Below are 67,141 nucleotides of genomic sequence, written 5' to 3' on the forward strand. Positions count from 1 at the left end.
AGCTGTCCCAACCCTTGAAAGGAGGAGGCTGGGGTTATCATCAGTGTGGAGAGCCCTGCCCGACAAGATTAACTCCCTCACCTCCCATGTGAGTGGGGCTCAGAGCCAGATTTAATAAGATTTAGAAAAGTGATAGAATGTATTGTGGGGAGCAAATGCCTACCCACTTTTCAGCCACAAAGTACTCATGGGAGTCAGGGATGTGTCTGGGGCTTTGGCTGATGCCGGTGTGAGAGCCGGGTACAGAGTTTGGTCCTGGCCCCTACGTGTCCTGCATGGCCGGGCCCATCTCCTTGAAGACTGGGGAAGTGCCTTCCTGCTATCCCTGGGGCTGTGTTCTTCCACCTGTTTGCACTGTGAAGTTGAGTAACACCTTTTCCTGAAATGCCTCCCCACAGTCTTCCTGCAAGGGCCCTGTGTCACTGAGGGACTCTGGGTTCTGGGGTGGAACTGGGCTGGGGAACATAGCTCTGTTGTCTGTTCAAAACCTCTTGACATCAGGGTAGCCAAGTGGGGAGCCATGGGAGTCATGCACTGTCAGTATAGCAAGGCCCTTTGATGATAAAGGCCTGATACCCCAGAAGCCAGCACAAATGATGATGACATCACCCATAAGTGACATTGTATACTTGCCATGAGAGCACTATGATTATCTCCATTTTACAGAGAAGGACACCGAGGCCCAGAGCAGGGAAGCCATGTCAAGGAAGCACTGAGGGGCCAGACCAGCGCTTGGAGCCTAGTTCATCTGCCCCAGAACCCCATGGGTCAGAAGTGCTTGAACCATCAACATCAACAAAATACATGTCCTTTACCCAAGGGGTAGCTCTGCATAGATGGTGTGGAAGTTGGTCCTGAAATCAGGTGACTGGCTTTCTTTCTCCAGATGCCTGAGGGACGTGGCCAGGACTATAGAGTCATTCTTTTGTGGCCTGATATGGTCCAAATGCAGCTCAGAGAGTGCCCAGTCCTGTGAGATGAGCCTGGAAGTGACTCAGGTATGGTTTAGATGACTGGTCCCTGTCTAGCAGGGGCAAATAACTCCTGTGTGGGACAAAACCACACTCCAGACTGCAGGAGCTGCAGGCAAGTGTTTATTGACTGCAGAGAGGAACAGCACCCAGGGCTTGCTCCCACACTCCCAGCTGTGATCGGGTGGGTGCTGGGTGACCATCATCCGCGTTGTCCCTGGGGAGCAGAATCTGCATCTAGAAGTCCGAGTCTGGGGTCAGTATGAGAATCTCCTGAGGTTAAAGGAGAAAAGTCATTTAAAAAAACTTCTGCCTTGCTGTTATTTATGCTGGCTTTGTCCTCGGGCACAAGGTGACCACTGGCCTTGGGGAGGTCATAACATTGAACTCATGCAGAATTCTTGGAAAGGGCAGAGGTCTGTGTAAAGCCCTGCAGTGGCCTGGGAACAGGTGACCTATCTGTGTGCAGTGGTGGATTGTGTAGATTTGTTGTCCCCAAGCCCAGCCCACTACCAAAACTCTCCAGGAGGTTTTATAAAATGCAAATTCCTGACTGTATCTGTGGAGACCTAGGGAGCCGAAGTTTTAACAAGCTTTTATTTTTTTCCTTTAAAACCATGTGTAGCATGAGGAACTTGTCCTATTACACCTCTTAGATTTTATGGTGACCATTTTCAAACATCCACAAAGTTGGAGGAATCATGCAACGAACCCCTGACTCTGTTGTCGCTCCCTCTCCCTCACTCTGGCTTCAACTAGTGTCTGTCCTGTTATTCATTCCTCCAGCTGAGTTTTAAAACACGTGGCATTAAAGCCACACAAGGAAACCCCTGTGCTACCAGCCAAAAACAAAGGAACAGAGCAAACAGGACACTTAAAAATAGATGCAATTAGCAAGCTTAAACCTGTGCTCCCCCACCCAGGATTAAACAGCTCAGGAATTCAGTGATTCTAATTGATAGCTTGGGCACGTGAGGGCTTGTAGAGTTCAGGGTTTGGTCTGAAAGTCCTCTGGAACCTCACATTGGACACCAGGTCATAGGAAGGCAATGGGCAAGTCATCTGTGGCTTTTCTTTAGGGTTAATAATTCCGTTTTTAACTCTTCTCAAGTGCTGAGTAGAATTGAACACCAAGGAGACACAGGTTTCTGTTTCTGTTTGCTGTTGTGACTGTGCCTGCACACAGTAGGTGCTTACTAACTGGCTGTGACTTGGCTGAATGCAATAGGCAGGGGATTACCAGGGAAGCTGCCGAGAACAAATCCCACCACTGCGCCTGCTGTGTGTATGACTTTGGAAGGGGATTTGCTGTCACTGGCTCTCGGGTTTCACCGTGTATAAAGTGAAGGTTATGGGCTGGGGGTTTAGCTCAGCAGCACAAGCACCTGGCTAGCAGGTGTGAGGTTATGAGTTCAAGACAAAACAAAACAAAACAAAACAAAACAAAACAACACGAAACGAAAATGGAGGCTACGTCAGGACTCATAGCCTGGGATGCAAGTGAAGGCTGTCATGCTGGTGCACAGTGGCCGTGGGCCATCATTATTGTTGGGGATAAAATCTGCTCCAGCCCTTCTTCCCAGCAGATGCCAAGTGTTCACAGGAGGTCTAGTGTGTGCCAGGCCTTGCTGCCAGCACTGAGATGGAGGCATGAACAAGATGGACACGAGTTCAGTCCTCACGGCACTGAGACTGTTTTGCCATGGAGTTGGGGTGTGTAACCCCTGATCTACATGCCTCATTGCTGCCTCAAATCTCATCTTTCCTGGAATGTTAAACATCCCTGTCCATCCCACCAGGACACTTCTCCCAGCTACCCATAGGCTCAATCTGTCAGCTCTTCAGAGAGACCGCTCTGACCACTCCATCTAACACAGAATCCCCCTCAGCCTTCACGCTGAAAGAGTTTTGGCCCAGACAGGACACTGTAGCCAGTAAAGCCTCAGGCGGAACCAAGGAGCTCCATCTTCTCCACCCCTAGGAATTTACCTCTGGTGCCAAAAGAATATCAATGGGCTACTTGTGCATCCCTAATGCCTCCTCAGGCTCCACCCCAAACCTAAGGTACATATATGTCTCCACTCCACGTGTTCCACGAGATCGCTGACCCTGGGGTGAGATGCCACGCCCCAGGGGATCGGGGGTGTCTTTCCCGGCATTCTCAAAATAAAGGTCATTTATATTTCATACTTCTTATCTTTCCAGCTGCCGCCAGTCCCCCACAGTTCTATCATATGGTTCCCTGACCGGGAACGGCAGACGAGAGACTCCTGGGCCCTCCCAGTTTGAGTCCCCTGCCGTTCAGGACCAGGGCTGGACTGCATCCTGCATTAACTCCTCATTTCTACACTCAGGAGCTGTAAACTTGTCGCTGCTGGTTTGCAAACAACACCAACCCAATTTACCACAGGTGAGCAACCCCGGAGATTGCCGCTGGGCCAGGCCTCAGGTGGGTTTCCTTTCCGTGGGTTTGCATGACACTCTCACGTCCTTAGATAGCCCAAGGCAGAGTTTTCCTGGACCAGCCTGTGTCCACACTGAGAGACTCTCATGTCCTTTAGAGCTTTTTAAGTTCTCACGGGTAGAACTGTTACTAAACCCACATGAAATCCACTCATATATACTGGTGATGGGCAATTATTACGAGCTTTGGAACCATATAATACCAATCGGTCTAGAGTAAAAAGTGACGACTTACACTTAGTAGACCACGGTTCGTTGCCTCATCTGGCTGTCACTCCATGGGTCAGACTCCACACCAGATTTTATCTTGGGGACCACTTCCTGTCCCCCCCCAAAAAAACCCATACCTATTTATGGCTTAGCCTGTTTTGAGAATGTGTGTCTTTTCCTGCCAGCATCCCTTTGTCTCCTCGCCGATTCCCCTCCCTCCGCCATGCGCCGACCCATTTTCCACCAAGATGGGAGAGATGAGCCCAAACAGTGTTGAGAGATACACGCGGGGATGCTTTAAGCTTTAAGCTGTTTTAAGCTTTCACGCTGTGCCCCAACTCTGCGTAGTATCTCGGCTCTCATGCAACTCTCCAGGTCTACATGGGGTCGGCTCTAATGCTGCACCCTAATCCGCGTGCCCCACGAGCAGTTCCAGCTCCACATGGCATACCAACTCCACCTCCCAGCTCTGCCCCCCCCACAGTGTGCTGCTGCTGCCCTGCATGTGTTTCTGAGGGCAGTCCCAGCCCGCCCCATGGGCTGTGTCCCGGTGCTCACTCTGCGTGCCCCGCCCCCACGCTGGGCGTGCTCTGTCGGTGGGCCAGAACACAAACACAGATAAACAGCAGCTCGGTGGCTTGGCTCATAGATGCTATTTTTTACATTCTCAAACCATTTTAATCAAGGTTAAATAAGCCCATAGACAAGATTTTAGCTGATAAATGGGAAAGTGGCTACTTGGTAATTTTACTAGCCTTGTATCAATTAAAGCCTTCAGTAATCTCCTGTTTAACAACTAAAATTAAGAGATATTTATGAATTCCTTTTGCTATAAACCACCAGTGGTGTTCTGTGTTAAGCTTACTGCCTATATTATACTGTATTGTCACTGATCTCCTGGTTAACAACTAAAATAAAAAAAAATTATAAATTCCTTTTGCTGAGAACCACTAGCTCTTTTCCAAGACAAGGGTTATATGATACATGCAAAACAGGAAAACCAACACTGTGGCAGAAATCAAACTTATACCTTTCCCAGCCTTTCTGCCTGCTCTAGCTCAGCCCTCCACTGAGCCATAATTAACTATATTCAACTGATATTAAATAACACCGTAGCTGATTTCTTTCCTAAATAAAAAGATAAAAAATTAATTAAACAGGCCATCCTCCAAAAATCAGATGGCATTAGACATTTTAATAACATAAAGAGATACTCATATATATGACATAAATGTCAGTTCCTAAAGTTCTCTGAACCTGTCCTCCTTATGGGAAGTCACTACTAAAATTATAAATATCCTGTTGATTGTATTTGACTCCTGCATACTTACTTAATTCTACAGATACCTTCTACTATAGACCAGATCCCACAACAAAAAGGCAAAACTTGACCTTCAAACCTCATAAAGATTTTAATATGGCTTTTTGTGTTTTCAACAACAGGAATAACACTTGTGACACTTGGAGTTCTGAGACAGGCAAACGGACATAAGGTGGAACTGCCTGGGCCCCCTCATGGACCATGCCTCAAATGCAGCAGAAGACATTGGGCAAGAGAGTGTCCCATCCTGGCGTTCTTTGAGACCTTACCCCAGGGCTACTGGACTGTCCCAGCCACCAGAGAGTGGGTAAGCCATCCTAACTTCCAGCCCTCACAGGAAATGTCAACACTGCCAGGTTCATTGCTGACAGATCTGCTTAAACTTGCTGCCGAAGACTGATGAGGCTCAGGGCCAACAGCAGCCCCCTTTATGGGTGTCCGTCTCAGAGTGCAAGTCCCACTAAAAATCTCAAATAAGACATTCTCTATATTTGTGGATGTAGAGGCCATATATACAGAGTTCTGCCTGAGTTTTCAGGCCACTATAGTAAGTCCTTAATCTCTATAAGAAGATATTGATGGTCAACCTATGCCATTTACAAATAGGGCCTATTTTGTGCAGGTTCCAGACTGCTTCTTCCCAATCCACCCAGTGGTACCAAATCTTCCCTCCACCACTCATTCTACAGTACTAAATCTTAAAATGCTTTTTATTCCCTTGTGTTTATACAGGCTGACCCAGACACTGAGGTCTCAACAGCTTACACCTGTTATCGCTAGACCACTCCCTTCCTTTCTTATTCACCAATTTTTCAGACAACCCTGGTCAAGACTGGCAGATAAATTTTGTCTTCTCACTTTTTTTATACTTTTTCAGGATACATAAAAGCCTTTCACACAACCAGGGAGACTGCTGATATACTTACTGAAGTCCTGTTATAGCAAATCATTCCAAGGACTACAACCAGGTTACAGTGACCCATACCTGATATTCTTGACAACCTCAACAGTGATCAGAGTTGCTAGACTGCCATCCTGGTTTCACATCACTCAGGCTAAGTGGTGCCCTTCCAGCCCTAGATCTCACCATCCTTTTGCCTATTCATCTCTGCCTTATGAAGGCCTCACAGCCACAACTCTCAGGCTGTCATGTTTTGTTATCCAATTTGGATTCTAATTTATTCTTTTTACAGCAGGACTCTTAATAGTATTTCCTAAAGACTCCCACATCATGCATACCAGAGACAAGCCTTACCCTTTTAACTTTTACCCTTTCAGATGGCGGAGTAATCACCTCTCATAACTTCACTCCTCCTAACCCCACATTTATTTTTCAGAATTCTACCTTACTGTGGCAATAATTCTACCTCAATATGGTCCTGATATAATGACATGTCTAAATCAAAGGCACCTTTCCTTCTACCTCACCTGGGTCCTTAAATATGACAGTGCCATCTCTCCTCATAACATCTTGTCTCTTTGTTTTTCCAGTATAACATATGTGCATTCACCAGTGAAGTTGTCCTGGCTAAAACACCTGGCACCAGCTTCTACCTGGGCATCAACCGTCATCCCATCAACTCCCCTACACCCCAGTACAGTGCCCCTTTATAGTAGGAAGCAGTAAAGAGAGAAATCTTTGTCCCTTTTCATAATAATAATCGTAAGATGGGATATGAAAGAGTTTTGGCCCAGACAGAACACTGTAGCCGGTAAAGCCTCAGGCAGAACCAAGGAGCTCCATCTTCCCCACCCCTAGGAATTTACCTATGGCGTCAAAAGAATACCAATGGACTACCTGTGCATCCTTAATGCCCCCTCAGGCTCCACCCCAAACCTAAGCTACATATATGTCTCCACTCCACGTGTTCCATGAGATCGCCGATGCCGAATAGGGGGAGATGCCGCGCCCCAGGGGATCGGGGGTGTCTCTCCCCACATTCTCAAAATAAAGGTCATTTATATTTCATACTTCTTATCTTTTCAGCTGCCGCAGGTCCCCTACAGTTCTGTCACGTGCTCTCTTCTGAGCATGCTTCATTTTCCTGCTTAGCCCTCACTGAATTGGACTAAAGCTCTGCTTTCATGAATTTACACATCTGCCTCTCCTGCTAGAACGTGGATACCGAAAGTGGCGGGCTCCTTTGTTTCTGTTCACATCTATAGCCTCAAGCACCCAGAGGCAGTCCCCGCCCGAGGTAGGCCTTCAAAAGAGCCTTGGGGGGTGAATGAGTAGTAACAAATGAAGTGGAAACATGTGATGGCCCCAACTGCAGATAAGGAGGTGGGCCTGAGAGGGACAGGACTGCCCACAGCCACACTCCCCGCGTGTCACCAGCAGGGCCCAGGCAGTTTATGCGCAGGCACCACTCACCTGGGCCGAAGACCAGCTAGCTGTTTCGCACCCCAAGGCCTTCACAATTGGCATGCAGATCCCAGCTCTCAATTTGCCTGGAACAACAAATGTGATCACAGGTGGTGGGCTGAGGTTCTGCAGGGAAGCCGGATTTGGACTCTGCGCCTCAGTTCACCTGTTCCCTGTCCCAGCACCTGCCCAGCTGTATCTCTCCACCTTTTGCCTGTGGCACCAGCCTCTGGCTGTCCCAAAGTGTACCCCTTTACAACTTCTCACAGTTCTGCTCAAGAGCAATCACTGGCTCCCACCATCCACAGCAGAGGTTTCTATACTTTGAGATTTCCTGCTCTAATAAAAAGAAATTAAAAGGGTGTTGCTAGCATTGGTTAACAACTCTCCCCACATCCTCAAACCAAGGCTTAGAGTAATGCTACCTATTCCACAACCCTAACAATATGGCCGCATGCTATAGCAATGGCTGGGGAAGGTTGGGTGCAGATTGTGCCCAGCTCCTTGGCCCCTTATGCACCAAGTCTCTTTCTGGTCTTTCGGAAAGGCACTCTGATTTTCCACTTCATAGATGGTAAGCCTAAAGCTCAAAAGGATGAGCAGCTTGTCACAGGCCAGGCAGCCAGCACAAGAGGGCCGGGACGTGGAGCCTGGTCTGCCAGTGGCACCCTGAGTGTGCTGTAGGAGTATCTCCACTGTCTTCTTCCTGTGGGCTCCCCTGTGAGGCTGGACTCTGCCTCGCCCCTCTCTGCAGGGCCTGGCACTAGCTAGTAAAGGAACTGGGCCCGGAGTTTGGAGATGGCACGGTCATCTTCCTGGTCAGGAAGGCTCCCTGGAGATGGCGGAGTTTGAGAGTCTGACTACAAGCAGAAACCAAGTGAAGGGATGCAACGTGGGCAGAAGAGGTAAAGCAAAGCCCCGTGGGGAGAGGGCACTGGGGGCAGAGGGGCTCACTGTTCTGGTTTGGCAGCAGCTCAGCAGTGAGGATCATGGTGATGGCATCTTTCAGAAGATTAGTCTGTGGGAAGAAGGGGAGCTGTCACCCTGGCTGAATCCCAGATCCTCCTGCCCTCATGGGTGGGCAGAGCTCCTCCCTGTGGTGAGAGCAGCAGCTGAAATGATGGAATTCGCCCCTTTGCAGATTAGAGCTATGAGGAATTCCAGGAACTAGACAGATCCAGGTGAGGCACGACCTCAACTGCTTGGGGGACCCTGCAGGTGGGGTATGGGTGCACTAGAGGACACCCCCTCCTCAGAATCCGGCTACTCTTTTGCTGTTGAACTGGGAGTTGCCTGAGCTTCTGACTTCCCATGAGAAGCCAGAGCCCTGAAGTTCACATGGAAACCTCCTTGCTTTAACATATTGGTAAAAAAGAATTAACAAACAAAACACAAAGACCAATGAACGCATGGCTGAAAAGATAGATCAGCCAGTTTGAGATCTCAGGTTTACTCTGACTTAGATGGCTAAACTGAGGACCAGAAGAAAGAGGCTCCCCAGGGTCACTGTGGCGAGCCTCTGTGACCATAATGGGACTGTGAATGGAGCTTTGTTTTCTAACACAGGCCTCAAACTGTGCTAAAAACAGCAAGGGTGGGTATCGTGTGTGTCTCCCTTGTGTCTGGATACGGCAGGGGCCTGGATGTGTAGCCAGGAGGTCTGGCTTCGGTTGGTTGCTGGAGACCCTGTTCTCCCCCAGGGTTCCTGTAGGATTTCCTCCAAAGCAAACCTTGGGCAATATCTCTTTTTAGGATGGACCATTCCAGCCCATCTCTGTGACAAGGGACTGTCTGTTAATACTTACATTGAATACCCCAATATCTGAGTTCATAAGTCGGATCCGGTCAGAACTGCAACAAAAGATGTACATGAGAAGAGCCCTGTGGTGGTCCAGTCATCCCTTCAACAGCTATTTATTAAGCACCTACAGTGTACCAGGTACAGCACAGGCACTTGCGGGACAGTGGTGAACTGAATTAAATCCTTGCCTCATGGAGTTTATATTCTAGCTGGGCAGGGACACAAATAGTGGTCCAAAGAACAGACCTCCCTCAGGAATGTGGACTAGGGTGCCCAGGATCTGGAGGAGGGGCACTTGATTCTATCTCTGCTACCCACTGCCAGGCAGGAGTGCCAGCTCAGGCAGGCCCCATAGACTGAGCTTCATATGCTGGCAACTGATTTATACTAAAAACCCCAACCCTGCTGGGCAAATCCCAACACACCCTGGAGCCTGGTCTACTGTGGAAAGCTCCAGTCTGCATCCCCTGAACTCACTCTGGGGTGGAGGAGGGCGTGGGACAGGAGAATCAGCAGGGCACAGAAGGTACTTCTGTGCTGGCTCCAAGGGGCTCGGTGTCTGAGGCTGAAAGACACTGTCTGTCTTGGAGGTGTTCAGGACAGGCTGCCCAAGGCCGCAGGGCTGCTGCAGTGTGGGCCACTCCTGGGCCAAGGTGAGCCTGCCCAGGGGCTGCATCAGGCCATTATTTCCTTCCTTGTCTCTGGTGTTCAGTCCTCAATGACAGGAAAGCCCAGGCAAGGCCACCTGCCTGCCCACCCTGGAGCAGCCCTCACCTGATGCCCACTCACTGAGCATTTAAAGAAACCCATGCCTACAGCCTAACCTCATTTTCATCAGCAGAATCTTCACAGTGACTCCATGTTTACCTGATGTCTTTAAAGTTGATCATAACACGGTCACCTTCGTTGTAAAACTGCACCTCCGATTTTGTTTCCTGCAAGAAAAGCCTATGTTCCATTGCTTTGAAGTGGAGACATCAGCATGAAGTGAGGACCATATAAGGAGGCTCTGGGGTCCAGCTCTCCTGGTCTGAATCTCAGCTGCTGGCTGTGGCCTTGGGGAAGGGTTTGCCCTCCCTGGGCTTCACTTTTTGCATCTCATAAATGGGATAGTATCTATACTCCACCCCATAAAACACATGTTACATAGGCTTGCACAGAAAGACAAGGACAACAACACAGCCAGTGTATAGAGCCCTGGCTGTGTCAGGTGATGCTCTGAGAACTCTATGTGACAATGCTCAGTGGTCTGACTCCTTTGTTCCAGGCCCTGTCATTACCTGGTCGTGGAGGTGAGAAAGCTGAGGAAGAGGACCACAAGGCCCTGGGAAGTTTGAACCACTGAGAGTGTTACTGGGAAGTATGGAAGCTATACCAGATCCCACAAATGGGCTCCAGACAGGTATCAGTCTGATCCCTGGCTGGAGGTGACCCTGAGGGCAGAGTGCCAGGCTCAGCTCCAGGTCAGCAGCATCCAGAGGATGCCTTCATTCTGCAGGCTTGGACTTGATGGTCAAGGTGTCCCTTGACCACGGAGGGTTCACTAGGGAGTGAGGCTGGCCTGAGGGCTGCGGGTCAGAGGATCCATCAACACAGGGGCACCAAGGCACCAGGGCACCAAGCCAAGCTCCTCCCATTGTGCCACGCCTACTGTGTCTCTGTGAAAGGCCCTCTCAGCTGTGAGCTGCATGGCCCACACCGCTGTGCAAAGCTCTCCCTGTGGTGAGGATGGTCGACTCGAGCCTCCTTGTCACCACAGGTCCTGCCAGACGCCTGGCTAGTCCCATTGCTCCGCATCTGCCTCATTTCACAGTTTCTTTGCCTGCTGCAGTGAATGCAGCTGGTGTCCCACAGATGCCCAGGCAAGGTGGCAGCACCTCTCAGCTGCTGAGTGCCCAGCTGCCCTTTCTCTACAGATTTCCTTGTGTCAGTGAAGCTCTCTCCCTGGGAGATTTTGTTCTCACTTCCCCTGGGGGCTGTTGGTGGCCAGTGACTGGACAGTGAGGGGTACAGAAGGCTGGCCTTCTGGTCTCTACAGGACTTAAACATGGTGCAATCCCCAGCCGGTCCCAAGCTACTTTCTGCTCATCCCTCACTGTTCTGTCCTGAGAGCTGTTCCCCAGTATGTCACCTTTACGAGAACTTTGTCCCAGGCTCTACTCCTGGGGGCCATACTCAAGACCCCTTCTGAGAGGCTTGTTTTATGATGCCCCACTCCATCCCTTTACCTGCAGCTTTTTTCCAGAGGAATCTGTGATCTGAGCTGTCAGAGCTCCTGAGAACACCCAGGGAAAACCTCCTTGAGATCAGTTACTTCTGCTCAGACATTAGAAGAGGCCTCAGCACGCCTGCTGTCTGTCAGTGTGGTTTGCATGGAGCTAATTCCTGGGCCCACTCCTGCATGCATCAGTTTTTCTTTCTTTCTTTTTTTTTTTTTTTTTTTTTTGGTATCAGGACTCTAACTCAGGACCTTGCACTTGCCAGGCAGGTGCTTATGCTGCTGAGCTATATCCCCAGGCCCTAGATTCAGTTTTTTTGACTACACAGATCAATTCAGGGATGGGCATATGACCCAAGCTCATCCAGTGAGAGTCATCCCTGGGACTTTTGCAGAACTTTGAGAAAGAGAGGAACTTCTTGTTGGAACTGTGGAGCTGATAAGATACAAGCTCAAGACATCTTGGGGCACTTCTGTGAGCAGACAGTCTGAGGGTGGGGAGGGCTCAGAGGCAAAAAAGGCAGCCACAAAGGAGCAAGTAGAAAGAAGATGATGTTACTAAAGAACACAAATCTGGTTATTCTTGAAGCTAATGTCATCTAGAGTTTGCAGCAATATAATCTAATCCGTCACCTTTTTGTGCATGTGAGATGAGTTTCTGCCCAATGGTTTGACCCTGACCAATAAAGTCATGGGGTCAAAGTTAGGCCCTCAAAGCTCTCGACTTGATTCACAGATCCTCCCCGCAGCTGGTTAGGTGACAAGAGGGGTGAACAGCAACAGTGAAGGACAGGCATGCTGCTGCAAAGTCACGGATAATTGAACTCACAATGCCCAGGGTGAAGAGAGGGTGGGGTTTTTTATCTGTGGCGAAAATGTCCATGACGATTTGCTGGGCTACCGTGCTGCTGCCTGGGATCAGGTGGAGGTAGGGAACATTCCGAGTCACCATCTTCACTATCTGAGTGTTGTCCAGTCTATCTGCAACCTGCAAGGACATTAGACTGAAGTGTGACCTCCCAAGTGCTTCACTATGCTGCCCCATGGGGCCTTGCCCCTGCCTCTTCTCTGGCTTCTTGACTCCTCTCTGTGTCTCAGACTCACCGTCCTTGGCGCACACCTGGGATCCTGTTGTCCCTGCAGGCAGCTGCGGCCTCCTGCTCTCAGTGTGTAACACCTTCCTCTTTGGGGAAACCAAAGCAGGTGCCCAGTGATGCTCCAGCATCTGTCCTTTGTCACTGTGCTTGCAGTGAAATGTCATCTATGTGACTGTCTGATTCAAATTTCCCTGCTAGACTGAAATCTCCGAGAGGCTGGGCCTGGTCTACCATGGTTCCCAGTGGTGGAAGGGAAGTGGACAGTGCTGTCTGCCCCAGAGACCTCTGTCCAGACTGCACCCATCACCCATCCAGCTGCAGGAGGTGAATGAATCACTCACCTGTTTACTGATTTTCTGAAGGCTCAACTTCAGCTTTCTGGCCACATCTGGATGCTGAGGAGGAAGCCAGAGCTGATCAATCAGATGTGACAGGCAAGGCATGTGTCTGTATCCCACTGCTGAAAAGGATTCCTAGAACCCCAGAAAACCTGGGTGCCCAGGTTGGGCCACATGTTTGTCACTGATGGAACAACAGCCCCTAGGCCAGGCACTGTGAACATCTGCTTTGTATAGGCAGTGGCTGGGGACCTGTACCTGCTCCCTGCTCACTCCCTTTCCTGTTGCAGCCATGAATGGGGTTGATGCCAACCACTCCCCATTTGCTCACCCTCCTAGCACTTGATCCTGAGTTCTAATCCCCAAGAATTGGGATTGGAACCTGTTGTCTGTCTGCTGACCTGAAGCCCTACCACCCTCCTGTAACTGAGCAATGCTTTCTCCCCTGGACCTTGGTTTCCCCATCAGGTGCCCTGGAGAAGATGGCTGCTAGTGGTGGATGTGTGTGCTACAGTCTGCCAAGCAGCATTAGTAATGATTCTGAGTTGCGGTGGTGCCCAGGTTCAGTGAGAGGGAGAGCCCTGATCACTTAGCCTGCCGTGACTTGCACAGTGGCAGGAAGCAAGGTGACTGCCATCCACGGATGGTTCACTGTCTGAGATACCCTTTGGCTCCCTAAGACTATTACATGGTGGAAACAAGTGGGCCAGAGGGCAGGAGCAGGGCCAGAGCTGAATGTGACAGGAAGCTTTCCGGCTTCAGAGGCTACATCACAGCTAGGGTCCATGACGGGAGGAATTTACCCTGAGGCCACACTCCAGGAACCCAGGTAGTCTTTATCCTCTCTGCTTAGCACATGAGACAGCAGAGTCCCCTCCTCTGTCTCAGTGAGACTCACGGCATAATCCAGCAGGATCACAAAATTTTCCGAAGGCAGCAAGGTGGCAATCACAGCATTCACCAGGTCCTGCCGTATGACGAAGCTGGAGCTGGTGTTACCCAGCTTGGGCACTGTCAGGGTCATCTCTGAGCTTTGGAACCATGTCGTCACTTGGCCCTTTGAGTTCAGCACCCTGGCCTGAGGAGATGGGGCAGGGAGGGGGTTCCAGGTGTAAGGCCACAGCTTCCTCAGCCAGAGCCAGTGGGTCAAATGTGTCCCCCATAGCTCATTAGTGGAAATATAAGCCCTGGGAGCTGGACAGAGAGCTAGTTGTGATTTGTGGATTAATGTTGTTATTCTGAGGGTGGGTTTTTTTGTATTCAGTGTCTTACTGTGGCAACGAGTTATGGTAGGTGGCTGGCAATATGTCCTCCACCTGAATCTCAGATAATCTCGATTATAATTGTTTTTCTGCATAGATACGTTTTTTTGTGTGTGTGTGTGTGTTGCCCATGCTGGCTTTAAACTTCTGTTTAAATCCTCTTGCCTCAGCCTCCTTAGTGACTGTGACTACCAGTATGCATCACTGCATCAGAATTTCAACACGTGTCTTATTTTTCATTTATATTTCAGCTTCCCAGATACCTCAAACTCTTTAAATGAAGGAAAAATTCAAAACAGTAACAAGATGAATGTATATGTTTGATGCTGCTATTTCTGAAAGGATTCCTGAGAGCTAGCCTGAGATTCATGCCATCCAGTTCGGCAGGACCCCAGGGAGTCCAGCCCCAGCAAGGCTGTGCAGCCCCACATTTTACAGAGCTGACAGTTACCAGTACTTTCTGTCTTCCAGGTCTGACATGGTTTCATTTTATTCTATCCTAAGTGGCTATTACTCTTTACATTTACAAGCAAGGAAACCGAGGCTCAGCGAGGTGAAGAAACCAGCCCAGTTACATAGCCAGGGAGTCATGTAGCTGGAGAGAAACTCAGGTCTGTGTTACCTTCCCGAGCTCTGTTGCAATGTCTCTAGCCCTAGGGGATCTGCAGGAGCGAGCCTGAGGAGAAAGGCCCAGGGCCCCGGCACAAGCAGGGTTAGAGCTGGAGGACAGGGCCTGGGTACATGCTCTAGGTGACCCTCAGTTCCCATCGGCAGGGTTTCCTCCCTCAGATTGGCCTGCGTGGGAGGTACTCAGCTTGTGATGTCTTCCAAAGCAGTCTGTGCACCCTGACGTGACTAGGTTCTTCCCTTACTGGGTCTGACCCCTGGTGACCAGAGAAGAGCAGGGCAGTCCCTGGGATGACTGCAGTGACACTCACCTCTAGGTAAAACCGGACAGTATCTTCCTCAATGATGAGGAACATGGGGTCAAACACCAGGCCTCCAGGATTGAGGGGAATGGGCACTGCTCAGGCAAGAAGAAAGTTCTGTGAGGCTGAAATGCCGTGTGGACGGGTGGTCTGCAGCTGCTTCCAGCAGCTCAGTATTGCACCAGGGAGGGGAAGAAGGAAGGAGCCAGAGGGAAGATGACCACGCTGGTAATATCAACAAGAAGGTTGGCAGTGAAGACCCATCCCTACAGCCACCTTGCAGGAAGCCTGGGTTCAGAACAATGAAGTGACATGATTTTGGTCAAACTATGACCGGGATTGCTATTTATAATTCTCCATCTCCCTAACATACTGCAACACACACCCAAAAGCTGGCAGGCTCTGGACCCCAGGCGCCAGGCCATTGAGCAGCTGGATCGTCTGCGTTCACCGCAGGATTCCCCATTAGGCCGCCAGGTGGCGGTGGCGTCTCTCCGGCCGTTAGGTGGAGACCCGAGAGGCCCGCAGGATGAGGCCCCTGGGTGCTTTCCTTCCCTGCCAGGAGCCCTGACCCTGATTCTGATCTTGACCTGGAGTCCGCGGAGCAGAGGAACCAGACAGGCTTAGGTTTGAGCCCACTGACTCTGCCTCGTCTCTTTGTGTCTCCGAATCTCTTTCTTTCCTTTTTTTTTTTTTTTTGTCTTTTTGAGAAAGCGTCTCTCTATGCAGTTTAGGTTGGCCTTGAACTCACTTTGTAGGGTAGGCTGGTCTCAAACGCTCAAGGATCCTCCTGCCTCAGCCTCCTGAGTGCCGGGATTACAGGCGTGAGTCACCATGCCCAGCTCTGAATCTCTTTCTTTTCTTTCTATTTTGCCGAGACAGGGTCTCGAGGGTCCTAAGTGAACGCTCTACAACAAGCGACACCCCCAGCCCCAGGTGCCTTTAAAGGAAGTGTCCTAAGTTCCGCTTTGTGGCCAGTTCTGTCAGCCCTGCACAGCGAAGTTTGAATTACACACACTTGGAACTGGGAAAATTGGTTTCTCAGTCCTCGCCGGACTAGTAATTTCCTCAGTGAGCTAAGACACATGACTCAATTCCTCAAGCCTCAGTTTCCCCCATGACTCAGTGCGGGCAATGACTGCTGCTTCATGCACTGTCTGAGGAGTGGGTGAGCCAGGCTGTGTCCTTCTGTCTCTGCTGCTCTGGAGAGGAGAAATGACTTCCTCCTGGGCACACATGTCTCATCTCTTCCCTTGTCCCCTTTTCCCTGTTAGCATACTGTGGCCACTCTACAGTATCATCCCCCCTTCCCATCATCCATCCCTCCACCCACTCAGCAAGTATAAGCACTTCTGTGTCTCGGATTTTCCTATAAACTTAATCCTCACCAACCATGCTGAGGGCAGGATGGATAAGCTGTATTTCCAGGAAAGAAAACAACATGAGGAAGCAGGGTGACTCTCTTAAAGCCGTGAAGCAAGTCAGTGGCAGGGCTGGGACTTGAACTTGGACTTACCTGGGCACCTGCTGGTCTCACATGGAACCTTGAACATACAGGATGCTCAGGAGGTCATACTTGTGGCAGATTTTCATTTGCTTGTCCTGGGCAGGGATCAACCCATGCCAACCTACCTGCCACTGGGGCCAAGCTGCTGCTCAGGCTCCAGGGGAGGCCCAGAGGCTTATTCTGCAGTGAGGAAAAAGTGGAGGAATGGGAATCGCGCACCTACCCGTCATCAGCTGCAGGAGGCTTGTATACATGTCATCAAAGGCAGCCTTGATCACAGGACACAGCTACAACAGTACAGTGAGGAGTCAGCTCTGTCACACCTGTGCCCACCCGCCCAGCTAGTCAGAGACCCACTGCTGTGCCTCAGGCCAGTCAGGTCCATTCCCCAGTCATCTGACCCCAGAGTCCACTGCAACCCCCAGGGTTATCTGAGGGCTTTTGCAATGATTTGTTAGTTGCTTTACTAACCCAGACCCATAGAGGACAGAGGAACTGGCTCAGAGACCCCCAGAATGCACTGTCAAGGGACCTGCTGTCCACAGGAAGGGTTCCCCTGGCGTCCAGTGCGTTCTGTCCCACCATACCCCCAACCTTCACCTATCAGTGTCTCAACCCTGGGTGCATGTTTGATACTCCAAGATACTAGGGTTCCACCAGAGCAGTTACATATTAGCTGCCTCCAAGTCTGGGTTATGATGAGACATTGCAGTTTTTTAAAGCCTTCTGACAGTTCTGAGATTCACCCAGGGAAGGAGACCCACATATTGACATAAGAAAGGGCTTCTTCATTTTCTACCAGGCTCTTGCCAGCTGTTTATCTCCCTGGAGCCAAATAAACTATGCGCATGACCACAGAGACTCACAGTGGGAAACCAGGGTGGTAAATGGAATGCCCCTCTACTTGGCATTTTAACCCTTAGAGAGAGATGTTATGCAAAGAGTGCATTTTGATTCAAGATTCTTGATGTGTTTTCCAGAGAAAATATCTTTTATCTATTAAAATATGACATCAGATAAACTATGATTTTCCTGGAGGTTGGGAAAAAATTTATAGTGAGACCCTGCCTTTATGTGCATGACTGTGTGAGTTGTGTGTGTGTTACTGTGGACTGAGCCTGGGCTCCCAATTGACCTACATCCCCAACTCTTTTAATTTTTTTTTGAGGCAAGATCTTGCCGGGTTTTTACGTTGTAAAGCCTGCATTCATACTTGAGATCCTTATCCTCAGCCTCCCAGAGTGCAGAGATTACAAGTGTGCACCATCACAAGCAGCTAAGAAATTCCTGCCGTTAAATAAAGAATAAGTTCCTTGAAAAAACCCCTTATGTCAGAAAAGCCCAGTGTCACCAAATTATCTCCTTTCAGGTTCCATTAAAAGAAAACCTTTCTGGGCAGGTTCTTTTGCTAACAGTTAAGGATCTCAAAAGTCTCACAATCACAAAGCATTGCCTTGACTCTGATACCATTTATATTATTCTCTCCCCTTGCCTCCTACCTCTTTTGCTTTTTTCTTACCCTCTTCCAAGGTAGAAGAGAAAAGCACCTTACATCAATGGAATTGACCTTAAAAATTAATCTTATAAAATCTCATTTGAGCCAGGTGTGGTGGTGCACCCTTGTAATCCTAGCACTTGGGAGGGTGCGGCAGGAAGTTTGATGTGAGTTTGAAGCCAGCCTGGGATAAAAAGTGTCAGGACAGCCTGAACTGCATAGTGAGACTCTGTCTCAAAAACATAATAAAAAACAAATCTCATCTGCGTGTTCTTTTTCTTGGTAGCATGTGCTCTACCACCGAGCTATACCCCCAGCCTCAATTTTTGATCATTCATTTACTTTTCTTTGATCTCTTTAATTTATGGATATTTAGCTTGTTAAAATAATAGATCTTTGAGCCAGGCGTGAAGTTTGCACACTTGTATTCCCAGCAGTTTGGGAGGCTGAGGTAGGAAGATCCCAAAGTCTTGGGACTTAGTGAGACTCTGTCTCAAAATAAAAAATCAAAAAGGACCTAGGGCATTGCTCAGGGCCAAAACCCGAGGTTCAAGCTCCAGGCCCCCAAATATGTTTTTTGTGACCTAATATGATCCTCTTAAGTATTGCTACTGAAGAAGCAGAAGCTGAAACTCTCAATCCTGACACTATAAAAGCAAACTTCTGCCTTGCATGGCAGTTGTATAATTTCACGAAATGGAGGCAGAATGTTGCACTGTCTTCTTCTAGTCTGTAAGGGATGGAAGGCAGTTGCGAGCAAGACAGAAATCTCTGTTGTTCTAAAAAATACTCTTCATGAAATTCCATTGTGTATATAAAATATTGTCTTAAATATTGCTAGTATTTTAAGGTGTTCTCAATAAATACATCTCATTACTATGAAGCAAGGTTCCTTGGGGTGATTTAGCAAATGATGAAATATGATGTAGCTATTATAAGGACAGTGGCTATTATACAATCATCTAATAACATAGACTCATGTTCGATTTAAAGGCTGTCACTGAGTGTAGCTGTGTAGAAATGTAAGAGCACGAAGATGACAATCAGAAGTTGAAATGCAAAGTAGTTCCTGGGTTACGTAGAAGCATTGTTGATATTCTCCCCCAATTGTTTTAGTTATTATACCAGCTTTTCAATTAAGAAGTGTTAGTATAAAAAGTATCCATTTGGCAGGTACTTTGAGCACAGGAGAGGTGGCCTGCTGTGGGGAATGCATATTGGAGCTGTCAGTGTGGATTCAGTTCAGTTTACAAAATAAGATGAGATTCACCTGTTTTTACTGAGTTGGGACAATAAATCCAACTGGCTCTCGGGTGCGTGTGAGAAAGCTGAATGCTACAACTTGGCCCAGTTTCTAAGGGCCACTCATTAAGTTTTCAGGAGCTTCTGAGTTGGTTGATAAACTCATACATTATTAAAAACTAAACTGTACAAACTTACAATGAACATGCATTTACTAAAAAACAAAAGTTCATTACTTCCTAAATATTCTCTATTCTCCTGCAGTCTATTACTCTTGAGGCTGTATCTGTTGTGTCTGCTTAGCAAAAATACTGTACTATAGCGTGCTCCTGCGTGTCTTTTCCCCACTCTGCCCAGTGACATCACACTGGTAGTCTAAAGTTAGCCCTGGATCGAGGTTTTACACCAGGGAGCTCAGCAAAAATCTATAAATCAGGGCTCCCTCCCCTCAGCCTCTCCAGAGACAATCCTTAAGAATTTATCTGCACGTCAAGCCTCTTGGTGGACCATGACCTTGACTTCAACAGTCAAGCTAATCGGTGGTCCAATCCATTGCTCTTAGCTTTGGTGAATGGATCATTCAGTTCCAGCGGTGTCCCACCCTCAGAGGATCCCCACAGCAGCAGCTTGCAGTTCCACTCTAGATTCACAGGGGACGCAGTCCGCACAGGGCAGAGATGCTCAGTCTGCTTACCTCGGTTTGCACCAGTTCGGGCAGGGCTGGCACCAGGAGGTTCCTGATTTTTTCCGCTAGGGCATTGACCACGAAGGACAGCCTTTGGAGAGGAGTGAAGGAGATTAGGAAGCGTTGGAGAACACATGAAAAGACAGGGAAGGAGGAGCTTGCCCAAGGCCATGCAAGCTGTTTGACAGGGCACGAGAGTAGAGAGGGGACCCAGGCCACCCATTGCCAGTGGGAGCGCTCTCAGGGAGCAGCGCCCCAGGAGCAGCGCTGCCTTTGGAGTCTGTGCTGGAGCTGAGATGAGGGGAGATGGCGATTCTCTCCACCCCCCTGCTAAGGAGGTTTTGAACCCTAGCCATGGGGCCAGAGTTGGGCCCTGCCAGACTGATGCTTGATTCACTGTTCTGCTGCTAGTTGGAAGGTGTTATCACCTGCACTTTTCAGACAAGGAAGGTGAGGCACAGAAGTGATCTGCCCCATACACTGAGAGGAAGCAAAGGAGGTTTTCCATCGCATGCAGCGTATTCACTGTGGTGAAGTGTTTGATTTTACCCCAGCTCCACCTGAGCCTGCCTGGAGTGTTTTGAGGCACCCAAGGAAGAGCCTAGACCAAGAATGAGGTGGGGTAAGCCGCTTCTTCTCTGGCCTCACTGTTGCTATGAAGTGGGCAAGGCCACCGGCCACCCCTCACTCACCTGTGCAGCAGGCGGATGCGCAGGTTACTGCTGCTGCAGAAGCACTCGCTGAGGACGAGGCGCCTGGAGGTGCTGTTGCTCCTCTCCACTCTGACCAAGGCTTGGGCTTCAGACTCCATGTGGAACTCCACGATGGTCCTGACCAGGGGCCTGTGGCGAAGGCACCAGTGGACAGGCTACCATGTGACTGTCTCCATCTCCTCTGCCGGTTACCCCAAGCCCCCTAGTTTCTTTACTCCAGTTTTCCTGATCTTGCTTCCACCCATGTGTTAGAGTCCCAGCTTGTCAATATAGCAGTGCAGCACTGAATTCTGCATGGTGCCCAAACCTGCTCTTTGCACAGCTTTCTGGCCTGGTTGCTGGCCATTTCATGCTGGACTTGTGCAGACACAAATCTTGCAGTCAGCGTTGGTCTCCTTCCCTCTCCCCAGACTCACCAGGAAAACCTGCTTCCAAACCCACCAAGAACCGAGCACTCCTCTCCACCTCCCTGCCTGACACCCCATTCTCAGCCGTCATTGCCCTATCCGTGGGCACTACCTTCTGGACACCTCTCTGCCTCTGCTCTTGCCCCTGTGCTATTTTCTCACAACAGCTGGAAAAAGCCTTACAAATGTTAAGCCTTGTCATGCCTGTACTCTGCCTAGGCGCTCCAGGACTCCCACCTGTGTCACAGTCAAAGCCAAGTTTGTAGCTGGCTCACAAGTCTCAACACAATCTGGCCTCAGCTGACTGCTGACCTCATCTCCCACCGCTTTCCTCCTTCTTTCCCTGTTTGCCATTCTTAGAGCAAGGCAGGTATGCTGCTGCCCCAGAGCCTTTGCACCTGCTCTTCTCTTTGCTTGGGACTTGTTTTTTCTAGAAATCTTTGTGGGATTTGGGAGATGAGTAGATAAACTTATTAGGTCTATTGTGCCTAACTGAGGGGACACTCACGTGTTGAGTCCAGCCACCATGTTCAGGGGAATCTTGACCATCATCTCTTGGTGATAGGGTAAGGATTGGATTTGCATCTGGAGGATGCTAGCAGAGGTGACCTTCAGCCTGGATGGGATTTGTAAGAGATGAGATTCAGGTCTCATGTCCAGCTAAGTGCTGTCTGCAAGCCCACTCCCATTGTGTCTTTCCTTTCTCCAGCAGCTGCACCCAGGACCTGTCCACCGAGTCCTCACTATCATGGTTCCTTGGCTTTAGGAGGTGACTCTCAGGCTGACTCTGCAGGCCCTCTGTGACCTGACCTGCCTACCTCTCCTTGCCGGGGGGTCTGACTTCCAGTCATTCTGACTGACTCTCACCCTTCTGAGCCTTTGCCCCGTTGGTCCCTCTGCCTAGAATGACATTTTCTTTGAATCTCTGCCTCAACTGCCACTTCCATGGAGAAGTAATGCTTTGTTCCTTCACTCATTTATTCCGGGTCACCTTTCTCTGGGGTTATACTCATAGGGTTCCTGTGTCACTGTCTTATGAGCATTGTTAACTTCTCTGGGAGTTTTTACAGGGACAAACTTAGTCTATGGCCATGGCGGTCAGGGCCAGAGGTGGTGTGGACTGATGTTTGTTGACTGACAAGTGAGTATGTGAAGTGTGTTGGGGCCGAGGTGTGGGGTGGGAACTGGTCCTGGTGTTTTCTTGCCCGCTCACCAGATGATGGATTTCATGACGGTGTTCACCAGGTTGCGCAGCAGTGGGATCTTCCTGTTTGACCTGTGCTGCACAGCACTGAGCAGCGGCAGCTGTTGGAGGATGGTGGTGGCATTGTGGTCTTCCAGCTTCTGCGTCAGTTCTGCAAGCAGATCTAGGGATTAGGGGCTTGGGGGGGTCTTCCAAGGTGGAGAGGGCCCCCCCAAACCTGACCCACCCCCCATCTCTGGGGTGTAGATGTGGCCTTGAGTACTGTGACCTCTTTGACTCACTTTTCCACAAAGAGTGAAACTGAGAGTTCCCCCATCAACCAGTGCCAAAGCCGTCCAGAACCAAGAGGCAGGGAGCCCCAAGGCTCTGCTGGGGACACTTTCCCAGCCAAAGCACATTTGCTAACAATTTGCTGCCACCCATATCCTACCGGCCTGCTGTCCCCAGCCTCGGGGGCGAGACTGAGGAAGGAAGAGCCCGGAACAAGGGCCTGTGAGTCAGAAGCCCCGGGCTGGTGGCTGCCGCAGCCAGAGCTCATTTGGTTGGTGTGTAAATGCCTCAGCTCCTCTGCCCTCAGGCAGGGTGGCCCAGCCCACGTTCCCTCTGTGTCTCCAGCTTCTGAGCTGCTGCCTTGAGGTTGTTTGGCTGCTCTGTGATCATGGAGCTGGACCTTTAATATCTCTTTTTTTTGCTAGTAAGCCCTGCCAGTAGAGGCTCTGGAGGGATGTGGAGGAAGTCCCGGAGTGCTCCTTTTGCCAGGCTTCTGTGGTGTCATTGTCTAGTGGCACTGGGCTGTGCATTAGGAGTGCCCCCAAGAGCGCAGGTGAGCTTTGTGGGGCCTGACCAGCTTCCAGCCAGGGTCCTAGCAATGGCTTTCTAGCAAGTCATCAGCCAGCCTCCCTGTGGGCAGCTTCCTGGGGAGAGCCCTGGCTCCTTGGCAGTGGCTGTCTGCCTTTGCTTTGACTTGCCAACTGTGGGCCAGCCGGGCTGGAACAGCCCAGCAAAAGCCCCTTTGTCCTCCTCCCCCCACTCAGTACCCTGTAACCCACCTTTTCCATGTAAGCCTGGGTTCTCTGCCTCTGAGAGGGCTTTGTCTCAGATGCCCCTTTTATCCCGGGTGTCCTGTAGGGTTCTCCTTTGCCCTCTTAGCAAATGTCCCATTTCTCAGATCCCTGGTAATTCTTTATCTTGGACAGAACTGTGTGTGTGTGTGTGGGGGGGGATGGTGTGGCTTTTATCTCTTGACTGGCCCTGACTCATACATTGCCCAGAAGTCCCCAAGGCAGTCACTATCTTGGACAGGTGCAAGCTCCTGGCTCAGTGGCCTTGCCGAGGAGTCACAGTGTGAGTGCAGGGTGCCACTGCCTCCCCGCTACCTCCCAGAGCTCTCTGCTTCATTTCTTCTCAGAGACCCATCTTTAGGCTCTGCCTATGTCCCTGGAACACAGAGGCCTGGCCCTTGGAGTCCTTCAGGCAGCCCTGCAGATCTGACAGCTCTCCCGCCTCGGGGGACCAGGCTTTGAAGCAGAGTTTCTCAACTAGGGTGATTTCAGCCCCTAGGAGACATGTGGCAGTGTGTGGAGACATTTTTGAGTGTTGTGCTAGCTGGAGTATGTGGCTACACATCCTACAGTGCATGGGACAACCCCCACCCAAGACGATTCAGCCACAGTGGGGAGAGCCCAAGTGAGTAGGCCCTGCAGAGCTCAGTGGGCTCTGGCCAGCTCCTATCCCATTGGATGTGTCCACCAGGCCAAGAAGGCCCTTTTATTTGTTTCCAGACAGGAATCTGAGGCTCAGGGCCTTGCCCAGGGTCACAGAGCTTGAAAGTGACCCTGGAAAGTTGTGTGTCGGTCTCACGGACAGAGTCTTTGCTCTGGCACTGGGAGCCAAGGTGCTCTGATCTTGGGGTTTTGGCACAGGCAGGGGTTGTGTTGCTGCATGTGGTGGCCATACACCCCTTCTGCAGACTCCAAAGGACTGGTTTGTTGAAATCATGCAGTTTAAGTAGAAGGCTCTTGGTTTTATAGACTCTTAAAATCATAGATACTCCAAACTTTTATGACTCAGTTTTCTTGTCCCCCAAAAGTTTTGAGATCTAGCCATACCTCGTGTACCCCAGTGGTGGGAAACTTCCTTCTCTTTGTAGGACTGTTCACCTGCCCCTTGCCAGGTGATGATGCCTGGGGCGACTCAAACTTACGTTCCTTTATGACTTCTGGGCCGAGGCTGAGGACCGCAGGAGAACTGAGGGTGGCTTCGGCCAAGGCGGCTGCCAGCAAACCACAGAGGAGGCCAAGGGTCCAGGGGCCGGCCATCTTTCCAGGCAGGTGTCGGTGAGCAGCAGGTGGCAAGTGGCAGATCCTGGGGTGAGCACAGAGGGTCCAGCTAGCTGGGCAGAGAGGCCAGAGGGTGTCCTGGGGCTGTCCTGCTGTCCAGCGGCTTTCCTGGGCCAGGCTAGATAGTTGGAGGGGGAAGGAGGACTGGGGTAGGACTCAGCACTTGGGGTAGGTTTGAGGAGGGTTTCTTCTTGGAACCAGGAGGAGAAAGGCAGGGAGAAGGTCTGTGGGTGTCTCCTGGGGAGAGGAGCTGGGTGTTCTGGCCCTGTGGCTTCTCTGCGGCTGCTAAGCTCTCAGATGGTGCCCTGTGCACCCGCCAGTCTCCATGGAGCTTCCCAAATGGTTGCAGGTCAAGGGACTTCTGGTGCCCAGAAAGAGCCAGGAGTATGAGCCCACTAAGGTACAGAGGATCGGGCTGGGAGGACCCTGGTGAGCTACTGGACCTCCGTCTGGTGTGTCTGCAGCCTGATGGTGGAGGGGACATATCATGGGCTTAGGAATAGGCAGCTGCCTCTACCACTGGCTCTGTGACCCTGAACAAGTGACTTACCCTCTCTATGCCTTAGTTTGCACATTTATAAAGGGTGACTAGTTATAGTTATATTATACTTGTGTATAGTACACAAGTTACACTACAGGATTGTTGGGAGTCAGAAGGAACCATCCAGTGGTCAAAGCCGGAAGACAGAGGGGACAGCTTCCAGCCCGTTCTATTGCTCAGGGAGCCCCCACCTCCACTCTGTACCCCACAACCTCTCAGCCTGTTTGCTCTCTGTTACCCCACACACCACTCTGCCCTGGGCAGAGGGGGCTGGGGAACAAGGAGCCTCATGGCATTGCCTCCCCAAGTCCCAGCCTGTGCGCACGTGGTGCTCCATCCCTGGGCCTTTCTTGAGTGTGGCACACTCTACATTGGTCACACTGGGAGATCCCTGAGGGCCCGTGTGTCTGAGGCTGCCCTCTGTGCTCACTATTCCCCAGCACAGGTTGGACCCAGAGCAGTCAGTGTGTGCAGAGTGAGTTTACGTCACTGGGATGGGGTCTGTAAGACACAGCCTGCACCAGCCTTTTATCGCACTTTGGTCTTCAGGATGAAGGAGCTAGCATCTCTGTGTCCCCAGCCCTGACCCTCAGAGGTCCCAGCAGAGGGAGGTTACCTGAGCCCTGTCCCCAGGTGTCCACCGCACAGTCTTCCTGGCAGCTGAGGCTTTCGGCCCCCTCACTACACTGTTACCTGGACACGCTGGAGTCCTGGGCCACTGCTCCCTGCCTGGGCAGGAGGTCTGGAGACCTGGCCTTATATCCAGGCAGCCACCCTGTGCAGGTGGGTCAGGGCCTTGGACCGGGCTGAGGTCTCCAAGATAAATATTTACTGCTCTTGGTGAATCAGAGCCCTTCCTGGAGGCAGCTCGGAGCTCCGGTTTCCTGAGGTTTGGAGAAGGAGGGTCTGGGCTGGTGGGAAGGGCGGGTGGGGCACTGAGACATGTGGTAGGGCAGCCGGCCTGGGCACAGGGAGAGCCTTGCATGGCTTCCTGCTCTTGCCAATCATTCCCATGAGACAATGACGAGACTGTGGTAGTGATGATGAATGTGTGCCTCCTCATGCAGGTGCCACCCCAAGCTTTGTACTGTATGTCCCCAGGGAGGACCAGGCAGTTATCCTGACTTTACTGAGGTCAGCAAGTGGCAGAACCAAGATATGAAGCAGAAGCCTGACTCTGGAACCCACCTGGAGATGTCTTCTCAGTTTGGCAGCCATGGAGTGTCATGAGAGTCTAGGTGCGATTCACGCCCCCACCATTTCTGTGCTGTGTGACTTGGGGCTTGTTCTGCAGTCTGAACCACAGAGTTTCTGTCTGTGAAATGGGCACGCTGCTAGCACCTCTCCTGGGTACTTGGAGAAACACAGTGCACCCAGCAGGACATCGATCTTGCATAGAAGAAATGCTTAGTAGCTGTGCATGGCTGAGGCTCTCATCACTGGGACTGCTTGCAAAAGGATGAGCTTTGTGGAGAGGCTATGACAGCTTAGTCCAGATAATTTACTTGAGTTAAAGGAAGGACTAGCTTGGCTCTCCCCTCATGCCTATGTGCATCCAAGGAGACAGATCCCTATTACTTAATTCTCTTAAGAGAACAGGCTTGCATCCCTTTCTGTCACTTCTTTGTGTCCCTATGCAAGGTGTTCAGCCTTCCTGAGACTCCATGGCTTCATTTTTTTTGTATACTAGAGATTGAATTCAAGGCTTCTCACTGAGCTGCAGCCCAAGACTCTTTATTTTGTATTTTGAGAGAGAGTCTTGCCCAGGTTGGGCTCGAATTTGCAAGTCTCTCGTCTCAGCTTCCAGGTACGGCGTCACAGGTGTGCACCACTGTGCCCCATACACGACCTCATCTGTGGAGTGGGGGTAGTGGCAGTGCCTCTTTCCAGGATGCCAGGAGCGTGCACTGAGGGGCAGGACCATGTGATGCAGGGCTTGGGCTTTCATTCTTTCATTCCACTGTGGACACTGCTCTGCCTGTCTGTACCTTCATGAATGTAGTGAGCATTTGTGGAGTGAAACAAATACGAGGTACAGTTGAGAACCAAGGGTGAACCAGTCGCCCCTGCTGGTGCATCACTTCCTGTATCTCACAGTCACCCAGAGAGGAATTGTGCTCTACTTGGGGTATCTGAGGTTCAGAAAATGCATGCACTTTCTTATGGTCGTGCAGCCAGGGACGGTGGAGCAGTGACTGGAACTTGTCATCTTGTGTTGGCCAAACAGTCATAATCTTACATTGGCCTTCCCCTGTGATCCCAGGACAGTGATGGATCAGTGGTGATGCAAACATGGGCTCTTGGAAGACTCTAGGGAGTTGTGTGTAGGGCTTGGATGGTCACTGTGGAGCTATTTCCCTCTGCACGGGCCTGAGAGGGGCTGTCCGCATCCTGAAGTTGCACAGTGTGGCCTGGATGGTCTCATCTTCCTGGAATTCCAAGAGGAAGAAGGCCAAAAGCTTCACCATCCTGCCTTGTCTGCAAATGTGGGCATTCCAGTGCCAGTAGACTCCCCAGAAAGACCCTGCCCATGCCTTGGGCACATCTCCAGAGAGGCCCAGGCCCTCACCACAGCTCTCCAACTAGCCATGCCTGCTGCCCACAGACAATGCCCCTCTGTGGGGCACATGGGTTTGGTGCCAGGCTGAGCCTGCGGCAACCCCTGCTTCCTGTGCTTGGCTCAGAGGATGCTCACGTGCCTGTACGTCCCTGGCACCTGAAGGCCACACACTTGGAACCTGCAGCTGCCTGCAGTGCCACAGTCTCCTCAGCCTGCTAGTGGTCTGAGCTTCATTTCTCCCATGTCCAGCCTCTTTCTTGTGTTGTTTTCATCCCGGATCAGCTTTCCTGCTCCCCCCAGGGGATACTTGAATATCTACACGAGGGAGCCAGCCAGGCTCAGCGTGGAGCATTTCTTTGTCTAGAGAACAACTGCTGTCCATGGAAGCTGGGGTTGCAGGGAGAGAGCTCCATGTTAAGTCAAAGCTGGGTACCCAGACCCAGCAAGCAGGCAGAATGGAAAAGGCCATCTTCTTCTGTAATCACCACACTAAGGCCCAGAGCAGAGAATGTAAAAGTGTCAGGATTCCTTTTCTCAGGTGAGAGAGGATCTGGAAGAAGGTTGAGGACCTGCCCAAGTTCCTTCAGCCCCAAAGCAGGGGCCAGAGTGTGGCCTCAGCTCTGTCCAGATTTAACTGTGCTCTGAGTTTCTGGCCCAGTTGAGATGAGTGAGCATCCTCTCCTGGGAAGATTGACCATGCAAAAAAACAGAGAGGGTTTCTGGCAGGATTGGGAAGATGGAAATCAGGAGAATTCACCAACCGTTGCTGGCTCAAAAGAAAGAAGGAAGCAAGAATAACAGGCTCAAATCCTCCGAGTATAAAGGCTCTTTTTGGCCCAAAGAGGCTGCATCGGCATGGCAGAAACACATCACTCTTGTGCCCATTCCAGTTGTCTGGAATGGCTGTTGAAGTCCCTCCAGGGTCTTGCCCGAGCAGAGGAGGGTGTGATTGATTAGCAATGTTGTTCCAAGCAGTATGGTCACCAGGTCCTTGCTGTGTCCCTCTGAGCTCCCTGGCAAAGATTATGGATTCTCTTGTAAAATCTTGAAGAGTTTGGAGAAAACCAACTGGTGGCTTGGTGTTTGCCACTGTCTCGGGGTTGACTTTGTATAAATCAGTTCTCATCTCTGACCTCTCTCCCCACCTGTTGGGCTGTGGGTTGGAGGTGGTGGGCTGGATCTGCTGACCTCAGTGTACCGCTCAGCAGTCACAGTGTGGCAGGGCTGGGCTGTGCCTATGGTTGTGCATGGTGGCAGCACCTCATAGCCTCCCTGCCCTGCAGTGGGACCAACCTCAGGGTTCGGCAGCAGGGGATTATTAAATAGAACTGCGCTGCCAGGCAGCCCATACAGAGCAGTGTGGAGAGACTGAAGCAAGTCAAAAGGGAAACTGTTCCCTTTATATTTTAATACACTTTTTTCACCTAGAAAACATTCCGGAGTAAAATCCACACAAAGTAAAATGCTTATTTTTTTTTCCCCTTGGGATTTTTCTAGGTGACTTTTACCACCTTCTTGGTATTTTTCAGAAGTAAAAGAATTTTACCCTGAATACATTTTTTTGAATCAGCAAACATTCTCACTTAATGGCTTGAAAATGAGTCAACAGAGGTTGGGCCCAGTTAGGGGAGGGGAAGAAGCCTCACTCCTCCCCAGTTCTGACCCTGCCCCCACTTGTATGGGACCTCACCCCCCCCCCCCGCCCCGATTCTGACGATGGAATTGCTGATAGCAGCCACAAAGACATTGTCACATAAGTTCCGGAACCCTAGGGACAGAAAGAAAGAAATGAATTCTAGAAACTTCCGGGCATAATCCCTCTTTTGTGGGACAGGGATAGATTAAACCCAATGCAAACAAAGAGTGGCTGAGCCAGGCACTGTGCTGGCTCTGGGTGAGGGACAGGGACTGGGTCCCTGCCCTCACAGGGTGCACAGGTGCACTAAGCAATTTCAGATGAGGCCTCAGGCAGTGGTCGTGCTGTGATTTCCATCCACAGGGGGAAGCACTGATTGGTGGGAGGTTAGCTAAGTGTAGCAGGTGCACTACCAATGGGAGTGACATGGCTTCCACTGTAGCAAGCTGGGAAACTGATGGGTCATCAGGGAGAGTGACATAGGAATAATTATCAGGGCAGATGAGCGGAGCAACCCCAGAGTGTGGGACCCCACAGGCAAGTGTATCCAAGGGTACACTTGTAGTGCGATCAGCATTGAGACAGAGAGCTCAGAACACCCTGTGTCTCCGACTTCCCCTGTCTCTGCTTTTTGCCTTTGATCTATTCATCTCTCTTTCTCTCCCCTCTGTCTGTCATGGCCCTGTCTCTTTCTCTCTGTCTCTCTTTCCCTCTCTCTTCTTCTCCCTTTCCATCGCTTGCTGCCACCTCAGTGGTCTAAGGTGGAACCGAGGGTTCAGCCACATGACAGCAGCTTGAGGCTGACGTGGAGCGGAGCCTGGGATGGGGACAGGGCTCTTCCTGTGTGCATTTCTGTCCTCACAGTTGCTCTTGTTACTGCTATTGCACGTTCCCAAATGAAAAGGGACAAACTTTAAACAAAGCCCAGGGATGGCCACCTGTCCTTAGAAGTGGGCGGCCACCATCTATGTGGGAGGCATAGGAAAAGAGAGGGCTCCTGAGATATAAGGATCCCTATTAGATGGGGTATTACTGGATTAGGTCTCTGGGGTAACTGAGTCTCTCAATTTGGAGCCTTAGTTTGGGGATGCCCTGAAGTGTAGCCTCATCTCCCCTCTGATGTCCACCATTGAAGACAGACTCTCAGGGCTGCTTCTTACTGACCCTCTCTAGGCCATGAGAGCAGGGGAGATCCCATCCCTGCAGCCTGAGCCCTTAGGGCATGTGTGGTCTTGGGGTCCCTCCTCAATATTTTACCTTGGACTCACTGAGTTTCTTTAAAAAGTCAGGACTGGTGAGATGGAGATGCAGTCAGACAATGGGTGGCTAATTAGTCAACACATGTGCCTTGCACCCTTTTGCCACATAGTTCTGGGTGCCTTGGACAGGGCAAACAGAGCAGCCCTTGCCTTCCAGGGCTCAGACTACTCCAGGGAGACAGTGAGCTGGAAATTGATGTGCTAGAGTGAAGTCACAGAGCCGTTGTCTCAGTCATGGGGACACTGAACAAAAAAGAACACACATGGACCACGGAAGAGACCATTGGCACCAAGAAGGCATGAAGGTTTATGAGGTCTCAGCCCACCTGGAGGGACTGGATGCCCTCAACATCTGCACGTGCACACGCACACACACGCACATGCACACATGCAGACATCCACCCCTCTTCCCTCAACCATGGCTCTCTGTCTTTGTTAGACTTTCACACACTTGGCCTGGACCACATTTGGGGGGCTCATCATGGTATGGAAGGGGCCACCTGAAATACCAAATGGATGGATCCTTGCATTTCTGAGTTCTCACTACTGGCAGGCTGAGCTCTGAGCCTGCAAGATAATGATGATGACCTCCAGAGCACAGATGAAGAAATGGAGGCACAGCAAGACCCAGTGACTTGCTTAAGGTCAGTTACCAGGACAAGAAGTCAGGATTTGAACTCAGATATCTGACTCGGAAGCTTGCACACTCGTCTTGCAGCTAGTGTCTTCCAAACCCTTGCTCTTTCTGTGTCGCCCTCACCTGTCTCCTACGTTGCCTTTGCATTTTGCCACATCTACCAGTTCTTGGTATTGTTGCTTGCTTGGCACACATTGTGGTAAATGAAATCACATCTGAAAACTTAAGTTTCCTTTTCTGCTTCTACTAGGAAATGGTGTCTCATTCCTCAAAGTGCAAAAAAGGCAACAATTTCTGTAAATAGAAAATGACAACAGGACCACAGTGAAGATATAATGGTGACACTCAAGCTTAGCGGGGGCCCTGTTTAACCTCACACTGATGCCAGGATCTGGGCTCTGATGAGGTTTGCCTGAGCCCCTCTCAGAGAGGTCAAAGACCTTCTCCAAAGTCTCAGTGACAGCAAACAGAAATGTGTTGTTGAGCTCTGGCTAGCAAACATTGCCTGATCTTATTTCGATTTTGGTTGTTTATATATTTATTCATTTTTGCAATGCCGAGTTACACCCCCAGCCCTTGCTCTCACTCTAAAGGGGAAATTAGCATGTGGAGAGGTGTTGGAGATGCATCAGGACCAGGCTGATGACAGCCTTTCCCTGTGCTGTCATTGAAAGGGCTGAGAGGGAGAAGGAAGCAGATTGCGTGGTAGGTTTGCCGTGTTCTTGAACACTCACCCACGGTGAATTAAGCAATCTTCTGAGCGCTTTCTGAGTGTGAGAGCCAAGGGGAAAGCTCTTACCCCAGAAGCAGCTGTGTTTGCCGGTGGAGGCTCTGAGGAGCCACAGTGAGTTCTCCAACCTCTTCACACCTGCTCTGGGTTCCGTGTCCACCCTGGACTGGAAACGCCTTGCCCTTTGCTTACATTGACTGTCCAGGAGTCAGAAGGGGCTCCAGGGAAACCACGGGGCACCTCCCTTACCGTTACACTTGAGGGGTTTTGTTCCTGTTTTAACACTGACTCACCTGGTGGTGACTCATCCAGGAGGGAGGTAAGAGGTACTCAGCCCTCCACGTGGTGATCAGGTGGTGCTGACGAGTCGGGGCTCTTGCAGCTCCTTCCTTTCTTTTCCCTCCAGAACACCCCTCCACCTGCCCCGCATCACCCTGTTCCACTTGGGCCCTCCACTCCTCTAGCTCTCTGTTCTGCAGAGAGGCCAGCCCCAGTTTCCCGCTCAGTGGCCTGATTTTTGGTCATTCCTCAGCAATGTGTGGCTCCAGAGTCTGCCTACAAATGGCGTCTCTGGCTGCCCCTCTCCTCATCCCTGCGGCCAGGCATCTCCTCAGGCCTCTTCATTTCTTCTTCGCTGGCCTTCCTGACTTCCACTTGGCCCCTCAAATTTATTCCTCCTGGATGCAGCCAGAGTCACTGACCTTCCTCAATATGCTTTTAACAAAAATTTACAAACATAGAGAAAGGTTAGTTTTCCAGATCTCACTGTGTCCACCAACCCGGTTCTGGGTGAACACTTTATTGTATGTGCTTTATTACTTATCTACCCCCCCACCCCACTCATTGGTTTATGTATTTCAAAGGAAGTTGCAGATGTTTGTGACCTTCTTCTCTACATTTCAGCACACATCTCATTGCCTGGAATTCAATATTTGTTTACAGTTGGGCTCTTGGCTCAGAGGAAGCCAAGGTGAAATTTTTTGATTGTCCAACATCCGGGTCTGAGCTCAGCCCCAAGGAAATCAAAGCCAGGCACCTGTTGTGCATTGCCAAAGAGACACATCGTCCCTCCATCTAAGATGAACAACCTCGGACTGTCTCCAAGAAAAGTTGGTGATGATATCCCCAAAGCAACCAGTGACCAGGAGGGTCTAAAGATTCAGTAAAACTGATCATTCAGAACAGGCAGAGGCAGAGTCTGGACCCATGTATCTCACCATGTACCAAACTAAAATCAGAATGGATTAAAAATCTCAGTGTTAAACAGAAACACTTTGGTAATTGAAATAAATCAAACTCACATGTGTAAATACCATATAGTCTCCCTAGTATAAGAAATGGTAAGAGTAAGTAAGATACAAAAACAATAAATACAGAGAAAGGATATTCTCAAAATCTGCTTAAAGGGGGAAAATAATACCTCAGGGAAAATAAGGTAAAAGAAAAAGGAAGGGAAAAGAAAAAAATATCTAAAATTATATAAACACACTTAGAATAGCTAAGATGATTGTGCTACAAATTCTATAAGTTCTTAGAACAAAATAGTTAACATTCATAGGATTGGGAACAATTGTGCATATTATTGTATGGTGATCTGAGGAACTCTTGAAGATCATTATGTAAAATAACAAACCTAGTTATGCTCATCCTACCTTGTTTTGAAGGCCTATACTGTCAGTGTTCTGGGCTCTTTGCTATTGTTGTTTACCTGTCTTTTTTGTTTTGTGTTTTTCTAGGAATTTGTTGTATTTTGTCTTGTTTTTCCCTCTAACACAGGAAGGATAGGTATACATGTAGAGACTCATGCATGTGTATAACTTCTCCTAAACAGTTTATGAGAATCAATTATATAATGCACAATGAAATGAACAGCTACTTTGAAGAAAAAGACACACTAAGGTACCCAGTTCTGACTTCATAGCATCATGCTGTGAAATCCAGAAATACTATTATTCTTTATTCAGAGTGATTTTTAGTCTGTTTTGTTTTGTTTAATTTCAACACACATGAAGATATGGACAGCTATTTTGAAGAGAACAAGAGACATTATGGCAGCCCATATGTTGACTTCCCTATTTTCTGGTTTTGAAGACCAAAAATGCCATCATCATCCTGTTCTGATCAGTTTAATACTATTTTGTTTGGTATGAATTCACTGTGTGTAAAGATATGGACAACTATTTGGAAGAAAACAAGAGGCAATGTGATAGTGACAATCTCCTTTTGTCTTGCTTTGAAATCTGTGTCTCTTACATTGTTTTCTTATGATGTGTTTTGTTCTGTTTAATTTTACCCTCTTTAAAAAAAAACAGAAACACAATCTGCTGGAAGATAAAGTAGGTGAAATTCTCAAAACCATAGATGTAGGCAAGGGCTTTCTGAACACAACTCCAGTGGCACAAGAAATAATGAGAATAAAAAAAACCAGGATCAAATCAAATTAAAAAGATTCTGTACACCAAAGGAAACAAACAACAGAGTGAAGAGACAATCTAACAACGTGAAAAAATTGCTGCCAGCTCTTCTTAGAGGACTAATATCCAGAATATATGAAGAACTCAAAAAGCTTAAACCTACCTCAAAATCAAAGACCCAATCCAAAAATCAAAGACCCAAACCAAAATAAACAGATACTTCTGAGAAAAAGTACAAATGGCCAATAAGTACATTAAAAATGTTCAATATGGCAGGCCACTAGAGAAATGCACATTGAAATATCACTGAGATATCACACTCCACAAGAAACTCCACTGACTCCACTTACTCATCAAGAAAGCAGGTAACAAATGCTGGTGAAGATGTGGAGGAAAGGGACTAACCTATACTGTTAATGGAAATGTAAACTACAACTGTATAACCACTATGAAAATCAGCCTGAAGAGTCTTCAGAAAACTAAAAGCACAAATTCCATACGGTCCAGCTATCCCACTCTAGGTACCTTCCCAAAAGAGTTAGAGACTGCACATTACAGTGACACATGCCTACTCATGTTTATATCTGCATAGTTCATAACAGCTAAATCATCTGCACATTACCAGATAAATGAATAAAGACAATGTGACATTTATTCACCGTGGAGTACTACTTTACCATAAAAAGGCTAACCTTGAAGCCACTGTAGTTGAGTGGATGCACGCTGAGACCATTGTGTTAAGTGAAATAAATCAGATGCACAAATTGAAATATTACATGGTTTCTTTCACACAAGAAACTAAAATAATATAAAGAGCAAAACAGAACATGGAGAAATAGGAAGTAGGGGAATCTTTTTCAAACAGATGGAGGAATAAGAAACAGAGGGAGAGGGAAGGAGAGGGAGGGAACAGGGGTGAAAAAAATTGAAGAAAAATTTGATGAAAATAGAGCTTTTATAAAAAGGGGATCAAGAGTTGGAAGGAGCAAGGCGAGATGGGAAGGGAGAAGAAAAGGAAAAGAATTAAGATGTATATGTACACGTAAAACTCCCTGCAATAAGTAGAGGCATTATACACTGCAAACATGTACTAGAAAGAAAGAAAGAAAGGCAAAAAGAAAGAAAAAGAAAGAAAGAAAGAAAGAAAGAAAGAAAGAAAGAAAGAAAGAAAGAAAGAAAGAAAGAGCAAGCAAGCAGGGCAGTCAGAGTGGTACCTTCTGTCTTCATCCTGATTATCAAGAGACCAACCAGAGACAGTAAAATATAGAACATAGTAGGAGACCACTTTGGATGCGATTGTCATCCCTGCTGCCAGAGAACTCTCTGGAACCGTTAAAGAGATCCTGGCGACTTTGTAGGTTACAGGCTGCCATGGGCATGGCTGCCTCTCAGATGACATCCACTGGGAGCAGCAGGATGCCCAGCTAGAACGACAAAGAAAATGCTGTCATAGGTAAAATACATATCTTAAGTGTCTACAGTATTCATAGACTCCTGCATAACCCAAACCCTGCCAAGATTCAGAGTCTCCCCACCACCTTCGAAAGTTCCCTGGTGCATCTTCCCAGTCTGTCCCCACTGGGGTCCTATAGGAGGGCGGGTCAGGTGTTTTTCTGCTACAGATTGGTCTTGCCTGTTCCAGGACTTCATTCAAATGGAGCATCCGGTATGTACACTTCTCGGTGAGTGTGGCTTCTTTCACTCAGCGTAAAGCTTTGCTAGTCATCCGTGTTGTGGTGTTTCTTTCAAGTCCGGTCCTTTCACGGAGGCACAGTATCCCTTTATGTGACCATTCCACAATGTCTTCATTCATTTCCATCCCGTGGATGGACATTTGAGCTGTTTCCAGTTTAGGGCTCTTATGAATACTTTGTTTTGTGAACATTTTTGTACAGGTCTTTTTGTGACCATATGTTTTCATTTCTTTTGGACTGGATTTGCTAGGCCATAGGACAGATGGACAGTATGATTCATTTTATAAGAAACGATTAGAACTTTCCCCAAATTGGTTACACCACTTTACACTCCCACTTGCTGTGCATGAGTGTTGGTTGCTCCCACTCTCAGCAATATGTGGTGGTGTTGGGCTTTTTTTTTTATTTAAGGAGAAAAAGAAAAAAACAGAAAAAGGGTACAAGTAATACAAAATTTAAAAAATAAACAGTAAGAAATTACTAGTTAATAGATTACATATTCTCATCTTAGAAATAGTTGTTCAAATTACAAAATTGAAGCATATAAAGTGGACTTTCAAACAGTGAGAGTGCAAACAGTTTTGTTCAATGATCCAAAAAAACTCAGTAATATGGTTATCTATCTTATACACTTAAACATATGTGCAGTTATAACCTTTAGAGCACTTTCTTTTCTTTTTTTTGACAATGACAGTTACACATTTTGGATTTTATTACTCCCACAGTTCTTATTACTTTTTTGAAGAGAGTAAAACCAAATGCAACATATCAGAACAGAGTCAGTCAAATCAAAAGGATGGACATAATACATAATGTAAAAACAAAATACAAGGTGATCAACAATGGTTACCATACTGCCTCTTGCTATTTTAAGAAGAATTGCCAGTTATAATAAAATTGAACAAAACAGTAAAGAATAAAACCAAAGCATTGGAGATATTACAGGACTTTAAAAGAAGAAAATAGTTAACCAGAATGGGCGTCATAATGAATCTTAGTTTTGCCTGTACTTTCGAACTTGGTACTATCAAGCAAAGCAGAATAGGGGAAAATCAGTCAAAACAAGATGGTGAGAGCAATACAAGATTTCAAATCAAGTTAATAGGAAATCAAAGTAGGTTACTATAATGTATCCTTCTATTTTTTATTTATTTTTCCCTTAATTAAAAAGATAAAAAGAAAAAAGTAAATAATTTTTTTTATTTAAAGAAAAGGAAACGAAAAAAAAATACATGGAGATAAAAAAAAGGGTAGAAATAATACTAAATTACAGACAAACAAAAGGTAAGAAATTGCCGGTTGATAAGTTACAAATTGTCATCTTCGAAATGGCTGTTCAGGTTATAGAATTAAAGTATTTAGAATGACATTCAAAAAAGTGACCCTACAAACCATTCTGCTCTATGGTCGAACAAAAGCTCCGTAATATGATTATCAGACCCACCTATTTGTTTTACATCTCTAAGAGGGTAAGGTTAACCATATCAAAACAGAACAGAACATTTAAAAAAAAATAAATAAAAAACAATTTAAAGAAATACAAATTTCAAAGCAAGTCCACTGGAGATCTACCTTATCTAACTGTCTCTAGCTTCTTACAAATAGTTGTCCCTAACTTCACCCACTTTATATACTTATTGCATATTATAGAACTAATCAAATCATTACAGGATGATGGAGTCTTTTTAGGTCCTCAAGTTCCAAATTAGGGAAGACAATAGCAACTACCATCGCATCTCTCATTCTCTTTGTGATAGCCGTCCCCATCTCTGCATATGCTGAAGTTGAGCTGAAGAAACCAGTCCAATGTCATTCTAATCAGCAAGCAATAGATTGCTAGAATTTATATTATAATGCTACAAAATAAGCCTCGGGTTTTTCAGGTCTCTTCCTCAGAGTATTTGTTCCTATCCTCTCTGTATTATAGGGAAAATCAAGTCATAACAAGACAGCGAAACAATTTCCTAGAAAAACATGCAATGGATAAGACTTATAAAACTATAATATAAATGATCTTCCGTAGCTACTATGTTTTCTCTTGTTATTTTCAATAGATTTGTCCACAACACTGGCTTATTATAGTTAAACATACTATCACCTATTTTTATAAAAACTTATCTTTGACTGCATTGTAGTATTTGAGGCTGTTACTGATTCATACCAGTATGGATATCCTTTACATCTTGTCATGCTCAGAGTAGTTTCCTCTACTTTTAGGGTTGATTCTAACACGCATACCGATTTCAAATAGGATCAGTCAAGGCCAACCAATAGTCTTATGATTCAGATACAATTAAGATCAGTCATAGTAAGACAATGTAAGTAATACAGGATTTCAGCCTAAATCAATAGGAAAGTAAGGATAGTTACCATGGTATAACCTGCTATTTTTGGTTCTAGAGGTCTGTGTCCTCAAATCTGACATGAGTGGACAGACCAGAACAAATTTAATTCAATCTAAATATGGCACTAGGACTACTGTGTCTTTTAAATCGTTATACACCATTAGCAATGACCTCTGCTTTTTTTTTTTTAAAATATAGTTTCAGAGCTGTCTCTACTAAAGACTAGCTTACCGTCTCTGCCTCATGTCTGCTACTCCACTTTTCTGCTATAATTTGTCCACCTTATTCCCTCATTCCATTGTCTGCCCCGTTCACTGAGGCCTCTCTGCCACTGTAGCTGTAATCCTGATATCTCTTTCTCTCTTTCTCTGTAATGTCCTTCAGCGCTCTCTGTAGGGTTGGATTGGTGGCCACGAACTCCCACAGTTCCTCCTTGTCTTGAAAGTATCTTATTTCTTCATTAATTTTTAGAGAGAGTTTTGACGGATATATGAACTTCGGTTGCATATTTTTTTCCTTCAGGACTTGGAATATTTCTCCCCACTCCCTTCTTGACTTAAGAGTTTGCGTTGATAAGTCTGCTGTTATTTTGATAGATTTCCCATTATAGGTAACCTGCATCTTTTCTCTGGCTGCTTTTAATATTCTGTTTTTTTGGTGGATTTCTGGGATCTCGATTATTACATGCCTAGGCGTAGATCTGTTTTGGTTGTAGGTAGCTGGCGTTCTGTATGCTTCTTTTATCTGGATATCATTTCTTTTTGCTATACGTGGGAAATTTTGCTTTAATATATCTGTGAATATTTTTTGTATTTCATTTTTGGATGTTCCTGCTTCCTCACTCACATTCTTTATTCTTAGGTTATGTATCTTTTTATCATCTTCCAGTTTTAGAATTGCTTCTTTCTGGTTCCTTGTTATTTTTAAGAGGCTTTTTCTTTCACGTTCATAAGCCCCAAATCTCTCTTCAAGTTTCAGAAGGTTGTCTTTAGTTTCTGTCAAGGCATTTTGCCAATATTCAATGGAGTTTTTAGTTTCCTGATATTCTCTTTGGATCTGTTTCATGTATTCTAAGTTATGCTTAAATTCTTCTTCAGATGCTTCTCTTTCTTTTCTGATTTCCTCAGTTCTTCCGTCTGTGTTCTCTTGGGCGGGGCTTGTCATTTCTTTAATTAATCTCTTTATATCTTGCCTCACTTGGATCAGGAGTACATCTTTAAATTCCTCTATGAGATCATGTAAGTACTTTTTAATTTCGGCTGATGCTGTGTCGAGTAGAGGATGGTTACTGTGTTTGTTCTCTTCAGTGTTTAGTTCTCTTGGGTTTATTTTCTCCTGTTGAACAACTGGAGATTTTTTTTTATTTTTATCTCTTGTCATGTTTCTGGTTTCTTTCAGACTGTCCTGGAGTTCTCTGGCCCTCTCCGAATTGCTTAGGGCCTTTCAGAAGTGTGCTGGCTTGAGTTTTTGCTGTCCTCCCCAATTTGCTGTTATCTGGGGTAGGCTGGGATGCAGGGGCGGTACAGTCTAGTCTCTAGCCTCTGTGTCAGTTAGTTCATAAATTAGGCTGTACTTTCTGGTTGTCACTGAGTTGTGACTATTTTGTATCCGCTTATTGGGCCCCAAGCAGAGGCTTGGTTTAGCCCCAGTAGCTCCTGCCAGTTCTCTTTGAATCAGAAGCAGCTGAGTAATGTCACTATGGCACAGGATTCTGCCCAAGTCCCAGCCGTTCTCTTCCAAACCTCTCTGTGACAGGAGCACCAGAAAAGCAGATCTGCCCAAAACTAAGATGGCTCCCACTAAGTTCTCTGTGTGGAGCTGAAGCCAGCAAGTAATCAGGCTCTGCCAGGACTCAAGATGTCTTCCACCAGCCCTCCCTACAAGGGGACCTGGTGATGTCACCAAGCTGCGGTTTCTGCCACCAGGCTAATATGTCTGCACCAGACTCTGTGTTATTGATTTCCCCGTGGTGGCGGGCCAGCTGTTCTCTGGCCAATCCCAGCAGCTGTGGGGTTCTCTGTACTCACCAGAGTCCGGTGCAAGTCCTCGTTCCGGGACCGCCGCACACCAAGCTGTCCACTTTTCCCGCACTCCCGGCACAGCGCTGACCAGTCAGATATCTGTGCACCATTTAGATTTGAAACGCCAGAGCTTTGTACATCCGCTCTGGTGCAGCGGTGCAGAACTGGCTGCTACTTGGAGTCTCGGTCCGGGTCTCAGTTTCCCGCAGTCCTCAAAAGCAACTCAGCTTTTCGTGCTGGGTCCACGAGTCTGTTTGTTGATTTAAGGGCGCGGGATTTGCAGCCTCCCGTTATCGGCGTTGAAGGTCTCAGCACGACTTTAAATCCTCCAGCTGTACTGTCTTGGTTAATAAGAATCGCTATCGATTTGTCTGGCCCTCTCCATGCTGTCTTTTTTTAGCTTCGAGTTTGAATTCTCTGGAGAGACTCTTCGCTCGATCCCCTAGCCCGCCGCCATTTTCAGAATCCTCCAAAAAAAGTAAATAATTAAAAAAACAATAAAAGGGGGGATTGAGATAAAAGAGGGCATAACAGCAGAATAGCGCAGGTCAAACCATAACCATTTAAGCAAAATAGTATTTCACCACAAGATATCCTGACATAAAAATAGTTACCATAGTGTCTCTTTCCTTGAAATCTTTGAGTAGAACTTTGTATACTGTAGCACCAAACATATCAAGACACTATAAAACCATTCAAGAGAATGACATTATTATAGGGTATTTAGAACCAATTAATAGAAAATGAACAATGGTTTCTGTATAATCTCCTTGTCTATAAAAGTTTTTATTTATATTATATATATTTTATTTTATTATATATATTGTCATATATAATAAAATCCAATAAGATACAACCTTTTAGGACCGACGGAGACAGAAGAATACAAGTTTGATGGGACTTTAAAACAAAATGACACTAAATTATGCTATTATGATGTCTTGTTTTCTCCAAAATAGCTGTTCCTACCATCCAATCTTCTCTGCCTCATTTTTGTTGAGCTCTTTTTCTGTCGTTTGCTGTCAGTTTGTCTTCTTCATTTTGCTTTCTGCTCCATTCATTGTGGCTTCTCTGCCACTATTTCTGGAATCTTGGTATTTTCCTTTTTTAGAATATCTTGTAGTATTCTCTATAGAGTTGAATTAGTGGTTGCAAATTCCCCTAGTTCCTCTTTATCCTGGAAGCACCTTGTTTTTCCATCAATTTCTAGGGACAGTTGGGCAGGATATATCAATCTTGGCTGGAGGTTATTATCTTTCAAAGCTTGAATTATTTTACCCCACGCTCTTCGTGATTTGATGGTTTGTGCTGAGAAGTCTGCTGTAATTCTGATGGGTGTTCCCTTGTAAATGATCTGTTTCTTGTCTCTGACAGCTTTTAATATTCTGTTCTTACATTGGATTTCTGGAATTTTTATTATTATATGCCTGGGTGTAGCTCTGTTTGGGTTGTAGGTGTCTGGGGTCCTGTATGCCTCATACATCTGAGTATCTTAACCATTTGCTAAATTAGGGAAATTCTCTTGGATTATTTCTGTGAATAGCTTTTGTAGTTCATTTGTTTGTGTCCCTACTTCTTCTTTTATATTCTTAATTCTTAAGTTATAGATCCTCATATCATCTTCTAGCCTTTGTATTGTTGGTGTTTGTTTTCTTGTTATTTTTAAGAAGTTTTTCATTTCATTCTCCCATATTACAAATCTGCCCTCTATTTCAGATAATCCATCCTTAGTTTCTTTCAAGTTGTTATACCAGTTTTTGATAGAGTTTTTAGTTTCCTGGTAATCCCTTTGAACCTGCTTCACATATTCTATGTTTTCTCTATTTTCTCCATCAAACAATTCTCCCCCTTTTTTCTGTGCTTCCATTCCACCATCTGTTTTTTCTTGGGCAGTGTTTAGCACTTCTCTAACTATTCTACATATATCTTGCTTCAGGTCATTAATAACTTCATTCCTGAATTCGTCTATGAGGCTCTGGAGATAGTGCTTTATGTCTATTGATGCCGTGTCTGATATTGCATGTTTCTCAAGATTGGGGGTTGAGGACCCTTTCTTGTTGCTCCCTTTTCCCATATATTTTGTTCCTTTTATACAAGCGAATATAGGAGGCCCAGTTTCTTTCTTTGTCAGTTACAGTTTGTTTGAATTGCACCGGCTAGGTGTTCCCGCCCATTGCAGTGTACTAGGGAGACAGAGACCCGGGCAGCCTACGCTGGGCCCACCCCTCCAGGTCAACCTACTGAAGGCTTCACTGCTAGGATGCACCTCCAGGCGCTGTGATCTGGTTTGGGCTAGTCTACTGGGTCTTAGTCAGCAGTGTCACACAGGCCAGGCACTGCCCACCAATCCCACTTGAGAGGGGAATATGTGACTGAAGTCACTGCAACAACCTGTTCCGGCTAGTCTGCCCAGTCCCAGTATGTCCTTTGCTGAAGCCTCCTACTGTATGGAAGGGTCCCGAATCCGCTCACTCACCACAGGTCGATGCAGGGCTCCTGGCCAGTCCCGCTCTCAACTCCATTCACCGCTTCCCACTCTCAGAGCTTTCGTGCCTTTCTCCTTGCTGCACCGATTGGGATGCAGCGGCCATGGCAGGAAATTCAAATCGCAGCTTCCAGTGGTGCGGGGTCCAGTTTCCACACTGAGACCTTATCTGTTCCTGTTATATCACCGGGATTGCGTTTCCAGTTGGTTGCTCTTAGTTTAGTTTGTTCCTGGGTTGGCAAAGTATATCTCCCCTTGCTTAGGATTTCTGGCCCAGCACCATTCCTGGATTTTAAGTGCGGTTTCTCAGAGAGCCTCCGAAGCTGCTGCTATCTATCTGTCATGTTCTCCTGGAACGGTGTTGGGCTTTTGAATTCACACTTTCTGGGGATGGGCCAAAGGCACCTTAAAAAGGCATGGCACAAGCCCTGTGTGGCCTGCAGGAGAAAGTGCAGCTCATAGCCAAAGATAGCCAGCTCATTTGTTTGTGTGATTCTTGTCTGCCTCTCTTGTGCCCTGGATAGTGAGCTCACAACAACCTTAACTCATATCACCCAGCACATTGTCACACAGTGAATCACGTGACAGTGTCTTCTCTCTGTCCTGTAGGCAGATCACTGATTTTGCCACACAGTAGGAGCTTGAGAAGTACTGGCTGAGAATGCTCTTTTTAAAAATTAAGAAAACAAGTATAGAAATGGCATATAAAAATTTGTACATTGCTTTGTGTAATATTTTACTTAAAGTTAAAACACAGACACATATAGTTTGACAAATGCTCTAACATTTATTTATTCATTTTTGTTGGTACATGTGTGCAGTATACAATGATTACATTCCTTATGAGTTGGTTTATGTGCATAACACATCTTAATTTTTATTTTATTGCATTTCCCCCTCTACATCTCTTGGTTCCTTTCTCTTTTGTAAAACATCATTTATTTACTATTATCTATTTTTATTTTGCTCTTTATTGATATTTTGGATTTCTCATATAAAAGAAGCCATGCATATGCATTTAAGCTTGTATGTTTGATTTATTTCACTTAACATTAGGGTCTCAATGGCAGAGTACTGCACCATGTATAAAAGTCACATTTTCTTTATCTGTGCATCTGTTGATGGTCATATAGGCTGCTTCCAAGATTTAGATATTATTAATTGTGCTGCTATAAACATGAGTATGCTTGTATCACTATAACCTGGTGTCTTTAGCTTTTTCAAGAAGGTGCCTAAAATGCACAGCTGGTCCATATATAATATCTATTTTCAACTTTTTGAGGAATTGCCACACTGATTTCCATAGTGATTGTACTAGTTCACATTTCCACCAGCAATCTAGAAGGGTTTCATTTTCCCCCCAGCCTTGTAAGCTTTGGTTATAATTTAATTTCTTGGTGACTGCCATTTTTTTCTGGAGCAGAGTAGTGTCTCAATTTTTAAAAATTTGAATTTCTCTAATGGCAATGTTGAACATTTTTTCATGTATTTATTGGCCATTTTGCTTCTTCTAAGAAGTGTCTATTCATTTCAGCTACCCTTTTTTGGACTGAGTCTTTATTTGGGGGGGTCTAAGTTATTTGAGTTCTTTTATATATTCTAGATATTAGCCCTCTATCTGGATTTTCCCCATTATATAGGTTGTTTCTTCACTCTGTTGACCATTTCCTTTCTTATGCAGAAATTTTACAATTTAATATAATTCCACTTGATTTTTGATGTTATTTCTTGTGCAATTGAGATTCTGTTCAGAAAGTCCTTATCCATGCCTATGTTTTCAAGAGTTTTACTTTATCTTCTAGCAGATTGTTTCTGATTTAACATTTAGATCCTTAATCTGTTTTAATCATAGTGAGAATTATGGATCTAGATTCGATCTTCTGCATGTGGATAAGCCAGAAAAACAAACACTAAACTCTAGTTAATTAAAAGTCTCATGAATTATTTAGAGATAACAAAAATTACCACCTGCAACTCACTTGAAATGCATGAGAACTAAGATGCCTAGCTGGTGGGATGGAAGGATGGAAGGAGGGATGGGCTGCTAGGGAGACGTGTGATAAAGCATGCGCAGTGAACTGCTAATGTTGGAAACATTAGCAGGTGCTTGGTGGATAGGCGCTTACTATACAATAATTCTAAACTTTCCATTCACGTGAGTCTTTTCATCATGAAACGTCAGGGCAAAGTGACAGCCAGACAGAGTAAGACCCTCCTGGTGCAGCGGGAGTAAGACGAAGCACAGACTGCTGAGCCCCAGCCGCAGCCCGCTCTGCTCCTTGGCAGTGTCAGCTTTCTTGCCTGGCTGGTCAGTCCTGAAAGGACTCATCGGTAATCACCAAAGGCTCTAGTTCCACATCATTTTCTCCCGACTTGCTCATTTCTCATGGAGATTTTCCTGTATCCCCGTATAGCTGTATGATATTGATGTATCCGACCATCACGTGACCCCTTGTGTCTGGGAACAGGCACCTCACCCACATGACATCAGTTCCTCCTCAGTGCCTGGCGCTGTCTTCCAGATCTTTCCAATTCTGATCTGAAAGAGGCTTTCTTTTCTTGGGCGCATCAAGGATGTGGGGAGGTACTTGTTTTAATTTTAGGTGCTGACCAGTGCCACCTCTGGTGACTGCTTCTACTGACAATCACTAGAGCATGTCCAACACCTGGCCTTCAGGTTTCTTTCATGTGAACTGCCTGCTCCTACCTGGTAGGTCACATTCCACGGAGCGGGAGCCTGGAATTGGGGTCTTTGCACCCAAGACTTCTTGGGGAGTGGTCTTCAGGAAAAGTGAATGGGAGGAGCATGGCCAGGCCAGGGAAGGAAGGGTTAACGTGGGGTTCCAGGAAAGGTCTAGCCTTAGGGGTTTGGAGGTACCAAGTCCACCAAAGTGGATGCAGGAAGTCTTGCCATCCTTGTACCAGTGAGCATTGTTGTGGGCTATTCCTTCAGGGGTAAAAGGGCCATGTCAGGTGGGGCCATTTCTCCAGAGAAGAGAGAGGCTGTCAGCTGTCCGCACTGACACCAGTGGGTGGGGTCAGTGCCCAACAAAGGGGGAGGGGAAAGGGCACTGCTGTGTCTGAGAGTCCACCCCTGTGCGCTGGCTCTGCTCCAGCCACTCACAGCCACTCCACAGTTCTCTGTCATCATTGTTACGGGATGATTTATGTCCCTTCAAAATTCATATGTTAAAACTTGTTTTTCACTCTAATAGGCTGAGGCAGGAGGATCAAAAGTTCAAGCCCAGCCTGGACAATTTAGGAATTTAACAAGGCTTTGTCTCAAAATAAAAAATACAAAGGGATGTGGATGTAGTTCAGTGAGAAGATACTGAGCTCAATCCCAAAGTACAGAAAAAAATTAACGTATATATCATGTAATATTTGGAACATATTCATACTAACAACTTTCTTATTTGAAATGCAAGTTTAGGTGCATATCCTATAATTTCCTGGCAAATCCCCATTAACTCAAAAATAACTAAATTTGGAGATGGGACTGAGGAGGAGGCAATTGGTAAAATGAGGCCGTGAGGATGAGCTGAACGCAGAAGCAATCGGGTCCTCACATGACAAGGAGAGGTAGGGTGCGCATGCGCAGCGGACGCCAGCCAGAGAGCGTCAGCCGCAGGCGAAGAGCACAGAAGTGCGCAGCTCTGCCTGCGTGCATTCTTGGATTTCCTGTCTTGTGCACTGTGAGCAAATAAATTGCTCTTTCTTAAACCTCTCAGTGTGTGGCAGTTTCTTACACTGCCCCAGGGGACAAAAACAGTCACCGTCATGGGGAATTCACAAGGCTGGCTAGTTATAGTCTGGTTGCTGAATGGATCGGGAGGCTGCCCGGTGCCCACGGCCTCCCTCTTCCCCATTCTACAGTGGCCTTGTCCTCGGCATTTCTGGTGATTCCAAGACTTCGTGTCTGAGGGATCTGAGTCCCTGAATTTCAAATACGCCCCTCTTTTCCCTCAGCGGCTTATTTCCTTGTGACTGTACCCCTGCAGGGTGCAATAACACATGCGTGGGGAAGCAGAGCCACCTGTCTGAGCTTTCAGAGCAAACTGCAGCTCCAGCCAACATCTTACAATTTTTTGATACATGTACATAAGGTATTTTGATCGCATCACTCCCTGTAACATCCCCTTCCTCATGTATAATCAGTGGCCTTGCTTCTCCTTTCATGTCATCTCTCTCTCTCTCTCTCTCTCTCTCTCTCTCTTTCAGATTTCACACATCAGGGGAAACGTGATCCTTGTCTTCCTGAGTCTGGCTTATTTGGCTTAGTACATTGCCCAGTTCCATCCACTTTCCTGCAAGTCGTACATGAATACATGTGGCCGTTACTACACGAGCCTTGGTGTCTCCAGACTTTCAATCTTGTTTCTTCCTGGTTCCTACTAAACAGTGAAACCCCTGCTTAGCCCAGGAGTCTACCGTCTTGCCTTCATCATCGCTCTTTTACAACGTGTGGTGCCATGAGTGTCTCCCAAGGTCCATGTGTTTTGATAAAGGCTTTCCCCGGCTGCTGCTGCTGCTGGAAAGCGGTGAGAGACCTAATGGAAGGTCCTCAGGTCACGGGCATGTGGCCCTCGAAGGGGTTTGTGAGACCCTGGTCTCTTCCTCTCCAGCAAGTGCTCCCTGCTGTGATGTGCCACCATGGCCAGAGCAATAGAGCCAACACCCGTCACAGATCAACACATCTAAAACCATGTGCAAAAATAACCCTTTTCTCTTAAAAGCCAATTGTGCTGGCTGTTCATTATAGTTACGTAAAGAGACTAACACAGGGTTATTGTGAACCAACGTTCTTTTATTTGTCTTATACCAATGCGATGCCAAGCTGAGCTGCTCATGCAACATTTGCAATTGATATGGGCTCGGGGCCACTATTCATGCAGCTTATGTCTTCCCCCTGTACTTTTTTTTTTTTTTTAAAACAACATGGATTTTTTTTATTGGTACATTAGAAATATACAGTGATAACATTTATAATAGGAAATTGGTACCTGTGTTTGATGAATTTTGCTATTTTTTTCTTTCCTTCTCCCTCTCTTCAACCCATCTTCTCCTCCATAATTACATATTTGAGCTCAGACTGGATAGATACCCTGCTTCCATCTGATGAGGCTTTTTGTGGGTCCTGCTGACCTGGTGACCTGGTGCATGGTAGTGGTCAGTTATGACGGGCAGCCCTGGTCTCATGGCCACATGGTGCTCTGTGTTCAGCGCCCCTGCCTGGGCCTGTTAGTGCAGCAATTCTGCTGTCCTGGAGACGGCATGGCCATATCTCAGAATTTTAGCCATCTGCTCTGTGACTTCCTCGTTGGGGCTTGCCAGGAGCGCCACATGGTAACCTTATCAGCCACACATACTTTTAGTACCATTGAGCCTGCCTGGCCACATGGCTGAAGTAATGGTGCCGTTTGAATCATGGAGCTGCTACAGAGTGCTTTGTGCTGGGGCCCCACTTGGGACTGCCTCGTGGGCACCAGGGTCTAGCTCAGCAGCAGAGCACTTGCCTGGCGTGAGTGAGATCCTAGCATCACAAAAGAGAAAAAAGCACATAGTAGATGCTTAATATATGCTCCCCTCTGTGGGGTAATGGAACTTCAGATGCAAATACCTTTAGACTTGCTGGATAAACTATAAGAAGTCCAGTGGCACTGGAAGTTTTGATAAATGATGAGATGAAAAAATTTTGTGTAAGTATCTTCTACACAGTATTTGGGATATACTTACACTAAAATTATATGCTATTTACCCAAAATTAAAATTTAACTATTGTTATATTTATACATTATTTTGTATATGCATACAGATTATGTGCTAATGTATATACATGAGTGTATATGTAGAAGCAGTGAATAATGTAAGACAACTTGATGTGCTGGCTGGGGAACACGGAGACTACACTTACAGTTAGCAGTCAAAGTAGAAAAGTAGAAAAAAGACAAAAGTAACAAATTTGGTTCGAGCTCCTGAGTTTTCAGTCAAATGTGTTTCAAAGAACTGAACTCCGGGGCCTGACGGCTGGGATCTGAGTTCTGGGCCCGGTGCTCTGTGATTTTGGGCTTCAGCATTATATCTCTGTGGAGAAGACATGAGTTTCCTGTCGGACAGGGAGGCACTGGGTCTACAGTCACTGCTATGGAGTTGCTAGTGCTTAACCCTAGGTTGGCAGCTGGGCCGAAAGTGCACCGCAGCGCCCTCGAGTGGACACAGGGCAAAGTGTGAGCACAGGTTCCAGGTTAGCCAGGCGCCTCAGGCCCCAAGCTCCCTGGGTTTCAGTGGTTCACAGGTCATCTCCATGGATACCACGTACCAACCCCCATTAGCTTACTCAGTATGTTGCTCTCAAGTGTCTATTTTTAATTCAAGAATTTTATTTCAATATTTAATTTAGGTTAAAATACCAGAATTGACTAAGGTAACCACAAAATAGATATGAGACAAAGAGAAATGAGCTTACACTTTTCTGGGTAATGTAGTGAGAAGAAGAATTGGAGTTTTCTCTCTTGCTCGCTTTCTCCTGACTGCAGCAGTGGCATTCCTCGTATAATGTTTGATGACTGTGTCAATTTGAGAAGTTTAGAAGCTTAATTAAATCAGACCGGCAATTCTACCCCCTCGGGTGAGGAGTCCCAGCCCGGTGGCTCATTCCCTAGACGATATAGAGGGGAAATGAGAAAGGGTAAATCTGCTACTGTTCTTCGGAGGAGCTCCACGTTTTGCTCCCTCCTTGGATGTCATCTTCTGGCTCTCAGCGCAGACCTCGGCTTCCGTCATAAACTCTTTCGCCTTCCTCTGCAGACCTGTTGACCTCCTGACACAGAGTCACATGGGACACCGCAGTGAGCTCCAGACCTTCCTCTGAATCCTTCAGTCTGTCGTGTGCAGCATCCTCTGCACACTTCCTCCTCTGACTCTGGGTGACCATCGTAAACCAGTCTTGTAAATTCGTATGCATTTGTCGATCTTGTGTTATATGTTTCTCTAGTAAAGACTGACTGATATACCATGTATTCAGGACAGGCAAGCTCTCTACTGAGGTGTTATTCTTGCTGCAATCGGAAGAAAGAATAAAGCATTGTAAAAGGAGGAAGGACGTTGCCCATCTCAGTTCCGAGTTCTTTCTTGCTGTGTCTGAAGTCATCTGACAGTGTCAGCATAGTGGGAGACAGACAGCGGTGCTGAGAGGCAGCTCCCCTCCGTGTCTGCTGGAGTGGAGTGGTCCTGCTTTTGTCTGGCTTGACACAGTGGGAAAGACAAACCACAAGAACAATACAGAGGCATCACACCATCATGCAGCCATTGCACCTTCAAAGGTGTTGAAGAATTTAGCCAAGGAGAAAAGGCTGTGTGACTTAGAGGAAACTGCTCCCACTCTGGGCTTTCTGGCCATAAGGGCATGCACAGGGGCAGATCTGGGATGGAGAGGTGCAGAATGTCTTTCAACTGTGCTCACAAATTATTTGCTGCTTTTTCTTCAAGAAGGGTCTAACTCTCCCCTGTTTAGTGTGGGGAGGATTTAGTGACTTACCTGAATAGAACGGGCTGAAAGCCTTGGTGACTGACTCCTGAGATTAGGTACAGATCATAAGATGTTACTTTTAACCTCTCTCTTTTCTCTTGCATGGGGATAGTTTGCCTCCATGCTGTGAGGACACAGCTCAGTGGAGGGGTCTGGGTTGCCAGGAATGAGAGGCGCCCTCCTCAAGAGCCTGGGGTGAGCCCTGGTGGGTCTTTAAACCCGAGTCAGGCCTTTGTATGAGGCAGACCTGGACATATCTTGACTGTGGCAGCACCAGAACCAGAAAATCCAGCAGCACTGTTTCTATATTCCTAACCCACAGAAAGTGTGAGATGGTCCTTGATTGTTGTTTTGAGCCATGGAGTTTTGGGAGGCATTGCAGTAGGTGATAATTCAAGGGGGAATGAAGGAAATGAAGTTTAGCTCCAGCATAAGTTAAATGGTGTTTTCCTGGAGAACTTCCTTACTGGACACAGGATTCTGCTGAAAACGCTCCCATTTTGCAGTGTGGAAGGCTGAGTCCCCATGAGGATGTCATGCAGTGAGTTCCACTGATGCACTGCTGCCAGTGCTTATGAGGGTGGTGGGGTTGTGGCTGGCCATGGCCACTGAGCACTTAGGGTCACATGTAAGTGGGAGCAGTGCATGGACAACCTGCCCGCCACCCCTCGTTCCTGCTCCACTGCCTTCCCACAGGTGCCTGCCGGGGCGGCAGGGCCTTCTCTGCACTGCTGTACCTTTAGACTTGGAGCTGCAGGTGGAGAGAGCCTGAGGCAGATTTCTCAGCCGTCTTTCTTCTTCCTTCACTTCACAACCACTTTCCTTCCCTGTGTGCCTGTCCTGCTGGCTTCATTTTCCAGCACCAGATGTAGGGACAACACGTACCATTTAGCCCACTTGTGCAGCTGAGTGAAGTCAAATTACTACAATAAATGCCTCTGTATGTGCTTCAACCTAGAGGTTCTGTGTCAGTTGAGCCCTGACTGGTGCTGACCTGTATCTTGGTTGTTATACACTGAAATCAATGATTCCTTCTGGGAGAAAATGGAATCTAACACTGGCAGCAGCATTTCTTGAGCATCTACTATGTACCAGGTATTGTGCACACTTTTAATGCTGCAGGAGGTACCATGCTGTCCTTTTTTCTTGCAGTGATGAAATGGGGTTTAAATGAAATGTTGTTAATCAAGGAAGGGGGTAGCATGTAGTGACAATTGCTTATGTTTCTTGAGTCCTGACTATGTGCTAGGCTCTGTGACAGGAACATGTGTTGATTGGTTCAGTCCCCACAAAGCCTCCCTGAACTGGGTTCCGCAAATATCCCCGTGATAAGGGGAGGCGGCTGGGGCTCAGGGAGGGGAGAATGTGGAAGAAGCGAAGCACACTGCTGGGCTCATCCTGAGCTCCTGCCCGCAGGCCACCTCTCACTGCCCTGTCACGGTGACCATGGTGACTACAGTCCCGTGCATTTCAGGTGGTTCTGAGCTGGAACCTGGAGTGAATGTGTGAGTGAAGAATCAGGCTTTAGTTTGTACTGTGGTGTTTTCAAGGCTGCTTTGATCAGTCTTGCTCTGTCTAACTAGCGCGGTTTGTAAAATGTGGGCAAGGGCTGAGGTGTTACTATGGATGATAACTAGTTTTTAAAAAAGGGAAAAGGTGAGTTAGAAATAGGAGAAGGAAGGTGGGAGGTAGGAAACTTGCTGAAGTTCCTATGATGAAGACTCGCGAGAGAAAGAGGAGTCTGGAGACAGCACACCCAGGCCTTTGGGCAGAAGGGTAGTGGCGGTGGGGAGAGAGGTCAGACTGCTGAAGTTGGAAATTATTGATCAGAGAGGTAATGATGTTGTGAGGGCAAGAATTTGTTTTTGTCTTTTAAAAAAAATTTATTTAAAGAAAGACTAAACAAAACAGAAAATGGGTAGAAATAATACATACTTTCAAAGAAAAAAATAAACAAATCATTAGTTGATGATTACAGATTGTCTTCTTATGAATAGTTATTCAAGATAATAAAGTGCAGATTATAAAGTGGGAATTCAAACAGTGAGATTGCAACCAGTTCTGTCCATCTATCCAACAAAAACTTAGTAATATGGTTATCAATCCTATACACTTAAACATACTTGCAGTTATCCATATCTTCAATTATGTTGAGATTGAATAAACCCAAGCAGGCTAATATCACTCTGAACAAAGAATAGTACTATTGCTGGGTTTCACATTATGACACTCCAGGATCAGCACTGGGTACTTCAGTGTCTCTTTTTCTTCAAAGTATTTGTTCATTTCATCATGTGTCATAAGATCAGTTCTCATAAACTGTTTATAGGTTCTACACATGCATGAATCTTAACATGTATTTCTATCCTTTCTATATTAGAGGGAGAAACAAAACAAAGCAAGACAAAAACCATATTTCTATAAACACATAAAATGAAAAAGACATATAAGAACGTTGTACAAAGAGTTCTACCATCATTCCTGTGTTGTCTCTTATTATCTTCAATAGAATTGGCAATATCATCAGACATAGTATAATTGAATATATCAGTACATAACAGTATTAATAAAAACACAACTTTGTATATAGTATAAAACTTCAAAAACAGGCAGTAATCAAACCAGAATGTGCATCATAGTGAGTCTTGTCATTTTCAGTGTAGTTGCCTATACTCTCAGACTTGATACTATCAATCATATCAGTTTTGAATAAAATCTGTCGATACCAAACAGCAATCAAACAAACCAGATTTAACTAAGATCAGTTATGATAAAACAGTATAAGTCATACAGGGCTCCAGATTAAGTTAGTAGGAAATTAAAGATGATTACTGTGCTATATCCTGATATTTTTGGGATAGCTGTCTGTGCCCTCAAATCTAATGCAAGTAGACAAACTGGGACAGAATAAAATCTATCTAAGCAGAGTGGTGCGAGTAATGTGGGTTTTAAATCCTGATACACTATTAACAATATCCTCTGCCATCTTTTTTAAGACTCTCCCTCCCCTTTCACTTCCCCAGGGTATACTGCACATTTTTGGGTGTGACCAAGACCCTTGGTTTTAAATTGGGGGTGGGCAACCTGCTATTTACCTAAGTGGTTCTGAACCTTCTCTCTCCTGGACTTGATCTCTAATTGTATTCCTTTACCTATTAAAGCCTGTCTTTCCAGCCTATCCACAAATACTGGTCTAGTTGCCCCGATTACTCTCTGGTTCTCTGCCATATAGAGCATTGTTTTCTCATATTTGATTTTCAGTCCATGTACTCTTTTTCGTGTTAATTAAATTTCATAAAAATAGCATCTTGTTGGACCCTACTTCTTGATTTACTCTACGTGTAATTCTTTTTTTTAATTTAGTGTATCAAGGCCATCTATATTAGAGATTATAACCAACCTTCTCTGCCTCATTTCTGTTATGCTCTTTTTTGCCATCAGTCGTCTGCTTATCTTCTTCATTCTGTTTTCTGCTCCATTCACTGAGGCCTCTCTGCCACTGTTTCTGGAATCCTCTCTCTGTAGAATGTTTCTCTCTCTGTAGAATGCCCTGCAGTATTCTCTGTAGAGTTGGATTGGTGAATTTCCCAAGTTCTTCTTTGTCTTGGAAGCATCTTGTTTCTCCATTTATTTCTAGAGACAAATTTTCAGGGTATATCAATCTCGACTGGAGTTTATTTTTTTCAGGGCTTGGAATATTTCGCTCGAGGCTCTTCTTGACTTGATAGTTTGTGTTAAGAAGTCTGCCGTTATTCTGATGGGCCTTCCTTTATAGGTGATCTGTTTTTTGTCTCTAACAGCTTTTAATATTCTGTTCTTATACTGAATTTCTGGGATCTTGATTATTATGTGCCTGGGTGTGGCTCTGTTTTGGTTGTAGGTGGCTGAACTTCTGTATGCCTCATACATCAGAATATCATTTCCTTTTCCTATGTTTGGGAAATTTTCCTTAATTATTTCTGTGATTAGCCTTTGTAGTTCCTTTGTTTGTACCCCTGCTTCTTCATTCATATTCTTTATTCTCAAGTGTTGGGCACAGGCGCTCAACATACCATACCCCAGCCGGGACTAAGGACCACGCCAGCTTCCGCAATGCGCTACGTTCCTCTTTAAATTAGCCAACTCGTGCGCACCCCGCGCTCACTCTGTACTCTGTGGCAACTCCTGATTGGCCACAGCTGGATATAGTAGCCAGAGCCTGCATCCCATTCCCGCCCTGCTTCCTTGTGGCAGCCTGTGATTAGTCACGGCCAAATATATAAACCAGAGCCCGCGTAAATAAACTAGCAGTTAACTGTCGTCCATAAGAGCGTCTCCTGTCTCCTGTTTCATTGGGGCTGCGCCGGTCAACTGGTGGCCCGTACGGGGAGCCCGTAACGTTGAGACCCTCTCTCCGACAGTACGGGGAACGAACCTCTCTCTCCGACGGAACAGAGATGTTAACAGGTAAAACCGTCAAGCGCCAATAGCGGGGGCTACTTGGCGGGCGGGGGCTGACAGGTTAAACTGCTCAACGTTGGTAGCGGGTGCTACGCAACAGGGCCAGATAGCGGGGGCTATCGGGCAACCTTGGGCGGACGCGTCGCAAGGGTCAGGAACTCGTAAAGAGAGTTCCGGGGGCCGTAAAGAGGCCGGTTTTGGGGGCGCCGTAAAGGGGCGCGGGGACTAAGCTGTCCCTGTATAAAAAAAAAAAAAAGAAAAAGAAAAAGAAAAATATAAAATAAAAAGAAACTCTTAAAATTCCGGTTAACATGGGTAACACGGCTACTCAGCCACTGTCAGTCGCCTTAAGCGACTTACTGAGAGAAAAGGGATTACAAATGAAAAGAGAACAAATTCAAAACTTCCTCGATCAGGTCAATAAGGTAGCACCTTGGTTTGGTCCCACGGGGTCTGTTACCATCCCCAGCTGAGATAAATTAGGGAGAAATCTTGACTTTGCAGCAAAAAATGGCCTCCTGGAGCCAGGAGTCAGACCCCTTTGGGCCGTAGTGAGAAGCTGCCTCGCAGACACCTCTTGTCGTGACCATATAAAGGCTGGCGCCATGGCGCTTGATTACCATCAGGCAAAATCCTCCCGTGAGCAATCTCGCGAGTCCAGTGCCGCAGGCGAGGTGACCCCACCCAACCCAGAAACAAAGGACTCGTCAGATAATGAGGGGGAGGAAGAAGAAGTATACAAAATGGTGGACACCACCGAAAGAGGGAAAGTCACACACATGCAGTCGAGAGGGCCCTACTCTGAGGCCATAAATGAGCTGCAACGCAGGATTTCTCAGAGTAAATGGGTCAATGAAAGCGAGTACGGGATCCCAGGGCCGCCCCATATAAGACCTACGGCTCTACCTCCCGACCCGCCAGATTATCATGCCCACCGGAGACCCTGCCATCAGCTATGTAGCTGTCCGCAACGGGTCCAGACGTCCCCTGGGACATTCCAGGAAGATCTTTGGCATCAAGTCAAAAGAGAGGACCCAGGAGGCCTGGGCCGTTTTCTCCAGGCTTTTCCGGTTGCTGTAGATGCTCAGGAAAACAGAGCCCACCTGCCTATAGATATAAAGGCGATAAAGCATCTTAAGGAGGCCAGCACCATGTACGGTGTTAACAGGGCGTATACCCTGTCCCTAGTAAAAGCCATGGCAGGAAATGCCATGACACCTGCTGATTGGGCCAGTTTGTGCAAGGCAGTGCTCAGCCCAGGCCAATATCTTGATTGGAAAGCTTGGAATGTTGAACTTGCCACAGAACAGGCCCAAGCTAATGCCCAGAACAATCAGGCCGCCTAGAACGTGGATATGTTATTAGGACAAGGACAGTATCTCAATAACTAGCTGATATTTCCACAAGAGGTATATGCACAGATAAATAGAATAGCCATACAAGCATGGAAACGGGTCTCGGCTAGGGGAGAAGTCTCAGGCCACTTGACAAAAATTTTGTAGGGCCCGAGCAAGACTTTTTCAGATTTTGTGGCCTGCATGATAGAGGCGGCAGAGAGAATTTTTGGGGACGCTGAGACAGCCATGCCACTCATTAAGCAGCTCACAGCTGCTCTGGGTCAGCACCAGGTGTAGTTCGTTAACTTGGCAGGAGTTGGGGCTTGCCATTGTTGACGGCCCTACCACGAGACAAAGCAGAAGCCGCATCCAAACTTATTCAAGAGCAATTAAAGTTAGGCCACATCAAACCCTCAAGTCTATTCTGTTTAAACAAAAGGAGGGTATTGCCCAGGGCATGACACCTAGGGCCAGACTAAATCTCGCCCTCTTCACTTACAATTTTGTAAACATCAACCCACAAGGATCCACACCAGCACAGCTACATGCCAACCCTGTCGCACCCAAACATGGTTGGGTACGCTGGAAAGACCTCCTGCATGGGGTGTGGAGAGGCCCCAGCCCAGTACTTAGTTGGGCGAGAGGGGCGGTCTGTGTCTTCCCGCAGGAAGAAGGCAGCAAACCTGTCTGGGTCCCGGAACGCCTGATACGTCCCTGCAAACCACCAGACCCCGACCCAGAGGAAACGTCAACCACAGAACAGGGGAACCAACAGGAGCCTCACAAGCCAGACCAAGCAAGTATACCCACAACTCCCATTAACTATGGCACCTTGGCCAACTCCCCTGGTTAGTAGCCTCCTTTTCCCTTCCTTCTTGCATCTCGTACGGTCCTTGCAGCCAATGACTTTTCTAAATTGCTCCACCTCAACCTGTTATATGTTATAATGTTGGGATAACAGTACACTTTCAGCTGTTGTTATGCAGGTACTCCAGTTCACACCGGTTCCAGTTATGGTGGACTCAGACGAGTTTCCTGTGATCCAGCTCGGGCCAACTCTCCAATTGGCTTTCATAAAGGAATGGGCAGGAACAGGGGCTCTGGCTATCATGACTACACTTGCCGCATTCGGCAGTCTACTTCTGCTCTGTCCGATTCGCAGACAAAGGAATAGGGACAAAGTACCAAACAAGCATTGCTGATCATGGAATCTGGTCAAAGCCCGGCAGCATGGCTCGCCATGCTGTGACGCAGGTGTGGAGCAAAGCATCGCAGGGGGTGTCGTCCCTGGCCAGGAGACACCCCGGTCCCCATGTTGGTGAGCATGCGGGTTGGGCTCATAAAACAATACTCCCGCCCCCTCCAAAAGAGCACCAACGAGTAGTGAGGCACTGTCATGACTGCGCAGCATGACGCCTCACGAGGGGCACCGACCTCTGGAGACCCTGCGTCAGTTATAAAGAAAGGGGGAGATGTTGGGCGCAGGCGCTCAACATACCATACCCCAGCCGGGACTAAGGACCACGCCAGCTTCCGCAATGCGCTACGTTCCTCTTTAAATTAGCCAACCCGTGCGCACCCCGCGCTCTACTACGTACTCTGTGGCAACTCCTGATTGGCCACAGCTGGATATAGTAGCCAGAGCCTGCATCCCATTCCCGCCCTGCTTCCTTGTGGCAGCCTGTGATTGGTCACGGCCAAATATATAAACCAGAGCCCGCGTAAATAAACTAGCAGTTAACTGTCATCCATAAGAGCGTCTCCTGTCTCCTGTTTCGTTGGGGCTGCGCCGGTCACTCAAGTTATAGATCCTCTTGTCATCTTCTAGCTTTTGTATTGTTACTGCTCATTTCCTTGTTATTTTAAAAAAGTTTTTCCTTTCATAATCCCACATTGCAAACCTGTCGTCCAGTTTAGATAATCTATCCTTGGTTTCTTTCAAGCAGTTTTGCCATCTTTCCATAGTTTTTAATTTCCTGGTAATCTCTTTGAATCTGCTTCATGTATTCTATATTTTCTTTATATTCTTCATCAAAACGTTCTCTCCTTTGAGTTCCTCCTTTCTTCCGTCTGTGTCTTCTTGAGGGGTGCTTAGCATCTCTTTTATTAATCTTCTTATATCTTGCTTTACTTGGCTAAATATTTCCCTTTTGAACTTGTCTATGAGGTCCCAAAGATATCTCTTTATGTCCACTGGTGCCGTGTCTGATATTGCATGTTTGCTGTCCTCATTCTCCTTTGTATTTATCTGTCCTGGGTCAGTGTTCTTAGGGTTGGGACCTGGGGACTTTTTGTTGTTGCTTCCTCTTCCCATCTTTTTTGTTTCTTCCAGGAGGCCTCATTTTCTTTCTTTGTTGGTTACAATTCTTCTAAAGCCTGCTGGCTAGGTGACCCTTCCCACTGCAGTGTGCTAGTGAGTTGCAAACAGGGGCAGCATATGCTGGCCCCTACCCTCCGGATCAGTCAACCTGCTGAGGCTTCACTGTGTTAGTGTGTGCCGACACCATAGGGAATTGATTTCGGATAATCTATTGTGTCTCAGCCAGGTCACGTGACCCATGCCAAGCTCACTCCACCAATCCCATTCAGGAAGGGAACTACTGACTGAAGTCACTACTGCTGCTTGTTCCTGCCAGTCCTGCCTGGTCCCAGTATGTCATCTGTTGGAGCCCCTTTCTCTGTGGAATGGTTTTATTCCCATCACTCACCATAGGTTGATGCAGGTTCCCTGCTAGCTCAGCTCTCTGTTTGGTTCACTGACTCCTGTCCTCAGTGCAAGTGCATTTCCAGTGAGTCGAAGCAGTGGAATCCTAGCGGCGGGGACTTTCTTAGCCTAGCTCAGCTAGGTAAGTCACCGCCGCTAGGATTTGGCTTGGTAAGTCACTGCGCCCAGGATTCCGGCCCTGCAGCGGGAGCACTGAACCTTCAGGTGTTCCAATAGTAGCACTGGGACTGTATGTTTGATTCTTCTCACCTTAGTTTCTTTTTGGGACGAGAGAATTCATCTCCCTGTGTTCGGACTCCCCATGCTGTGTTACGTTGAATTCTAAGTTGACTATCTCAGAGAGCCTCTGTAGCCTGCTGTTATCTATCTGCCATTTTTGCTCCTCCTCCAAGGGCGAGAAGTTAAGTCCATTCTTTTCCCCACTGGCTGACACTGGAGGCAGGCAGTGCTGGAATGGCTGATCATTGTTGATTTCCTGCTTTCTCTTCCTTTCCTGTCAAGAACACCTCTGCGAGGTGGGACCAAATGCTCTCCTCTATCTAAGATCAGAAACACCACGGGGATTTCCATTTGTGCCACTTTGATTTAACATTGTATTGGAGAATCTAATCAGGGCAATTGGGAAGAAAAACAAAAGAAAGGTAACCAGATTGTACGAAATGCATAATTCAAAAATATTTCTCACATTTAGTGACTTTCTTTCTCTCTCTTCTTTCTTTCTTTCTTCCTTTCTTTCTTTCCTTCCTTCTTTCCTTCCTTCCTTCCTTCCTTCCTTCCTTCCTTCCTTCCTTCCTTTCTTTTTTGCCATGCAGTTCAGGCTGGCCTTGAGCTCACTTTGTAGCCCAGGCTGGTCTCTAACTTCCAATGATCCTCCTGCCTCAGCCTCCCGAGTGCTGGAATTATAGACATGTATCACCATGCCGGGCTTCAGTGAGTTCCCTTTCACTTCCTTGATGATGTCCCTTGAATCTCAAAAGTTTTGAATTTTGAAAAAGTCCACCTATTTTTATTTTGTTGCTTGTGATTTTGGTCTAATAAAATATTGCCAAATCTGCCAGCTGTGGTTGGTGCATTCCTGTAACCCAGCACTCTGGGAGACTGAGGTAGAAGGACCACAATTTCAGCTTGGGTGACTTAGTGGGAATTTGTTAAAAGATAAGAGAAAAGAAAAAAGAAATGAGAAGAGCTAGAATCTTCAGTATGAAAATCTTAGATTCAGTTTTAGTACCACAAAAACAAACCAACAAAATAAAACAAACACAAAATTGCAAAACAAAACTCCAAGGCCAAAACAAAAAAATGCCAAAGCTAAAGTCACAAAAATGTACTTCTGTGTTTTCTTGTAAGAATATGATGGATTTACCAATAGGACTTGTGTCCTTATAAAATGAAAAAGAGGCTACAGAATTTTCCTCTTACTCCACAAGTGGACAGATGAAAGTAATCACACCCAAGCCAGGAATAAAGGCCTCACCAGAAACCAACCCTAAACTGAGGATGGTGGTGAATTCCTGTTACCCCAGCACTTGGAAGGCAGAGGCAGGAAGGTCACTGGTTGTTCAAGGGTAGCCTGGGCTACATAGCAAGAACCTGTCTCTTTTTATTTTTATTTTTTTTTGTTTTTTTGAGACAGTCTCACTTGGTAGTCCATGCTGGACTTGAACTTACTTTGTAGCCCAGGATGGCTTAGAATTTGCAGCAATCTTCTTGCTTCAACTTCCTGAGTACTGGGATTACAGTGTGTACGGCTATGCTGGCACAAGATCCTGTCTGATAATAAAACAATAACAAAAAAACCAAACAAAAACTAAACCAACCCCGATGGCAGACTGGTCTTAGACTTTTAGCCTCAAGGTGAGTAAGAAAATAAACTTATATTGTTAAAAAGAATATTATGGATTGAGGTCTTACTTTTCAGTCTGTGATACATTCTGAGTTGTTATGTATGCTATGTGCAGCAGCCCAGCTTCTTTTGGGTGTGGATATGTAGTTATCTTAGCACCCTTTGTTGAGAAGACCACTTTTTTTTCCAGATGAAATCATCATAGGAGATTCAGAGTGGCTTTTTTAAAAAAGTTAATTTTGTTGGTACATTTTTGACCCACACACTGATCACATTTATCATAAGGAATCTGTACCTGTACATAATATATCTTAATTTTTTTGTGACCTGTAGGTGATTATAGCTAGTCCTGGTCCTGTGAAAATTTGAGTGACTCCGTGTAGTTTTTGGCTGGGAAATTGTCTAGGATTTTAAAATTTTACAACTATTGGTGTTGTTAAATTTGTCCTCCCACACATTCCTCTTTCTATATCTAGCCTTTATTACTATAGTATGTATTATTTTATACATCTTTGGGTTATACTTTCTGCTGGGTGTTTAAGACCAAGTTAAAATCAAACCCACGTTAATCAAAATTAACTTTTCACTATGTATCAAGGTTAGGTAAAGTCTCCTTAACTAACAGTGCCAGCCAGCTTCCAGGATAGGTCATGTTCTTGCTTGACCATGTGGCTTCCTGTGAAAGCGTGGGAAACTCTTTCCCCATTCAGTGATCCTCCTTTTTTGGGGGCACACTGTGCATTGATTTACTCCTGTTCTCTGGGGTCTAACAATCTCCCTGCTTGGGAGATTTGATCTTGTGTCCTAGGTCCTTGTTGACCTTGGAGGGAAAAAGCCAATATATTGGTTGCTCCCTTAGCCCAGTTATCTTTCTAGCTGTGGTTTCCAAATCCCAGTTGTTCAACACCCAGATGAGAAAAACGGTTATATCAGTATTATAGTGGGAGGAGTAGGTTTAATTTTATGATCTTAACTAGATAGTGAGCATTTTGAAATATATAATATGACCAAGGAACCTTTTTTTTTTTTTTAAAAAAACCAATCATGCTTGCCTTAGAATCCCTGGAAATGTTAACAGATAACAATTATAAAGTTTTATAGAGAAAACTTGAGATCAAGGACCACATAACATTTTAGTATAATGATCCAAGTGATGTTATTATAGTAGAGTTATCAAGTTTTGTTACTAACTCTGAAAATATTTAACAGTTCATCTTAGCATAGAACAACTTTTTAGTCAGTTATCTAATTATAAGATATTAAATGACATAAAGAAGCTTCTTCACAAATTTAATTCAATAGGACAGCATTTAAGAAGAAATATACTTGTTTACAGATGTACTTTGTAAGTTGCCAATGTCCAGTCTTTCATTTTTAGAGTGACATTGCCTGGACTGCTCAATGTCTGAGCATCTCTAAGTGTTTGTGACAGCAAGGAGTCACATATATATGACCATATAAGTTTGAGGCTTGGTTCTGCACGCTGAAGAGCCACAGAATGATTTTAAAAAGATGAAGTAGGTTTATTATAAAAGCATTACAGATACGAGCACAGCCAAATAATGCATTGCACACAATGAGGACAGCACCGAAGATGAAGGGGAACCCCTGGCAATGGACCTTGCATGTCAAGGAACCTTCGGCAGGTGAGAGGAAAAATGCTGCTCTGCACTCAGTTTCTAGTTCCTCAGACAAAAGTGATTTGGCACTCCAGGACTGCATGCTGGAAGGGGCTGGGGATGACCCGTCCTTCATGTGTTAACACTTACACTCCTTGCCCAGGGCTTAGCCAGCCTCCCTGCAGAAAGGCACATAGCCAAGGTCACTTCAATATACATGCATATTCCAGATGACTCTTTTCTAGCTTAACTCTTTTGAGCACAGTGTTGTAACACATGTGTGACATAAGTAACAATCATAACACACAGCCCTGAAAAAGTATCTGGATCATCTGGTTGGCTACCTCATGTTGGGCTGGCAAGTACATTTTATCAGAAATAGCTAGGACACAAGTAAGATAAAGCAGATGCTTGAGTCTAAACATGTTAAACTTTCATCCCAAACTTTAGCTGGAAGTCACTAATGTGATAAGATGTTCTTAGTTTGTTTCTTTAAAGGTTAGTACACTTGGGAACAATAGCAGGTATCATGGTTGCATAGAGATCTTTACAAATACTTAGTTTCTACTCTTAAAACAAATTTTAGACTCCTTTAACAGATTTTATAAGGTATAACTATATTGATAAAAATTAAAGGCATCTTTACAGCTCTGATAAGTTTAGGAAACTGGTAATGACTTCAAATAATCAAATGCAAATTATCTAATGTATAATTATCTCATTTGTGGGATAAAGAAGTGTTTGTTTAATCCAAACCAATAGATGTGGATCAAGTTTAAGTGTCAGGATCAAATTTAAAAAGATGTCAAATTTTAATCATTTTATAAAAGGTTTAAATATAAATTATATTAAAAAAGAAAATACCTATTAGTTATATGGTCTTAACTCTATAAACTTAACTTTAAAGCTTAAATTCACAACATAGCTTATTTTTAGATGTGTACATAAGTGTTTATGCCTAGATATATAAGCTATGTCATAAACTAAGACAATAGTTTTCAGTTTAACCAACCATCAACTGATTATTGAAAACATTTTACAGGTCAACATTCAAACACTCTTTAATTTCTAAAGCCCACTTTTTGGTAACAAAAAGTCTAAGGATGAGAACACAAGGTACTTAATATAGTGAAATATAAAACCTTTTGTTTTTTTGAACCTTTCATTTTAAAATATAGTTTTATAAGTTTAGCCAAGAGCATTTCAATATATTAAGGCAACCTTATTGCTTTAGACATAGAAAACTTAATCTTTTAATTGTAGCCAATTTAAATATATCCTAGATTTTAGATGACTCATGAGAATGCAACTTAAGCATTTTGAGCTGTGCATATTATTGTTAACTAAGGAGAACTCTTACATTATTATAGAATAACAAAAATAGTCATTGCATTTATAGACCCAATCTTTTGATATTACTTTGGTTACCTATCAACCTGGATGGAAATGTCACCAACTTTAAAGATATTTTTACCAAGTGATTTTAATTAGTATACTATTAAGCTTTATCAATCACAGGCATTTGAGATAATTTCTTGAGTGTTTACTTGTCTAAAAGCCAATGTAAGTAGAGCATTTGAATGATAATATATGTTTAAAAATTAATGTGCCAAAGCACACAGTAACCTAAATCATATGTAAACTTTGTTATTAACTTTAAGGCTTTTGTTCTTATGTAAGCCTTGAGTTTGTTAGTCTTTTTCTAGTAATGATTTATATAAATTTAGCTAACTGGGAAACCTATATAAATGGTATTTTCCATAGAAATCTGAAAAGAATAAAAAACCAGGAACTTGTTGTTCTCAAACATTTTTTCTTCATTAAACAGACAGATGGACAAACATATAACATACAAAACAGTATTGCATTAAATCAGAGTGCAATCTACCATGCACTAGCCAAACTGAACTATAGCAACCCTTTTATCCTTTTTAGACTTGTAATTATAAATAGACTAGTCAGGACTTTTCTCATAGGCCACCAATTAGCAGAAATCCCTTGTAATCAGAATTAGAAGGGGGGAAACCTGTTTACACCAGTGAGAGACGTGTTAAGATGGGCCCCAAGCTGAAGTTTTATTTTTTTAAATTAATATGATTGTTTCTCTTTGATATACATAATGATCACATTCATCACACGGGATTTATAACTGTAGCTATCTCCATTCTTCTTTTTTCCCCATTTCCTTCTCTCTCTTCAGCCCTTTTCCTCTCCTTATTTACAAAAGCTTTGTTTACATTATTTCCTCCCTACTCTTTTTTTCCTTTTCCTTTCCTCCCTTTCCCCTTCTCTTCTTCCCCTTCTAAGTGGAACATTTGCTTCCTACTTCCCAATATCTATCCTTCACTTTGGTCTTATTTATGCTTTCACTTTCTCACATGACAAACAATGGTCATTGTCTGGGATGCTCTGACAGAAGGTGAAACTCTGAACTCAGTTGGTGCCATCTCCCCTACTCTTGCTATGTTCTCTCTGAAGGAATGGGGAAAATGCTATTAACATGGAAAAATTTGGGGAGGGAGCTGGGCCCATTATTAACATTACCAACCTCCCCAAACTCCAATAAGCTCTGATTAGCACAGCGAGCCTTCCTGAAAATTCTCTGGCTTGGCCCCACCGTTTTTTAAGGAGACATGGCAGCTGCCAATCAAATAGCCACACCTCCCCTTGTTTAGCAGTCAAATTGCTGCTATGACAACAGTGACTATCTTGGACATCCACTTTGGGATGTGTCTCCTGACCACAGTTGGCTTGTATTTGAACTGAACAGTAAAACTGAACTTGGACCATCAGTGGGCTTGGATCAGTAATTTAGTCCAATTTGGACCAATCATAGGACTTCTGTAGGTATATAAGTAGTACTCCCTTCCCACTACTCAGGCTAGTCTAAGAGGGCTCCTTCTGATGTTTTGATTCCCCTGTGCCATGGCACAGGCTCTGTTCAAATAAAGCTTCACTCCAGTGGTCCTGTAAATTTATCTGTAATTTATTTCTCAGGTAGTGTGGGCCCAGAGGACCAGAAAATCTATTCAGGCAGTGTTGATCAACACCATCCAACATTAAGTAGTGTTGACTGGATCAAGAGCTATAATACTAAATGCTGAGGGCCATTTGTACTCAAGAGTTCAGGGCTCCTAGCAGATCTGCAGTTTGCCAATTCATGTTTTCTCTCTGAATTGAGCAAAAGAACCCTCAGTTGACTGATGGCATTTGGCCAACAGAAAGGGACACTCCCTTTTTGGGGGTCTCCAGGAAGAGGATATACAATGGTGATGACTGATACAACTTTGTGGATGCCTCACGGATGACAAGTGGCTGTCCGAGCTTTTGCTTCAGTGTCTGCCATGACTGGTGAAGCTCCACTCTGCCTGTCTCTATCTGTGTGAGGCTCTTCCCCTGAGTGACACTAGAACCTACCCTTGTCTCTGTCATCTGATTTATAGCTAACTTCCATTTCTTTCTCTGACTCCTTTTTATTTGTCTCATAAGGCATCTTTCTTTCCGATTCCTGGCTAAGGACTTTTGGTATTTCAAGAAGCTTTCACTTCAGGTGTCCAATTGAGATTAATCAGTTTCATAATTGTGTATTCTAAATTATTAATTTGGAAGTTTGCCTTATGGGGACTTGACCTACTTATGCAGATTCACAGTAGCATTTGAGATTAAAATTTGACAGAAATTGGCTGTGGTTTGAAAACGATCTGGCTTTGTATACACACTGGACACTTGCAATAAGGTGGGTGGAAGTCACCAGCCCTGTTTGTGTATCAAGACATCAGCGGGAAGGGTAGAGTGAGATAATGGGCAGCATTTTTTTGTTGTGGGTAGACATCTATAATAGAGTGATTTGGGGCTATGACATTCCCAGCTTGATCACCCAGAGTTAACTGAGTGTTAGACAGGTTGTGCCTCTTAAGTCCTTGAGGTAGTAGTTCTGTGGCTGGGTTTGGCATGTGTGCTTCAGAATGTTGGAATTTATTGGTTTGTTGATGGTTATGGAAGTGTCTGATTACTTTTCTCTCATTATTGAGACAAAATACCTGATGCCCAAAGTGAAGCAAGGAAAGGTTTATTTAGCTTATGGTTTTGAAAGTTTCAGTCCATACTCAGCTGACTCCAAGGCAAGGTGATGTGGCTGTGGGACAGCTGTTCATAGCAGCCACAATCAGCAAGAGCATAAAGGGTAAAACAAGAAAAAACATGCCTTCTTTCCTCCCTTATATTGTATGCCGGCTCCACCCCTGGGTTAGTGCAGCATCACACTGCCAATCCTAGCACTAGACAATGAACCAATCACAAACACTAGATTCAGCTGCCTCTATGATAGCATGAGACTTGGCCACCGAGACACAAACCTTAGCAGGAAGCACTGGTTCTTTTTCTGTTGGAAACTAATTTCTGGAAGGGGGCCTGAGTTCCTTAGACTTTCTTGTGTTTGATTTATATTCTGTCTGTTCAGTATAGCTACTGTATCTATGCAGACTGTCATCTTTGGGTTGTAAAGGTGTCTGGGAAAATACTGGTCCTGAGGTTTATTTGGTGTGCTGACTATTGTTGTGGTCAAGTAAGTTATTGTGTTTTTTATAATTGTCTCTAGTACAGCTATAGTTGATGTTCTATGAAGGAACTTTTCTTCTTGATACTTGGTTGCTATAGCTCCTATTTTAGGATTGGCCAAAAAAGGTAGTGAGTCTGAGTTTTTTCTTTTATTTTATGTGCAATACCTCTAGCTGGTAAAGATCCTAACAACCATGGAAACC

General features: G+C 46.0%; 1 protein-coding gene across 1 annotated transcript; it reads right to left on the reverse strand.

Moving 5' to 3' along the window:
• Positions 1-996: 996 nt before the first annotated feature.
• Bpifb1 (BPI fold containing family B member 1) lies at positions 997-25,919 on the reverse strand. The gene is made up of 16 exons (XM_013150241.3): positions 25,725-25,919; positions 24,432-24,592; positions 22,238-22,379; positions 21,533-21,640; positions 20,597-20,746; positions 19,914-19,995; positions 16,706-16,769; positions 14,985-15,070; positions 13,683-13,862; positions 12,788-12,841; positions 12,179-12,337; positions 9,999-10,066; positions 9,136-9,181; positions 8,285-8,348; positions 7,340-7,416; positions 997-1,244 (listed from the first exon to the last, which is right to left on the reverse strand). Exons 2-16 carry the CDS (start codon positions 24,544-24,546, stop codon positions 1,209-1,211), a joined length of 1,431 nt encoding a protein of 476 aa, XP_013005695.1. The 5' UTR covers positions 24,547-24,592; positions 25,725-25,919; the 3' UTR covers positions 997-1,208.
• Between the last annotated feature and the right edge of the window lie 41,222 nt (positions 25,920-67,141).

Source organism: Cavia porcellus, unplaced genomic scaffold (assembly GCF_034190915.1).
Source record: "Cavia porcellus strain 051 isolate PalLab524CR breed Dunkin Hartley unplaced genomic scaffold, mCavPor4.1 scaffold_5, whole genome shotgun sequence".
NCBI classification, from domain to species: Eukaryota; Metazoa; Chordata; class Mammalia; order Rodentia; family Caviidae; genus Cavia; species Cavia porcellus.

Excerpts from the sequence above, each read along its gene's own strand:
- Bpifb1 (XM_013150241.3), bottom strand. The coding sequence starts at position 24,546 with ATGGCCGGCCCCTGGACCCTTGGCCTCCTCTGTGGTTTGCTGGCAGCC. Across the intron at positions 19,996-20,596 it reads CGCATCCGCCTGCTGCACAG|GCTGTCCTTCGTGGTCAATG; the intron begins GTGAGTGAGGGG and ends TCCTCTCCAAAG. Across the intron at positions 12,842-13,682 it reads TGATCCTGCTGGATTATGCC|CATCCAGATGTGGCCAGAAA; the intron begins GTGAGTCTCACT and ends CTTCCTCCTCAG.